We start from the raw sequence: 72,089 nt of genomic DNA on the forward strand, positions 1-72,089 counted from the left end.
GATTCTGAAGAGAAGAATGAAAGGGGAATTCTGGTAGTAATGCGCGTGCTGTTCCATTGCATTGCTCTGCCTCACCGCTCGCCAGAACTGCTGTTGGGCCGTTCTTTCTCCATAATATTCGGGTGGGCTTCAGATTATTGCCAGATATTTTGCAAGTGCTGTTAATTTATGATGTGGAGATGCCAGTGTTGGACTGGGGTGAGCACAGTAAGAAGTCTTACAACACCAGGTTAAAGCCCAACAGGTTTGTTTCGAATCACTAGCTTTCGGAGCACAGCTCCTTTCTTATCTGGCTCCACTGCAATGATCTCATGTGGTCCAGCAAAGTGAATGACTTACTGTTAATTTATGTAATTGTAGACTAAATTTGTGCTCCATGTTTCAATCCCAGTTTTCTTCCGACAGCCCCCCCTCCCCTCTACCCCTCACCTTCCGAAGATCCGAAGATTCTGAATTGTGCTGGGATACAATCTAGAAGGCCCCAGCAGCTCTTCTGCTCCTTGCCCATTGGCTTCATTTGTTGACCTATACAATATCAGCAGTCTATTTGATCATGGCACACAATGCTGTTCTCATCGCTGCACATTCCAGCAGAGTCACAGAATTGTGATTCAAAATCAGGAATTGTAGCTGTCTTTTTATTTCTCTGTCAATAGCTCTAGAACACTGGGGCCAAATCTCATGATTACTTGCTGCCCATTTGAAGGTCATTGGGAACACAAATAACAGATTCAGAGAATGATTACAACACATTCTACCCACTAAGGGTTCGCTTCCATGGGGGATCCTTTTGTCTGTTGGTTTTTCACATAGGTACCCCAATCAGTCAGAGGCGAGTAGCTTGCCTAACAAGCATGACATTCTGAGTCCTGTCCATTCCATTTCTATTTTTAAAGATTTGAAAATTTGGAGGGAAAAGCTGGCAAGATAGTTGGCAGGCTGCCCTCTGCTTTCCCGGCCCGAGACACTACTTTGAAAAATAAATCATAAAATTCCACCTATTGTGTCTGCGCTGGAGCAATGCACCTAGTTCCACCCCCCTCCCCCCGACCCTTCTCCCAAATGCCCTGCATATTCTTCCTTATCAGATAATACAATTCCCTCTTGAATGCTTCAATTGAACCTGTGTCCACCACGCTCTCTGACAGTCCATTCCAGGTCCTAACCACTCACTGCATGTAAAAGCTTTTACTCATATCAGCATTGCTTCTTTTGTCAATTACCTTAAATCTGTGTTCTTTGGTTCTCGATCCTTCCACCAATGGGAATAGTTTCTACATATCTACTCTGTCCAGAAACTTCATGATTTTGTATACCTCTATCAAATATCCTCTCAACCTTGTCTTCACCAAGTAAAGAACCCCAACTTCTCCAATTTATCTCCATAACTGAAGTTCCTCATCTTTGGAACCTCTGTGTGAATCTTTTCTGCACCCTCTCTAATACCTTCACATTCTTCCTAAAGTGTGGCACCCAGAACTGCACACAATACTGGAGTTGAGGTTGAAACAGTGTTTTCTCTACGTTTAACATAATTTCCTTGCTTTTGTACTTTATGCTTCTATAACAGTATCTTGGATACTGTATACATTATTTGCCGTTCTCTCAACCACTTCTGCCACCTTCAATTATCATGTACATATACACCCAGGTCTCTTTGCTTCTACATCCCTTTAGAATTACACCCTTTAGCACAGTGGGTAGCACTGTTGTTTCACAGCTCCAGGGATCCGGGTTCGATTCCCGGCTTGGGTCACTGTCTGTCCGGAGTCTGCACGTTCTCCCCGTGTCTGCGTCGGTTTCCTCCGGGTGCTCCGGTTTCCTCCCACAAGTTCTGAAAGACGTGCTGTTAGGTAAATTGGACATTCTGAATTCTCCCTCAGTGTACCCAAACAGGTGCCAGAATGTGGCCTTGAAGGGCTTTTCACAGTAACATCATTGCAGTGTTAATGTAACACTACCTGTGACAATAAAGATTATTATTATTACATTGTTTTTGTGTTTTTTGCTGTCAAAATAAGTCATTTCTCTGTATTAAATTTGATCTGAATGTCCAATCTGTCCATGTCCTTTTGAAGTTCTGCACTATCATTTTTCCAAATTTTTAATTGTCTGCAAATTTTTATATTGTTCCCCAGGACTAAGCCATTTATATCTCAGGAAGAGCAGGCTTTCCTAACACTGACCCTTGGGGACGCCACTATAAAACTTCCTACAGTCTGAAAAACATCCATTAACCACTGCTCCCTTCTCTGTCATTGAACTAATTCTGTATCCATGTTGCTGCTGTCCATTGCGAGCTCTAACATTGCTCACAAGCCTGTTGTGCATCACTCTATCAAATACTTTTTGGAAGTCCATATACACTAGATCAACAGCTTTACCCTCATCAACCCTTTCTGCTATCACATCTAATGAAAGGTTATACGTCACATATCAACTTGTTATACTCTCACAGATGTGTCTGACATGTTGATTTTGTCTGATCAGGCTCCTGTAAAGTGTCTTTATGTTAAAGGCATTATATAAATGAAGTTGTTGTGTCAAGTGCTTCTGGTACATTTCAGTTCAGATTGCTAAACAATATATATAACCATCTAGTTTGATTTGTAGAAACATTTCTATGGCAAGTTTAAGAGTGTTACATTTTGCAAACAGCACCTTTAGGCAGATCAATGTTATGGCCAGGGGAGAAAGGCAAATTTTAACTCCTTTGTTTTCACGCCATCTGCCGATAGGCAGAGGGGTTTTCATTCCTGAAAAAGGCTGTGGTGTATTTCCCCAACCCCTCTGCTGGTGAGGTCAATTTTAAAAGTGACACAGCAAATTATCTTTCAGGGTTATATAAGAACTATTGATTATCACTTTAATGGTAGTTTTGAACATCTTACCAAAAAAATACAAAATGTGGCATTGCACCCAAATAGCTCCATTTGCAGAATCCGATGTTGGAGCTACTCAAATTTCCTGGCACTAAATAAATAGAAAGCAGCCCAATGCTAGAAACATAGTGCTGGAAACAGCCTAAATAAATAATGTGTCACTTTGGAACAGTGATAGACTGTACCAGTTTCTCTCAGAGTGGTAGAATCCTCTCACTTATTCTGAAATATTTATTGTTCAAGAGGTAATCAATGACCATGTGTATGTGTGCATCTGTGAACTCCTGCATTCTATGGAGGTCTGGTTAAGTGATATAGCAGCTTTAAATGCTATACACTCAAGTTTTACAAAAATCCCTAGTCTAGATCACGTTGCTGTGAAATCCTTACTGAATTTGAATAGCTAGGAGAATTTAACCATTTCAGTCGTTAATTGTTAATTTTTTTCACAAATGATCTTCAAATTCCCTGCTGTTCTAAATACATTTTCCTGTTTTGTGCTAACATTTCAATCTATTTGCTTACATTCAAGACATTTTAACAGAAATTATTAGGTACAATATGGTGCACATTTTGAACCTGCTGATCTTTGGAGGAAGATTGAATGACATTAAAGAATTTATGATATTTAGATTTCTTTGAGTGCTGGTTTTCAAATTAGAACATTGTGGGAAAGAAATTGGACACCATTGTGACAAAATGGTGCAAAAGGCCCCAATATCCTGGTTTTCTCTGCACTGCTAGGATGCTTAAAATCCCTCTGACATACATTGCATTGATTCCAGCAATATTCAAACATCCCTGGCAGCAACTCACTTTCGGAACCTCGCCTGGAAGTTCATTTGGAAGATACTCCACTCGAGTGTTCGGGTTCTTTAGCAGTCTACACAGCGGGTCCTTGACATGACTGCTGGAGGCACCTCATTTGGAGCCAGGCAGAACTGGAAAGAAAATGTCCAAAATGCACTATAAATTTTTTACAGCAAGATGAACACAGTTAAAAACATTTTCAGTGCTGGCAGCATACATGGGTCATGGAGTGCATTATCTGATGTCAACAGTCCTTAAAGAATGCTAAGGATGAGTTGTCCCATAGTAGACAAAATGAATGAGGTCAGACGATATGGAGGCAGGGACAAGTGGCAGAATGGATTGCTAGCTAGCTACAAGACAGAAAGCAAAATGTGTGAGTAAAGAGTAGTTATTCAGAGTGGCAGAAGGTTGAAAGAGGTGCTGGAACCACTGCTGTTCAGAATTTACATTGATCACTTGGATTTAATTTCTAATTTTGCGATGATACCAAATTTGGGATGGGTTTCATCAATATTGAGGAGGACCGCAACAAATTACAGGAGGACATTTAATAAAATTGCAGCATGGGCAAATAATTGGCAATTTAATTTCAACACAGATAAATGTCAGATATCAACTGCTGGATTCTTCTCTGGTGGGATTCTCCGTTGTGCCGGCAGCGCACCCACGCCCAGGGATTTCCCGGTGATGTGGGGCTGCTCACAATGGGAAACCCCATTGGCCGGCTGGCGGGAAGGAGAATCCCACTGCTGATGGGGCGCACCATACCAGAAAACCGTTGCGACAAGATGGAGAATCCCGCCCCACATTCTAGTCGGGAGAATGGAAGAATAGGGAGGTCATGTATTACTTGGAAAATGCACATTTAGATGGGGTAGAGAAACAAAGGAATCTCAGGTAAATTTACACATCAAAGTCGCCACAGGTTGGCAAGGCCATAAAGAAAACAAACCAAGCACAAGGGCATATTTCCAGAGATATGGAACTGAAAAGTGGGGATGTTATGCAAAACCTATTTCGAACCTTGGTTAGACCTCATTAAATTACTGCAAAGTTCTGGGCACAGTTGTTAAAAGGATATAGATGTACTGAAGAAGGTGCAGAGATGATTTGGTAGTGTAAGAACCGTTCCTGTTTATTTCCTTTCTTCCCATTTCTTTTATATTATTTTGTATTTTAGTCTGTAGACCCGTACTTGGATCAGCCTTTTCGCAGAAGACTCAAAAGTTGAAACAATCTGCTTGTCAGGGCACTTTATTCCCAGGTTTTGTTTTTTGAGATGAGAAGCCAAACTCCTCAGCACCGAGTGAATCTTTGGGACCAGATTTGGAGGCAGTCAGATCGATTGGTTAGCTGGCAATCAGTGGGTTGGCAAGGGACAATGTTCTGCCTGACAATGGTCGGTGGTTGGTTCCTGTGTGATGCTTTCTGAGAGAACTGGGCAGAAACGCTTAGAGCCTGGAAGTGAAAAGAGCACTCGCTCTCTCTTGCCTGCTTGCTGAAGTGAAATAACTGCTCTATTGTTCTGAAAGCGAGTGTCTGGCACATCCTGTGCTGTGAACCTGAAATGATGCCCAGTCTGCAGAGAAGGTAGACAAACTTGCCAGAGAAAAACATCTCAAGCCTAGAAGGAAGATGTATCAAAACGAAAGCTGAACTTCAGAAAAACGTTTAACTAGAAGTCACCCCACTGCATCAAAGATCTTTATCCTTTTAATTTTGTTAATATTTTCTATCCCTTTCCATCAGCCTTTTCCGTCTGTGTTGTTTGTGTGTGTGTGTGTATGTGTGTATAGAAGGGGTGGGGGTAGTTAGGTAAGGAAGAGTTGGGAAAGGGGTATTAGATAATCAGTTGCATTTTCTGTGCTTTTATTTCTACTACTGTATGTAATAAAAGGTGAATTGTGTTAAAATTACAAACCTAGTGACTGCAGTTTATTGGGATCAACAAAGGATCTCGGTTATTTTAAATAAAATCTAATTTTACGTGTGAGGGGGCATAATGATGCAGCAGGTAAATCCATCTTTGAGGCTGACGGCTTCCTCTCTATTTTCCTGTCCGCTGTGTCACTCTGTCTATTTTTGGGAAAATTCACAAATAGTTGAGCATCTTTTAATCACAGCACTGCCACCGTAATGGACACAGATACTACTCAGACCACAGTATTAAATGTAAAGGAGGAAAAACCATTTTACTTATCTTTCAAAGCTTCTTGCCTCCAATTCATGGTTCACACCTTCATGAAGATAGTCTAAAACCCTATGCTGCTAAAGTCCAGCCACCTCCATGAAAATTTAAAAAAATACTCACCTGGGGCAGGCTCTCAATGAACCCACAACACTGTCAGTTACCTCCTTAATAAGAGCAGATGGGTACCAGGGCATACCCCCTCCTCCACCCTCGTGGGAAAAAAACAGAGTTAGCAGGCTGCCACATTCATTGGCCATTTCATTCTGCTCCTGGATCCTAGGCCATTAATATATATCACAAAAAGCAGTGATCCCTAGTGGCAGCCCCTGGAAAACTCCATTTTATACTTTCATTCAGCCTGTGAAACAACTGTTCATCACTATTGTTTCCTGCCACTCAGCCAATTTCATATCCATGTTGCTGTTGTCCCTTTTGTTCCATGGGCTTCAACTGTGCTTGCAAGTTGTTGTATGTCACTTCATCAAACACCTTTTGGAAGTCCATATACACTACATAAACCACATTGCCCAAATCTATCCTCTCTGTTACCTCATCAAAAACTCAATCAATTGTCCAGCAACTTATGGTGATCAACAGTATGGGCTATCTCTGCCTTGCCACAATTTGCTGGATGATTTGCATATTAATAATGGTGTGCACATTAAACGTGATGTTATTTTGGCAGAAAATTTTAGCCTAATAGTTTCAGATATGATATGGTAACAGCAGTAATGGGACATGATGTGATGAACAAAGTTTGAATATAAACAATAAATTATTCCCTGACACACAAGTGAATAAACAGCTGGTACTGGACTCACGGCACCATTAAAGTCCATGTGAATATGGTAATCTATACCACCATGGGAGGGAAATCCCTCAGAGCTGTTTTACCATCAGTACTTCACTAAAGGTATGGTGGAAATCCATTTGCATATCTCAAGGTTTCTGCCATACTTTAGCAGGTAAAGCTGACAGAATGTGAGCAGTTGCTATGCATTCCCTACCCCACATAGCACTTCTGTCAGCTAACAGAAGTGAGCAGTCCTCTCACTCCCGTACCAAGAGTGAGCTCAGAATCTAGGGTACCGTGAATATTGAGTACAGCACTGTTGAAGATGTCGGACAGGTAAGATGTTAAACTGAGTTCCTGTTAGGTTCAGGAGAATGATAAAGACTCATTGCAGTTTTCTTTGAAAAATAGAAAGAATAAGAAGATATTTTGTTTGTCCAGGTTAACTTTTCCCTTTCTATTAATACCCACTCAAAACATTTATGAAATATTGCTGGCACAGTACTGTTGCCATGTTTATTTGCATTAGTTCATTCTGTGCAAAACTTTGAGACATTATGACATGATAAAATGCTGCATCAATGCAAGTATTATACTTTTATTGAAATGAATACAGAGCTCTAGTATGCTTTGGAAGGGAGGGAGATTGTTGCATCAAGGTACATATTTAATATTTATCTGCAATGATCTCTAAAATGTATTGCGCAAGGTGAGGAATTGCTTCAATTATGTAAAGAAAATTGTGGAAATACAGTTCTTGAGTTTCTAGTATTATAAAGGGATAAGGTGAACTTTTTATGAAGTTGAACAAAGAACAAAGAACAAAGAAATGTACAGCACAGGAACAGGCCCTTCGGCCCTCCAAGCCCGTGCCGACCATGCTGCCCGACTAAACTACAATCTTCTACACTTCCTGGGTCCATATCCTTCTATTCCCATCCTATTCATATATTTGTCAAGATGCCCCTTAAATGTCCCTATCGTCCCTGCTTCCACTACCTCCTCCGGTAGCGAGTTCCAGGCACCCACTACCCTCTGCGTAAAAAACTTGCCTCGTACATCTACTCTAAACCTTGCCCCTCTCACCTTAAACCTATGCCCCTGAGTAATTGACCCCTCTACCCTGGGGAAAAGCCTCTGACTATCCACTCTGTCTATGCCCCTCATAATTTTGTATACCTCTATCAGGTCTCCCCTCAACCTCCTTCGTTCCAGTGAGAACAAACTGAGTTTATTCAACCGCTCCTCATAGCTAATGCCCTCCATACCAGGCAACATTCTGGTAAATCTCTTCTGCACCCTCTCTAAAGCCTCCACATCCTTCTGGTAGTGTGGCGACCAGAATTGAACACTATACTCCAAAGGTGGCCTAACTAAGGTTCTATACAGCTGCAACATGACTTGCCAATTCTTATACTCAATGCCCCGGCCAATGAAGGAAAGCATGCCGTATGCCTTCTTGACTACCTTCTCCACCTGTGTTGCCCCTTTAAATGACCTGTGGACCTGTACTCCTAGATCTCTTTGACTTTCAATACTCTTGAGGGTTCTACAATTCACTGTATATTCCCTACCTGCATTAGACCTTCCAAAATGCATTACCTCACATTTGTCCGGATTAAACTCCATCTGCCATCTCTCCGCCCAAGTCTCCAGACAATCTAAATCCTGCTGTATCCTCCGACAGTCCTCATCGCTATCCGCAATTCCACCAGCCTTTGTGTCGTCTGCAAACTTACTAATCAGACCAGTTACATTTTCCTCCAAATCATTTATATATACTACAAAGAGCAAAGGTCCCAGCACTGATCCCTGTGGAACACCACTGGTCACAGCCCTCCAATTAGAAAAGCATCCCTCCATTGCTACTCTCTGCCTTCTATGGCCTAGCCAGTTCTGTATCCACCTTGCCAGCTCACCCCTGATCCCGTGTGACTTCACCTTTTGTACTAGTCTACCATGAGGGACCTTGTCAAAGGCCTTACTGAAGTCCATATAGACACCATCTACTGCCCTACCTGCATCAATCATCTTAGTGACCTCCTCGAAAAACTCTATCAAGTTAATGAGACACGACCACCCCTTCACAAAACCGTGCTGCCTCTCACTAATACGTCCATTTGCTTCCAAATGGGAGTAGATCCTGTCTCGAAGAATTCTCTCCAGTAATTTCCCTACCACTGAAGTAAGGCTCACCGGCCTGTAGTTCCCGGGATTATCCTTGCTACCCTTCTTAAACAGAGGAACAACATTGGCTATTCTCCAGTCCTCCGGGACATCCCCTGAAGACAGAGAGGATCCAAAGATTTCTGTCAAGGCCTCAGCAATTTCCTCTCCAGCCTCCTTCAGTATTCTGGGGTAGATCCCATCAGGCCCTGGGGACTTATCTACCTTAATATTTTTTAAGACACCCAACACCTTGTCTTTTTGGATCACAATGTGACCCAGGCTATCTACACCCCCTTCTCCAGACTCAACATCTACCAATTCCTTCTCTTTGGTGAATACTGATGCAAAGTATTCATTTAGTACCTCGCCCATTTCCTCTGGCTCCACACATAGATTCCTTTGCCTATCCTTCAGTGGGCCAACCCTTTCCCTGGCTACCCTCTTGCTTTTTATGTACGTGTAAAAAGCCTTGGGATTTTCCTTAACCCTATTTGCCAATGACTTTTCGTGACCCCTTCTAGCCCTCCTGACTCCTTGCTTAAGTTCCTTCCTACTTTCCTTATATTCCACGCAGGCTTCGTCTGTTCCCAGCCTTTTAGCCCTGACAAATGCCTCCTTTTTCTTTTTGACGAGGCATACAATATCACTCGTCATCCAAGGTTCCCGAAAATTGCCGTATTTATCTTTCTTCCTCACAGGAACATGCCGGTCCTGTATTCCTTTCAACTGCCACTTGAAAGCCTCCCACATGTCAGATGTTGATTTGCCCTCAAACATCCGCCCCCAATCTATGTTCTTCAGTTCCCGCCTAATATTGTTATAATGTGGAGATGCCGGCGTTGGACTGGGGTGAGCACAGTACGAAGTCACCAGGCAGGAATGTTCCCTTCCAGTCGGGGAACACTTCAGCAGTCAAGGGCATTCAGCCTCTGATCTCCGGGTAAGCGTTCTCCAAGGCGGCCTTCAGGACGCGCGACAACGCAGAATCGCCGAGCAGAAACTTATAGCCAAGTTCCGCACACGAGTGCGGCCTCAACCGGGACCTGGGATTCATGTCGCATTACATTCATCCCCCACCATCTGGCCTGCGAAATCCTACCAACTGTCCTGGCTTGATGCAATTCACACCTCTTTAACCTGGGGTCACCCCATCTCTGGATCTGTAAAGATTTAATCACCTGCTAATTGTCGCATTCCAAGCATTGTTTGGCATCTTTGAATTTGTCTATATATGTGTTTCTGGAACATACCTCTTCATTCACCTGAGGAAGGAGCAGCGCTCCGGAAGCTAGTGACATCGAAACAAACCTGTTGGACTTTAACCTGGTGTCGTAAGACTTCGTACAATATTGTTATAATTAGCCTTCCCCCAATTTAGCACATTCATCCTCGGACCACTCTTATCCTTGTCCACCAGTACTTTAAAACTTACTGAATTGTGGTCACTGTTACCGAAATGCTCCCCTACTGAAACATCTACCACCTGGCCGGGCTCATTCCCCAATACCAGGTCCAGTACCGCCCCTTCCCTAGGTTAAAATTCCTCTTAGCTGTGTGATTGAATGAACACTTCATGTGCCTGTACCAAATTCCTCAATGAGCAAGAGGAATTTTATCGTGGCCCATTAAGCATCAAACTATAGCATCCCTCACAACTATTTCTCAACTATTACTTTCTGATATATGTTTTTTATTTACTACTTCAATCTTGTGATTGTGGTTCTTTAAACTCAGCAAATCTGAATGCTTTTAACAATTTGAATGATTATTATATTGCAAGACAAGCATTAGAAAACCATAGCAAATTTATGATTGGTACTGTTGGTGGAAGTAATTAAACAATTCTGAACTTATTTTTGAACTGCTGAACTGAATACTTCCTTCAGTGTGCAAAATGCTCATTTCATTATTCGGAAATATATATTTTGCACTAACTGAAATAATCACAAACCTCCTTGATAGCATGTAGTCTACATATATGTAAAACTCAAGACCCAATGGGACTAGGCCAATCCAAGACATGGATGGTCCTTTGAAGAATGAATAGCACCAGTTTTTAAAAATGCATCTTTCCCTTTGTCAATTTTCAGGGTTTCCTCCACCCTAAGAGCAAAATGTCCGATGCAGAGGACTATAATTCACTATGAGTCTTGTGCGTCATAAGTTAGCATGCTAATAAATAGGATTTGTTTTCTTTTATAGCTTGATGCATAAAGGCACAATTGTCTATTCAGCAAAACAAACTGTTCGCTGTTATCCGTAACAAGGATGGCTTTGTGCAGCCTAGAGTTGAGTTCAATTGACTCCTCTTCAGAGTTGCTTCATGCAAATTGAAATCAAGAGCAAAGATGTTTGTGTGAATGCTACATCAATATTGCTCTTTCAAGTGTAATCATTTAGAATGAACTAAGTTGTGTTATGTTCCCAGAATAATTAAAACTTCCACGATTAAACAAGAAAACAACATTTTTAAAAGTAAATAATTATCTTTTTGTCAGTGCACCATGCAAGTTCCCTTTGCAGACTACAACTCGTTGTGCTCCTTAAAGCTGTCATTATCATATCAGAATTGCTCTGTAATATTGGCTGTAAATACTTATGTTGCAAACAATATTTTAGCACTAAATCATTGATCTATATTAGCATTTCAGTGACGAATCAGTCTGTTACAAACAGCAGAAATTAAGTGATACAGTCAAAATCAGAAGAAAAAAGAGTGATACAGTCACAAACAGAAGAAAGCAGTGGTATTGCTCGAAACAATTGGCCTCCCCTACCCCGGCTTCTCAAAGAAGCAATTCCAATTGCACATTAATATTTTACATTTTCGCAGGCATAACACCATTCCTTCTTGTCAGACTTGCTGGGAAATTAATATAGTTGTGGACTGATTTAATGATAAGGGGTTCCTGAGATAATGGATAAAGTTCTCTATTTAGAAGACTTAAGGCACGATTTAACCATCATGTAGTGCCTGTGCACCGATTAAATAGCGGGAAAGGCCAAAATTGAAATTTACATCGGACACAAATCAGTTTACTATTTAACCGGCCCGCTCCTGAAAGCGAGTTCCGGATCTCGCCCAAATATGGCGAGCATATCATTAACCCCAATTTCCATCTCATTAGCGAGATAGAAGTCAAATGCAAGGCCTCCCGGGAATTAAATGGCTCCCCAGTGAGAAATCACATGAGTGTCGTTTAGTACTACTTTTTAAAAATGTGAAATTGGCACAATGGCTGCTGACGGGATCTGAGGTGGTGAGTAGCCATTTCCATTTTCGGGCATGCAGTGTTGCCCAAGTGCTCGGTCAGCGGGGGGGGGGGGCTGATAATTGGGGGGGGGGCTGATAATTGGGCTTGAAGTGTTCCAGGCTGGGGGTTGCCCTGGGCCAGGGTGGGGGGTAAGTGGCTTTTAATCAGTGAGGCCTACAAGCCATCTTTAAATATTGTGGAGACCCATAACAGCGGCAACTACAGCTGCTGCCTGTCTGACTGACCAAACATTTCCAGGACAGAGCCCTGTTCTTGGTTATATGCTAAAGGTCACTTTAACTCCCCCTGACTGTGAGCAGCCTCTAGCTTCACAGCTGAAGGCTATTGCTAATAAGGAATTGGTCTTTATGTGAGCATTTCACAGCTCCCAGCACTTCACAGCTCCAGGTTGCGTTTGCTGCTTGCTCCTGCTGGCAGCTGCAGATGCCTGGTGCTGCTTTGCTGTTTGCTTCCTTTACTATAGCAGGAAAGAAGGATTTTTTTTTCTAAGATACCTGGATCCTGGAACACTGGGCTCAGAATGATGTACGAGTCCAGAAGGCAATCTGGTTTGAAACAAGAAGGCACTGCGGGACCTGATGCATGGCATTGTTCCAAATGGGCCACCTGATGATGCTGTTGAAGAAATGCTTTTCATAGATTATCATGGAATTTATCATAGAATTTACAGTGCAGAAGGAGGCCATTCGGCCCATCGAGTCTGCACCGGCTCTTGGAAAGAGCACCCTACCCAAGGTCAACACCTCCACCCTATCCCCATAACCCAGTAACCCCACCCAACACTAAGGGCAATTTTGGACTAAGGGCAATTTATCATGGCCAATCCATCTAACCTGCACATCTTTGGACTGTGGGAGGAAACCGGAGCACCCGGAGGAAACCCACGCACACACGGGGAGGATGTGCAGACTCCGCACAGACAGTGACCCAAGTTGGAATCGAACCTGGGACCCTGGAGCTGTGAAGCAATAGGGCTATCCACAATGCTACCGTGCTGCCGGTTGTTGGTGTGGTGAATGCTGCATGTAACTGGCACATCATCACGGGTTAAACACGCTGGAAGTCAAGGATGTTCAAGTGCACCTTGAGCGCTAGTGGAATATGTGGATGGCTAGATTTAGTTCCGGTGGGATTGGACCATGTGGGAGGGCCTGCACAGCTGCTGTTCCTGGAAGAGAATGGCACTGATACATGGAACAAGTCACACATTGATGGTCAGATCATTTGTTTGACAAAATTCATGATAGCACATTCTCAGGCTTATCTTCTGTTTCTATTGAGGGACGTGCGAGGGGTAATAAGGTGGGCAGGATTCTCCGGTCTCCGATGCCGAAATCGGGTCCGGCAATCGGCTGGAGAATCCCTGTTTGCGATGAAATCGGGGTCGGCGCCGCTTTTGCTATGCCCTCACGGTGCTGATGGGAGCCAGATGCCGGAAAAGGCAGAACCATCAACCCAGGCTGGAGGTGGCACCCCATGTGCAGGGGGCTACTGCGCACCCTGAAGTCCCAGCTGCCCATCAGGTCGAGGAGGAACCCAGAGGGGGAAAACCAGCGATGGCCCAAGGTGTACAGACGTTGTTGGTCTTTCGAGGAGATGGCAGACAGCTTGTGCCGCAGGAGACTCCATCTCAACAAAGAGACAGCGTGGCCCCTGTGTAGCGGGAGGAGGAGGACACTGTCGTGTTGGGTGTTCGGATGTACAAACGATCCAACACGGCTGGAGATGGTGTAACTCAATTTTATTAACGCCTTAACTGTAACAGCACACTGCTAACTTGGGTACGTGCATTACCAGCTAATCTGTGGACCCTGTCCTATTACTATCTGGGTGAGACACTCAGCACATGGTGAATATCTGAGTGGCAGGCTCTGAGCTCGGTGCTCTGAGCTGGCTGCTGCTGGAATGAGCGGGAACTGTAGTGTCCCCTGTTTTTATAGTGTGTGTGCTCTCACTGGTGATTGGCTGCGATGTTGTGTGTGTGTTGGTTGGTCCTACTGCATGTCCATCAGTGTGTGATTGATTGCACCATGATATGCTGATCTAAATATCATGACAGACACCTGTTCTCGGTGGCCGTGAACATTTATGACATCGGTTCATTCCAGGGCTCAAGCGGGGAGTTGTGCAGCATTTCAGAAGCTAGAGCCCACATGGCGGAGGCGGAAGAGACTCTCCCCACTGCGCATGCGCGGGAAACTGTCGGCGGCCCCTTACGCCGTCGCGCATGCACCACATTTCCGCACCAGCTGGCGGGGCAACAAACGCCATTTCCGCCAGCTGGCGGGGCGGAAATCCCTCCGGCGCCGGCCTAGCCCCTCAATGTTGGGGCTCGGCCCCCAAAGATGCGGAGCATTCCGCACCTTTGGGCCGTCGCGATGCCCGTCTGATTGGCGCCAGTCGGCGGACATCGTGCCGTTGGGGGAGAATTTCGCCCAGGGTGTTGGATGATGACACGGGCCAGGGCCCTCAGGGCAATTGACCATTCCACCAAAGGTCACCCACAGGGAATGGGGCCAGAACTGTGATGCTGCCTTGTAGGACTGCTTACCCAGTAGCGACCCATCATGACTCACCATCTCCATAACTTCCCCTTCACCCCACCCTCCCAAAGGATATATGGGCTTGTGAACTGGAATGGCCAGCACACATGTAGGGATCACCTGGGCGTACAGTGGAATGTGATCCTGAAGGCAGGAGTCAGGCTTTGTCAAATGATAAGGGGCACCAGAGCTCATCTCACAGCGAGTCGCATCATCCTCTGTCCCATGGACAAGACCCGTTGATTCTGCCTGCCCAGGGCCTACACCCTGCTGTGATTCTGGTAAAACCCTCAGAGGGGTAGGGGATGTGGGGTTGTGGGATGGAGTGAAGGGTGGATGTGAGCGGCTAAGGGAAAGGGGTACCACTTGGAAGGGTGTGAGGGGGGCAGTGGGGAGAGTATACAGAGGTGGGACAGGGTGGTAGAGCTGCTGGTAGCCAGGCCTCAAAAGGTCGGCAAATCTGGAGGTGATGAGGTTGCCCCGTACGCGGTGGTCCTGGAGCACACGTTGGACAGTCTGCCATGCCAGCCCGGCTCCATGCCTAATTTTTCCTGGCCATTCTCCTCGTCAGATGAGACCTGTCATTCTTCCTCCTCCTCCAGCATGTCTCCCCCTTTGCTGCACAATGTTGTGCAGGATGCAGCAGGACAGAATGATGTTGGAGAATTTCCTGTGGCTATATTGGAGCGCCACACTGGAGTGGTCCAGGCATAGGAAGCGCATCTTAACGATGCCGATGTACCACTCAATGATGCTCCTGGTTGTTGCATGGGCATCGTTATAGCGGTTCGCCACGTCGGTCTGGGGCCTCTGAACAGGTGGCATCAGCCACGACCTCAGACAATAACCTTGTCACCCACGAGCCAAACGCTCACCCGGGGGAACATCTCTAAGGTGCCGATAACTGATGAGTGTGCCAGGATATATGCATCATGCATGCTGCCTTGGTATCGAGCGCAGGCATACATGATGTTCAGCTGGTGGTCACACACCAACTGCCCATTCAGGGAATGGACGCCCTTCTGATTGTTGAAGGGCACCCCCTGATGAGCCGATACTTGTACGGGGACTTGTGTGCCATCGAGCACCCCCTGGTTCTGAGGCATGCCAGTGATGGCAGCAAATCCTGCTGCCAGGGCGTCCTGGTGTGTCTGGTCCAGATTGATGTTCATATAGTCTGCTGCCTGGGTGCATAGGGCAGCCATCACAGCGCAGATGCACCCGTATACGGATGCCTGAGAGATCCCAAACAGGTCCCCGCTCGGCCCATGTAAAGACCCAGAGGAATAAATGTTCAAGCTGACTACGACCTTGATAGATACCGGGAGCGGGTATCCTCCTCCATACCCTTGTGGTGCCTAGTGCGCCATCTCCAGCATAATTGGAACGTTTTCCTACAACAATTCAATCTGTTTCTGGAAATTAAGGACATGATCGCTGCGTCATATAAAAAAAAATAGCATACCTCTTAGTTGCGGCAGGGAAACCGGCCATGGAGATATATAATTCATTCAATTTCTTGGAAGGTGAAGACAAAACTAAATTTAAAGTCATTATCGCAAAATTTGAAGAACACTGTAAAAGTCAGTCTGGTGAGATGCTGGAAAGACTTAAATTCCGTAATAGGTGCCAGAGATTCGGAGAGTCAATCACTGATTTCATTACAGACCTCCAGGTACGAGCACAAGGCTGTAATTATGCTGATTTCAGAGATGCTATGATAATAGATCAATTAATTTACGGACTATCTCCTCACGGCGCCGAGGTCCCAGGTTCGATCCCGGCTCTGGTCACTCTCTGTGTGGAGTTTGCACATTCTCCCCGTGTTTGCGTGGGTTTCACCCCCACAATCCAAAGATGTGCAAGGTAGGTGGATTGAACATGCTAAATTGCCCCTTTAATTGGAGAAAAATGAATTGGGTACACTAAATTTTATTTAAGAAAAAAAATTTAGGGACTATCTTATAAAACTTTAACGCAAAAACTTTCACAACAACTGTATCTAACTCTAGGCATCACGATTAAACAGTGGGTAGTGCATGAACAAAAAAAAAAATCAGCACCTTCAATCTATCCAAAGAAAAAACGGCGCCAAAACTTACCACGAGGCAGAGGCAGGATCTCACTCGATGCAGCAGCATCTTGAGCGAGAGCGTTCTGGCCAGTACGCACATGCGCACTTCTCAAACAGAGAAAAAAATGGCAAAATACACTTGCACGCATGCGCGAGAAGCCGCACATGCGCAATTGCAAAAAGAGTGCACAGTACAGGAAACTCAGACTGCGCATGCAAAATCGATTCCTACGCATTACGTCACGAGCCTCATGACGTCAGAGAACCAGGACCACGCCCACTTAAAAGGGAAATGCCGGAAAATTGCAAATAAGAAATTTATAGCTACAAAACACAGATTTATTTCCTCGAACGACAGAATGAAGCCCGAGCCTCCGCCCACAGTTAAAGATTACCTCTGCAGCACCCTGGAACAAGCAGTTTGCAACACCCAAAGAGGAGAGCACAATGACAAATCCAAAGTAGAAAGAGAGGATTTGTTCATTGATGATTACTGCTCAGACATAGATGAGTTATTCAGAATTGATGATCATTGCATCAGCAAAACGGTTGAAAAGCTCAACATGAATCTTCTCTTGGTAGATGAATCCAATACCATGATGCCATGGCAGATCGTCGATACATTGGATGACAGCAATAGCCAAGAAGAAGACGACGCCACACAGAGCGCACAGATGGACTCCACAGAGAGAACACTGCATGACTCCACAGAGAGAGCGATGAAAGACACCACAGAGAGAGCAATGAAAGACTCCACAGAAAGAGCGATACAAGCCTCCATGGCGAGCTCGTTGACAGAATCCAGAATGGAAGCAATTAAAGACTCTAAAGCGACAAACGTGCACAAATAAGACTATGAAGGCCTATACACCTTATCTGAGCAACCAGCAGCAGACTATGAAAGTCTACTCAGCTCATTTAACCGGCAAGAAGCCACTGAATGTCTACCCACTCTATGTGAAAACAGTGACAAAGTGATCATACTCGACATACAGAGTGTGCAGGATCACAGCGAGACTGACAGATCTCAGCTCGTCTGTACAGAAGCACAGAGGAGGACTACTCTTGGGTCCAGTGAGACCACGTCAATTGAAATCTTGAAGATTTTGACTCCGGAAGAGGGGCACCAAGAAACCAAAGGTGATTCAAATGAACCAGAAATAACTCCTGAAGAGGAACATAAATAGATCACAGATGATTCAAATGTATTGGAAATGTCTCCAGCAGAGGAGCACCGAGGCAGCAAAGAAGAACAATCAAATCCACCACAAATGACTGATGTCACCAACATCAGATCATTCTCACAATTCTCAAGAAGAAACGCCCAATGTAACTGACACCAATAACTGAGACAATTACTCAAATTATCCACACGGAACACACATTGAGCGCAGCAAGAGTACAAACATGCCATGGCATGGCAAAAAATCTCACAAATTCGCATTTGCTTCACAACAAACAAACAAACCAGCTTTCAAGAAAGATGCAACACAGAGGGCGGGATTCTCCACTCCCATGCCGGTTGGGAGAATCGCCTGGGCCGCCAAATTTTCCCGCGATGTCGGTCCAACGCCCTCCCGCGATTCTCCCAAGCGGCGGGAACGACAGCCCCGTCGGGTTCCGCGGGCCGCAGGGCGGAGAATCGCCCGAGACACCCAAAATGGCGATTCTCCGGCACCCCTGCTATTCTCAGGCCCGGATGGGCCAAGCGGCCAGCCCAAAACGGCGGGTTCCCCCCGGCGCCGTCCACACCTGGTCGTTGCCGTCAGGAACAGCGCCGGAATGCTGGGGAGGGTGGCCTGCGGGGGGGGGGAACCTGCACCGGGGGGTACCTCAAGTGTGGGGTGGCCCGCGATCGGTGCCCACCGATCGTCGGGCCGTCCTCTCTGAAGGAGGACCTCCTTTCTTCCGCAGCCCCGCAAGATCCATCTGCCATCTTCTTGCGGGGCGGACTCGGAGAGGATGGCCAACCCGCGCATGCACGGGTGATGCCAGTTATGCGGCGCCGGCCGCGTCATGTATGCGGTGCCGTCTTTACGCGGTGACAAGGCCTGGCGCGTGTAAATGACGCGGCCCCGCTCCTAGCCCATTAGCGGGCCCTGAATCGGTCGGGATAGGGGCCGTTTCGCGCCATCGTGAACCTCGACAGCGTTCACGACGGCGTGGGCACTTTGGCGCGGGAGTGGAGAATCCCGCCCAGAATCGCTACCACAAGCACAAAAAAAATATATAAATCAGACAACAGAGTGATTCGACCATTCAAACACCTCATTGATGACTTCTTAGTTACTTAATTGTAAGGGGAATAGACAGGCGGTTCTGCGGACGCAATCGAGACTCCAGGATGGTATGTTGCCTCCCTGGTGCAAGGGTCAAGGATGTCTCGGAACAGCTGCAGGACATTCTGCGGGGGGGGGGGGGGGGGGGGAGGGGGGGAGGGTGAACAGCCAGCTGTCGTGGTGCACATAGGCACCAACGATATAGGTAAAAGAATGGGACGAGGTCCTACAAGCTGAATTTAGGGAGCTAGGAGTTAAACTAAAAAGTAGGACCTCAAAGGTAGTAATCTCAGGATTGCTACCAGTGCCACGAGCTAGTCAGAGTAGGAATGTCAGGGTAGAGAGGATGAATGCGTGGCTCGAGAGATGGTGCAAGAGGGAGGGATTCAAATTCCTGGGACATTGGAACCGGTTCCGGGGGAGGTGGGACCAGTACAAACCGGACGGTCTGCACCTGGGCAGGACTGGAACCGATGTCCTAGAGCTGTTTGCTAGAGCTGTTGGGGAGAGTTTAAACTAATGTGGCAGGGGGATGGGAACCGATGCAGGAAGTTGGAAGGTAGTAAAACAGGGACAGAAATAAAAGGCAGTAAGGGGGAAAGTGTAAGGCAGAAAAGCCACAGTCAAAAATCAAAAAGGGCGACAGTACAAGGTACAGTGACTGAGGGGAGCTCAGTGAATAGGACCAGGAATACTAAAAGAAATAAAACGGGAAGTGAAAACATTAATGGTAAGCGACGCGGCAGGTTGTTACATGAAGATATGGGTTCAATGACAAGGAAAATTAGGAGAAAGGTTAAGAGGAAATATAACTTAGGAGAGGTTACTGATCGAGGTGTTAAGATTCAGAACAGAAGTAAAAAAGCCAACATAAGTGTACTTTACCTGAATGCTCGTAGTATTCGGAATAAGGTAAATGAGTTGATGGCGCAAATCATCGTGAATGACTATGATTTAGTGGCCATTACTGAAACATGGTTAAAGGATGGTCACGACTGGGAGTTAAATATCCGAGGGTATCAAACTTTTCGGAAGGACAGAGTGGATGGTAAGGGAGGTGGTGTAGCTCTGTTATTTAAGGATGACATCCGGGCAACAGTAAGGGATGACATCGGTGCTATGGAGGATAAGGTTGAATCCATTTGGGTGGAAATCAGGAATAGTAAGGCGAAAAAGTCACTGATAGGAGTAATCTAAAGGCCACCAAATAGTAACATTATGGTGGGACAGGCAATAAACAAAGAAATAACAATGCATGTAGAAATGGTACAGCAATTATCATGGGGGATTTTAATCTACATGTTGATTGGTTTAACCAGGTCGGTCAAGGCAGCCTTGAGGAGGAGTTTATAGAATGTATCCGCGATAGTTTCCGAGAACAGTATGTAATGGAACCTACGAGGGAACAAGCGGTCCTAGATTTGGTCCTGTGTAATGAGACAGGATTGATTCAGGATCTCATAGTTAGGGATCCTCTCGGAAGGAGTGATCACAATATGGTGGAATTTAAAATACAGATGGAGGGTGAGAAGGTAAAATCAAGCACTAGTGTTTTGTGCTTAAACAAAGGAGACTTTATAGTGAAACAGTTGAGGAACAGTGGAGAACTTTCCAAGTGATTTTTCACAGTGTTCAGCAAAGGTTTATACCAACAAAAAGGAAGGACGGTAAAAAGAGGGAAAATCGACCGTGGATATCTAAGGAAATAAGGGCGAGTATCAAATTGAAGGAAAAAACATACAAAGTAGCAAAGATCAGTGGGAGACTAGAGGACTGGGAAATCTTTAGGGGGCAACAGAAAGCTACTAAAAAAGCTATAAAGAAGAGTAAGATAGATTATGAGAGTAAACTTGCTCAGAATATAAAAACAGATAGTAAAAGTTTCTACAAATACATAAAACAAAAAAGAGTGGCTAAGGTAAATATTGGTCCTTTAGAGGATGAGAAGGGAGATTTAATAATGGGAGATGAGGAACTGAACAGGTTTTTTGGGTCAGTCTTCACAGTGGAAGACACAAATAACATGCCAGTGACTGATGGAAATGAGGCTATGACAGGTGAGGACCTTGAGAGGATTGTTATCAGCAAGGAGGTAGTGATGGGCAAGCTAATGGGGCTAAAGGTAGACAAGTCTCCTGGACCTGATGGAATGCATCCCAGAGTGCTAAAAGAGATGGCTAGGGAAATTGCAAATGCACTAGTGATAATTTACCAAAATTCACTCGACTCTGGGGTGGTCCCGGCGGATTGGAAATTAGCAAACGTGACACCACTGTTTAAAAAAGGAGGTAGGCAGAAAGCGGGTAATTATAGGCCAGTGAGCTTAACTTCGGTAGTAGGGAAGATGCTGGAATCGATCATCAAGGAAGAAATAGCTAGGCATCTGGATGGAAATTGTCCCATTGGGCAGACGCAGCATGGGTTCATAAAGGGCAGGTCGTGCCTAACTAATTTAGTGGAATTTTTTGAGGACATTAACAGTGGGGTAGATAACGGGGAGCCAATGGATGTGGTATATCTGGATTTCCAGAAAGCCTTTGACAAGGTGCCACACAAAAGGTTGTTGCATGAATAAAGATGCATGGCATTAAGGGGAAAGTAATAGCATGGATAGAGGATTGGTTAATTAATAGAAAGCAAAGAGTGGGGATTAATGGGTGTTTCTCTGGTTGGCAATCAGTAGCTAGTGGTGTCCCTCAGGGATCAGTGTTGGGCCCACAACTGTTCACAATTTACATAGATGATGTGGAGTTGGGGACCAAGGGCAATGTGTCCAAGTTTGCAGACGACACTAAGATAAGTGGTAAAGCAAAAAGTGCACAGGATACTGGAAGTCTGCAGAGGGATTTGGATAGGCTAAGTGAATGGGCTAGGGTCTGGCAGATGGAATACAATGTTGACAAATGTGAGTTTATCCATTTTGATAGGAATAACAGCAAAAGGGATTATTAGTTAAATGATAAAATATTAAAACATGCTGCTGTGCAGAGAGACCTGGGTGTGCTAGTGCATGAGTCGCAAAAAGTTGGTTTACAGGTGCAACAGGTGATTAAGAAGGCAAATGGAATTTTGTCCTTCATTGCTAGAGGGATGGAGTTTAAGAGTAGGGAGGTTCTGCTGCAATTGTATAAGGTGTTAGTGAGGCCACACCTGGAGTATTGTGTTCAGTTTTGGTCTCCTTACTTGAGAAAGGACGTACTGGCACTGGAGGGTGCGCAGAGGAGATTCACTAGGTTAATCCCAGAGCTGAAGGGGTTGGATTACGAGAAGAGGTTGAGTAGACTGGGACTGTACTCGTTGGAATTTAGAAGGATGAGGGGGGATCTCATAGAAACATATAAGATTATGAAGGGAATAGATAGGATAGATGCGGGCAGGTTGTTTCCACTGGCGGGTGAGAGCAGAACTAGGGGGCATAGCCTCAAAATAAGTTGAAGTAGATTTAGGACTGAGTTTAGGAGGAACTTCTTCACCCAAAGGGTTGTGAATCTCTGGTATTCTTTGCCCAGTGAAGCAGTAGAGGCTCCTTCATTAAATGTTTTTTAGATAAAGATAGATAGTTTTTTGAAGAATAAAGGGATTAAGGGTTATGGTGTTCGGGCCGGAAAGTGGAGCTGAGTCCACAAAAGATCAGCCATGATCTCATTGAATGGTGGAGCAGGCTCGAGGGGCCAGATGGCCTACTCCTGCTCCTAGTTCTTATGTTCTTATGTTTAAACACAGGGGGCGAAATTCTCCCGAAACGGCGCGATGTCCGCCGACTGGCGCCCAAAACGGCGCCAATCAGACGGGCATCGCGCCGCCCCAAAGGTGCGGAATGCTCCGCATCTTTGGGGGCCGAGCCCCAACATTGAGGGGCTAGGCCGACGCCGGAGGAATTTCCGCCCCGCCAGCTGGCGGAAACGGCCTTTGTTGCCCCGCCAGCTGGCGCGGAAATAACATGTCAGGGCGGCGCATGCGCGGGAGCATCAGCGGCCGTTGAAAGTTTCCCGCGCATGCGCAGTGGAGGGAGTCTCTTCCGCCTCCGCCATGGTGGAGACCGTGGCGGAGGCGGAAGGAAAGGTGTGCCCCCACGGCACAGGCCCGCCCACGGATCGGTGGGCCCTGATCGCGGGCCAGGCCACCATGGGGGCACCCCCCGGGATCAGATCGCCCCGCGCCCCCCCCAGGACCCCGGAGTCCGCCCACGCCGCCTTGTCCCGTCGTTCAAAAGGTGGTTTAATCCACGCCGGCGGGACAGGCAATTTATCGGCGGGACTTCGGCCCATCCGGGCCGGAGAATCCAGCGGGGGGGCCCGCCAACCGGTGCGGCCCAATTCCCGCCCCCGCCGAATATCCGGTACCGGAGACTTCAGCAACCGGCGGGGGCGGGATTCACGGCAGCCCCCGGCGATTCTCCAACCCGGCGGGGGGTCGGAGAATGACGCCCAGGGACACTGACGACGTTCACAAATAAATAACAACATCAACATCACCACTTCAACAGCAGAAGAAGAAAGCAACTCAACCGAACAAATTCATAGTCTGGACACACAAAGTTTTTCATTAAAATTGGACATTTTAAACATTGATTGACTTTGTACAGTCATCATTACCATCACATTCTGTACATAGCGTTACTTGTATTATCTGTCCCCAGTTGACTGAATTCATTATGTTTGTTCAATTTTCTTTACACCGTACAGAAAATCTGTAACACAAGAAAAAGGGGGGATGTATTGATCTCTGAAGGTGCATGTACACAAGGAGTTAATGGGTAAATAGCAGCACGATATGATCACTAGAGGGCTGGACCAACAGGTGTATAAAAAGCAGCCACACAGATTCTCTCTCTCTCTCTCTCGTGGGTGTACTGTGAACAGGGTAACATCAGAATAGTTTAGACAGTTAGTGGAGTTACGTTTAGATATTGTTGTTAAATCTTGTTAACCTAATCCCTAGTTTCCAAGTTAAGGTAAAGAACTCATGCACATATATTTATAGTTACTCAATAAATCTTTGTTGTTACTGGACGAGTTAGAGTCTTCTTCAACAAGATTCAGAGGACCTTACCATCAACCCAAGGATTGAGTAACACGTGTTATCGACCATGCAGGTAACACCACATTGACCATGAGTTGCACTTCAGCTCCAGCCTCCATATGTCCCTCAACCCCTCAGCCGTTCTCCCAGATATGTTGCCTTTTGCACTGCACCCTGTCCCCATCAGTGAGTGGCACCTGGTCTGGTACGGAGCCTCCATCCTCACCACCCATCCCTGTCAATGGGGTGCAAGTGACTGCCGCAACCTGTGTCAGCAGATAGGCTCTGCAGCCTCTATCCTTTTTCACCCCTCTGTCCTTTATCCCCAGTGGTGCGTTTGTTGGTGTCCTCATTGGAATGGCTGTGTATTATCTCACAAGAAGGGCGGCACCTGGTTGTGCGGTGGTGATGTTCACCATATGCCAGTCACCTCCATGCTTCGAGACTTGCGTGTGGGCAGGTGCTAAAAATGGGGGTGAGGCAGGGAAGTGAGCATCTGATGGGAGCGTAGCTGCAGTGTGATGTGGGTCCTGGGTGTGTCCCACAAGTTGTGACAACCAGTCCGGGGGCATAGTGGGCAGGCAGGGCTCGGAGACAACTAGTGGTTCTGAGCAGTGGGCTAGCTGATAGTTTCACCCTGAGTGGGGCAGTGGGCCAGAGAGGGTGCTAAAGGCTACGGTGCATGTGTCCTTTGTTTGGGGTAAGCTCTGCTATACCCCTGCTTCCCCTGCAATGGGGCAGCTCTTCTTGAGTGCGCTGAGGAATGGCAGCACCTGGTGTGCCACTGACTGAGCTTGGCCACACCCATCCCGTTGTTGGACCAGCTGGGGTCTGAGGGTTTCCAGAGGGATGGCATGGGTGGGCTCCCAAATGACCAGAGGCTCTGTGAACATTTACTGGACACAGTGAGCAATCAGCAGAGTGAGCAGCCAGGGGCTGTAGCTTGTACCAAATGGGTGTGTTTAAAACAAATACTGCAAAAATGACAGTTTGAATCAGGCCACCCGATCCTGAGGGGGACACCCCGAATCCACGGAGCTGTCACCAAGTCACTCGCCGCTACTCCCTAGCCCCGGATCGGTGCCAGGTGCCGACCTTGATTTTGGCTGGACACCTGATTTTCCGCCCGATCGCTGTTCATGTTTGTGACATCGCAGGGTTGAGAATTTTGCCCAATATTACAGACAAATTATCTTATTAGTTCCATCAGCTAATAGAAGAGTCAGATTTCCACCTTTGTAGGAATTGATGGAACATAAGATAGTGTGGGGTGTAAATTGATATCTCATTCAAAACCACCCCAGTTCTGCCGAATGGGTTAGATGCAACTAAATTTCCGACATAGGCAGGTATCTACAATCTTCATCAACCTTTACACTCATGCTGTAAAAGTTGATACTGATATTCATTTCACAAGTCCTGATGTACAAGATTTTCATGGTAGCCACCTGGCATCATTTCGAAGAAATGCCTCATGTGTACAGCAAGATGTATACTACTTATATAACAAAGAACAAAGAAAAGTACAGCACAGGAACAAGCCCTTCGGCCCTCCAAGCCCGTGCCAACCATGCTGCCCGACTCAACTACAATCTTCTACACTTCCTGGGTCCGTATCCCTCTATTCCCATCCTATTCATGTATTTATCAAGATGCCCCTTAAATGTCACTATCGTCCCTGCTTCCACCACCTCCTCCGGCAGCGAGTTCCAGGCACCCACTACGCTCTGTGTAAAAAACTTGCCTCGTACATCTTCTCTAAACCTTGCCCCTCGCACCTTAAACCTATGCCCCCTAGTAATTGACCACTCTACCCTGGGAAAAATGCTCTGACTATCCACTCTGTCTATGCCCCTCATAATTTTGTAGACCTCTATCAGGTCGCCCCTCAACCTCCGTCGTTCCAGTGAGAACAAACCGAGTTTATTCAACCGCTCCTCATAGCTAATGCCCTCCATACCAGGCAACATCCTGGTAAATCTTTTCTGCACCCTCTCTAAAGCCTCCACATCCTTCTGGTAGTGTGGCGATCAGAATTGAACACTATACTCCAAGTGTGGCCTAACTAAGGTTCTATACAGCTGCAACATGACTTGCCAATTCTTATACTCAATGCCCCGGCCAATGAAGGCAAGCATGCCGTATGCCTTCTTGACTACCTTTTCCACCTGTGTTGCCCCTTTCAGTGACCTGCGGACCTGTACACCTAGATCTCTCTGACTGTCAATACTCTTGAGGGTTCTACCATTCACTGTATATTCTCTACCTGTATTAGACATTCCAAAATGCATTACCTCACATTTGTATGGCTCATAAAGCCATATGAAATGTAAGACAGGGGCAATTAACTAACTGTTAGTCTTGTGCTATGATCTCAGTGGAGACGTTTAACTTTTAAAAAGGAATTAGAACTCCACATTATTAACTCAAAGAGCTATGCTATAAGCTTTCACATTTTAAAGAAAGAAACATTACTGTACAGGAATAAAACCAAACAAGTACTGTTAATGTAACATTATAATTTGTAAACACCTAACCTCAAAACCTCAAAGAACTGTGCTCTCTACTTTTATAGTCACCCAAGAGTTCTACTATATTTTGCAGCATCTTTTGGGCTCATTCATATTTCCTGGCATCAAGCCAAGATGCGCCACAGCTCTCAGGAATTCAGTTGGCTTCTCCTCAGTGTTCCTGCTATTCTCCAAGGTATGAAACCTTTTGGTGTCTTTCCACCAGTATCCAGCTAGGCAACCTCTAATTCTCCTTAAGTACCTCATGATTGTGGACATCCCAGTTCAAGCACATGCCTTACTGCAATCTTGCTCAGTAACTCAAACTCAGAAATACCAGGGGTTTCTGATAACCCTCTGCTCCAGATCTGCAGCCTTTGGCAGATTCTCTCTCTCTTTGCGAGTCTCAAAGGAGACTCCAGTTACTTATTTCTATGCAGACTCACACAGATAAACCCAAAACACAAGGGGACCTGTATGCATAACCTATTTCTATTGCAACGGGGCATACCTGGAATTTTCATGATAGAGATTCAAACTAACTAATTTCCCCATCAAACCAACCCTTTGATTCTGGGACCGCATGAATAATTTAAACCCGTATGAAGACAGCTGTAGACACTTAGCCTCAGGATCAGAGAATCCCGCCCTAAGTGTTGATGCTGTCAGAAATGCCGTCACGTTTCTTGACGGCGTCAACAAAGCCTCAGGATCAGCAAATCTGGCCCCTACAGGGGGCCAGCATGGCACTGGAGCAGCCCATGCTGCTCCAGCTGCTGAACCCAGTGTTAACTGGGCGCCGTGGGGTTAGCGCATGCACAGTGGCGCCAGTGCCAACACGCACATGCGCAGTGGCTCCCTTCTCCTCGCCGGCCCCGACGCAACATGGCGTAGGGCTACAGGGGCTGTTGCGGAGGAAAGGAGGCCCCCAGCCCGAGAGGCCGGCCCGCCAATTGGTGGGCCCCGATCGTGGGCCAGGCCACAGCGGAGGTCTCCCCCACCCCCCCACAGGCTGCCCCCAGACCCTTCCACGCTGAGATCCCGCCGGCTGAGAGATTAGGCCGGCACCGGCGGGACTTGGGTTTTTAGCTGCGGCCGCTTGGCCCATCCCGGGCGGAGAATGGGCGGGGGTGGGGCCACGTAGAATGGCCCCAACTGGCACTGCGCCAACCACGCTGGTGCCAATGGCACCAATTCTCTGCTCTGTGGAGAATTGTGTCCCGGCAGCAGGGCGGCATGGCGCAATACGCGCCGGTCGCGGGGATTCTCCAATCCGGCCCCGGGCTGAGAGAATCCCACCCTCATTAGTGTTTTCCCACTTCCAACTCTAATCTAATTTAATAAAGATCAGCCACACTTTGAATTTCAATTACTTTAGGCTTTGTTTATCAGCTTCTCAACCCAGGGTTTTTTTTTTTAAACTTACATTTAAAAATGTAAATACCCAAATGAAAACGTATGCACCTAAAACATAGGAATCATGAAATTACATATTCATTATACATGCTTTAATTCTGTGCAAAATAATACAATTGCTAATGTTGAACTGTTTTTAAAAAAGTAAGCAAGGAATAACTCTTACACTTACAGAGCCTGACACCCTAACACAGTGGCTCATTGTGAAAACTTATCGAGAGATAATGGATATTGTCATGTGGAGGGCCAGTTTAATCAATGTTCAGCATGGATTTGTTTAGCAAAGTTCATGGGTGGGATTTTCCGCTGGTGGGATGCTCCATTTTGCCGGATGCCCGGGGTTTCCGGATGGTGTGGGACTGCCCCACAACGGACATCTGGCCGGCGGGGTGAGGCAGAAATGTGGCACAGCGGGACCCAGATGTGGCACGGCGGGATGGAGCATCCCGCTGCTGATCTGTCAATTTGATTTAATTTGTTGAGGAGATTAAAAAAAAGGGAGTTAATGAGATGGCGTACTTAATGTAAGAACTTGCAGGTTCCCCAGTGTTGCATTTACGGGGACCCCAATGTCGCATTTAAGGGGAAATCCCTCTAGGTTGCCCATTTCAGGGCAGCCCCATGCCATCAGGAAATCCCCGGGCTGCTGGCAAAACGGAGCTCCTGCCAGCGGAAAATCTATTTGAACATTGATTAAACTGGCCCTCTATTTGACGATATCCATCATCTCTCAGTAATTTTTCACAATGAGCCACTGAGTTAGGGTGTCAGGCTCTGTCAGTGTAACAGTTACTAAGAGGGGCTGGATTAGCACAGTGGGCTAAACAGCTGGCTTGTAAGACAGAACAAGCCAGCAGCGCGGATTCAATTCCCATACCGGCCTCCCCGAACAGGCGCCGGAATGTGGCGACTAGGGGATTTTCACAGTAACTTCATTGAAGCCTACTTGTGACAATAAGCGATTATTATTATTAGTTATTCCTTGCTTACTTTTTAAAAACAGTTCAACATTAGCAATTGTATTATTTTGCACAGAATTAAAGCGTGTGTAATGAATATGTAATTTCATGATTCCTATGTTTTAGGTGCAAAGTGTTTGTTTGGGTAATTACATTTTTAAATTTAAGTAAAAAAAACCCTGGGTTGAGAAGCTGATAAACAAAGCCTAAAGTAATTGAAATTCAAAGTGTGGCCTATCTTTATTAAATTAGATTAGAGTTGGAAGTAGGAAAACACTGTTGTGTGAACCCTTTATGAGTCGTGATGGAGATTAAGGGCGGGATTCTCCAAAAATGGGGCTATGCCCCCACGCCGGCGTGAAAACCGGCGCCAGCCACTGCAGCATGAACGGCCCCCGGAAGCGAGGAATTCTCCACTTTCTAGGGGGCTAGGTTGATGCCGGAGTGGTTCCCGCAACTCCAGCCGGCGCAGAAGGGCCGGCACGAGTGTGTGCATGAGCGGAACGGCCAGGGTATTTCTATGCATGCGTGGAACGGCCGGCGTATTTCCACGCATGCATGGGAGTTCCCTTCTCCGTGCCGGCCCCCAGGCAATATGGTGGAGCCCTACAGGGGCCAGGCGCGGAGGAAAGAAGCCCCCCCCACAGAATTAGCCCGCCCGCCGATCTGTAGGCCCCGATCGCGGTCAAGGCCACCATGGGGGTCCATTCGGGGTTGGATCCCCCCCCCTAAGGACCGCCTCCGCGCACTTACCTGCCAGGTCCCACCGTGTGTGAGGTGAGCAATTCACGTCAGCGGTACTGGGCAAAACCTATCGGCCACTCAGCCCATCGGTGCCCAGAGAATCTCTGGGGGGCTGCTGTCAACGGCCCCCAACCGGTGTGGCAGGAATCCCGTTGACGCCTGAAAAACGGCGCCGGAGAATAGGGAAGCCGGCATCGGGGCGGTGAGGTGGGATTCGCACCTCCTCCCGGGGATTCGCCGACCCGGCAGGGGGTCGAGAATCCCGGCCTAAGTGTCTACAGTTGTCTTCATACGGATTTAAATTATTCATGCGGTCCCAGAATCAAAGGGGTGGTGACACAATATGTTGACAGGCCAACAAGAGGCGAGGGCACGTTGGATTTGGTTTTGGGTAATGAACCAGGCCAGGTGTTGGATTTGGAGGTAGGAGAGCACTTTGGGGACAGTGACCGCAATTCGGTGACGTTTACGTTAATGATGGAAAGGGATAAGTATACACCGCAGGGCAAGAGTTATAGCTGGGGGAAGGGCAATTATGATGCCATTAGACGTGACTTGGGGGGGATAAGGTGGAGAAGTAGGCTGCAAGTGTTGGGCACACTGGATAAGTGGAGCTTGTTCAAGGATCAGCTACTGCGTGTTCTTGATAAGTATGTCCCGGTCAGGCAGGGAGGAAGGCGTAGAGCGAGGGAACCGTGGTTTACCAAAGAAGTGGAATCTCTTGTTAAGATGAAGAAGGAGGCCTATGTGAAGATGAGGTGTGAAGTTTCAGTTGGGGCGATGGATAGTTACAAGGTAGCGAGGAAGGATCTAAAGAGAGAGCTAAGACGAGCAAGGAGGGGACATGAGAAGTATTTGGCAGGTAGGATCAAGGAAAACCCAAAAGCTTTCTATAGGTATGTCAGGAATAAGCGAATGACTAGGGAAAGAGTAGGACCAGTCAAGGACAGGGATGGGAAGTTGTGTGTGGAGTCTGAAGAGATAGGCGAGATACTAAATGAATATTTTTCGTCAGTATTCACTCAGGAAAAAGATAATGTTGTGGAGGAGAATGCTGAGACCCCAGGCTAATAGAATAGATGGCATTGAGGTACGTAGGGAAGAGGTGTTGGCAATTCTGGGCAGGCTGAAAATAGATAAGTCCCCGGGACCTGATGGGATTTATCCTAGGATTCTCTGGGAGGCCAGGGAAGAGATTGCTGGACCTTTGGCTTTGATTTTTATGTCATCATTGGCTACAGGAATAGTGCCAGAGGACTGGAGGATAGCAAATGTGGTTCCTTTGTTCAAAAAGGGGAGCAGAGACAACCCCGGCAACTATAGACCGGTGAGCCTCACGTCTGTAGTGGGTAAAGTCTTGGAGGGGATTATAAGAGACAAGATTTATAATCATCTAGATAGGAATAATATGATCAGGGATAGTCAGCATGGCTTTGTGAAGGGTAGGTCATGCCTCACAAACCTTATCGAGTTCTTTGAGAAGGTGACTGAACAGGTAGACGAGGGTAGAGCAGTTGATGTGGTGTATATGGATTTCAGCAAAGCGTTTGATAAGGTTCCCCACGGTAGGCTATTGCAGAAAATACGGAGGCTGGGGATTGAGGGTGATTTAGAGATGTGGATCAGAAATTGGCTAGCTGAAAGAAGACAGAGGGTGGTGGTTGATGGGAAATGTTCAGAATGGAGTTCAGTTACAAGTGGAGTACCACAAGGATCTGTTCTGGGGCCGTTGCTGTTTGTCATTTTTATCAATGACCTAGAGGAAGGCGCAGAAGGGTGGGTGAGTAAATTTGCAGACGATACTAAAGTCGGTGGTGTTGTCGACAGTGTGGAAGGATGTAGCAGGTTACAGAGGGATATAGGTAAGCTGCAGAGCTGGGCTGAGAGGTGGCAAATGGAGTTTAATGTAGAGAAGTGTGAGGTGATTCACTTTGGAAGGAATAATAGGAATGCGGAATATTTGGCTAATGGTAAAGTTCTTGGAAGTGTGGATGAGCAGAGGGATCTAGGTGTCCATGTACATAGATCCCTGAAAGTTGCCACCCAGGTTGATAGGGTTGTGAAGAAGGCCTATGGAGTGTTAGCCTTTATTGGTAGAGGGATTGAGTTCCGGAGTCAGGAGGTCATGTTGCAGCTGTACAGAACTCTGGTACGGCCGCATTTGGAGTATTGCGTACAGTTCTGGTCACCGCATTATAGGAAGGACGTGGAGGCTTTGGAGCGGGTGCAGAGGAGATTTACCAGGATGTTGCCTGGTATGGAGGGAAAATCTTATGAGGAAAGGCTGATGGACTTGAGGTTGTTTTCGTTGGAGAGAAGAAGGTTAAGAGGAGACTTAATAGAGGCATACAAAATGATCAGGGGGTTAGATAGGGTGGACAGTGAGAGCCTTCTCCCGCGGATGGAAATGGCTGGCACGAGGGGACATAGCGTTAAACTGAGGGGTAATAGATATAGGACAGAGATCAGAGGTAGGTTCTTTACGCAAAGAGTAGTGAGGCCGTGGAATGCCCTACCTGCTACAGTAGTGAACTCGCCAACATTGAGGGCATTTAAAAGTTTATTGGATAAACATATGGATGATAATGGCATAGTGTAGGTTAGATGGCTTTTGTTTCGGTGCAACATCGTGGGCCGAAGGGCCTGTACTGCGCTGTATCGTTCTATGTTCTATGTTCTATGTTCTATGATGCGGAAAATAATGGGGAAATTAATGGCTACTAGTGCCATAAAAACAGAGCACTGCTTACCTCTCTCCACCCCAGTTACTCCATGCTGATACAGCCAGGGTACACTTCACTGCTCCTGTCTGACTGAGGAAGATTGGTTGAGACAGGAGCTTTGGAATTGTAGCATGGGCAAAACCGGCGAGAGTGGCAATCTGTCGGAGATTGCCACTTCGAGGATGTTAATAGTTTACAAGGATTTTAGCAAAGCCTTTGATAAGATTCCAAGTGGTAGATGATTAATAAACCAAAAGTGGCAAGTTGGATCTGCAATTGGCTCTAAGTGGCAGGAATTAAAGGATGACAGCCAACAGGTGTTAACTAAACTGAGATGCGATTTGGCAACAGTGGGCTGGGAACAGCCACTTGGATGTAAATCAATGTCAGAGCACAGGGCGGCATTCAAGGAGAAAACTGTTCCCACAATGAAGAAGGGTGGGACAGACAAATCCCGTAACAGCCTCCCCGAACAGGCGCCGGAATGTGGCGACTAGGGGCTTTTCACAGTAACTTCATTTGAAGCCTACTTGTGACAATAAGGGATTTTCATTTTCATTTCATCTAGACCCCCTTGGTCAAAAAAGTTAGGATAAGGGAGAGAAGAAAGTTTTGTCGTTTCCAAGATCTCAATACCACAGAAATCTGAGGAGTCTAGAGAGTGTAGCAGTGAAATTAAAAAGTAAATGAAAAAAGCAAAGAGAGGGCATGAAAATGTATTGGCAAGGCAAATCAAAATAAACCCAAATATGTTATTTCTAACACATAAAGAGCAAGAGGATTACTCAGGAAAGAGAAGGGCCCACTGGAAAACAAAATGTTAACTTGCATATGAAGGCACACAATAATGGGCTTGGTTCTTAAGAATACTTTGCATCTGTTTTTACCACAGAACAGGATGGAGTAGGCATTATAGTTAAAGAGGAGAACTGTGAAATATTGCATGGGATAAACAGTGAGGGTGATTTTTACCAGCCTTGACAGTGGATAGATCACCAGAGCTGAATGAAATGTATCCCACCCTGCGAAGAGAATCAAGAGAAGAAATATTGGGCCTCTGACAATCATTTTCTAATCTTCTCTGATGACCGGAGCCAGAGCTTTGCTAATATTATAAATTGTTGGCAGAGGGAAGAAGGGATACTTACTGCCTGCCAAACGCTGGAAAGATTTGCAGGTCGAAACGTGACCCATTTGGCTTATTTTTAATGAACACACCTTCCTTGGCCATCAAGTCCTGGAATAGGACTTCAATCTGGAGCTTCGAGTTCAGAGGCAAGGTTGCCCCCATTGCACCATAAGACATTCTGTGTGGCTTGTTGTGAGGAAGAAACTTGTAGACTGTAAGAAATTTTCAATGGACTGGTCAGCTGGGTCAATTCGGAGAAGTGTGGTGTATTGCATTTGGGAAGGACAAACAAAATACAGCTATAAATGGTAGAATTCTGAAAAGTGTAGAAGAGCAGAAAGACCTTGAAGTGTTTAAAGATCTCATTGCCTGTGAAAGGGTGGTTGAGGCAGAAATCCACATCACATAAAAAAAACACTTCAAAATACACGTGTGGTGCCGTAACCTGCAGGGCAATGACTCAAGAGCTAGAAGTGAGATTAGACTTCATAGTTCTTTTTCAGTCAGAATGACCATGATAGACCAAATGGCCTCTTTCCGTGCCATATATATTTCTATGTTTCTTTGATTACTAAAAGTAAACTACAGGATTAACTATTGAAAATTAGAATAACAAAATACAGCTTTGCAAGATCACAGGATACTTACAAATTAGCACAACTGATCAAAGAGTTGACCACTATTGGTAAACTATTTGCAACTATTTTACTCCTGATAAAAATGGGACAAGCACATGTCATTTTCTACTCTACACTTCTTTACAATTCAGTGTAACCTTTTTAAGATTCGCAGTTTTAACAAAAGTGAAATGTGGTTTGGCCAGTGAATTGTAAACCCCTACATGCAATGGTAATGATGAGTTAACTGCCTCTCCTAAGCCTCTTCCTAAATTTCCCTCAGCCAAATCCAACCTCTGTATTGTATATTTATGGGTGTTTTTTCTTTCAACTGACCCACAATAACTAATAGTCATCGGTGTTCCATTCTGCTTACTATTGGCCTACCAAATTCATAATCTAGTTTTAAAAATTCATAAACTATTGAAGTTCTTTTTTCACTGCTGGTATATATGGATATACATATATATATATATATATATATATATATATGAAGTAACAATATCAAAAACTGCAAGCTCTTGAAAAAAACCTTAACCTTGTGCAAATAAACATTGTGACATTGACTGCAGAGATCAGAGAGCTTGAGCTGTCAATGAAACAATATTTTCTCTGGCATGCCGCTGTTTCAACAAGAGTAATGTTTTTTTGGGGAACTCAGCCAAACTCCTCATGTATGTTTTAAAGAATCTCAATATTTGCCACTTTTATTGTCTTCTACTGGAATGAGTTTTCTTTTAACATTGTAGAAAGTTATGAACTAATTATTTAAAAAAACATTTTTTTTTACACATTCTACTGTCACTATAAGGTTCATTGGTTTGATGCAGTGTATAGTGGGTCAATGCGCAATGGAAGTTGTAAGGGCCCCTGTGGGGGGTGCATTTGTCATGGGGGGGAGAATGTGGAGGACTTTTTGAACTCACCTTTCAAAAGGTCCCCTCATGTAGACTCGGGTTCATGACTCCTTCAAGGGGCTGTAAATCATGACTCTCTAAAATCTGGCCTGACTCCATGAAAATTACAAAGCACTAGGACATGTCTATCTGAACAATGGAATCCCAGGTTGGGAGTGTTGGATGGTGAGCGTTTAGCAGGAACCATCCTGCACCCTTTAACGGCACTCTCAAAAGTCAGATTGGGAATCCCATTTTTGAAGGGCATCCCAGGTTATCCTAACTCGGTGAAATTCCAGGCAAAAAACAGAAAATCCTGGAAATACTCAATGGGTCTAGCAGCACCTAAAAAGAATGTAACTGAGTTAACGGGTTGGATTTTGTCTGATAGGAAGAGCTAAGTTTGAAGGTGTGTGTTGTGGTTCTCATGACTGGTCGGGTGCAATGTTCCCATCTCTGGCCTATGTTTAGGGAGGGGCCTTGGGGGTGGTGGGGGTGGTGCAATGACTCAAATATCAAATCATAGAATTTATAGTGCAGAAGGAGACCATTCGGCCCATCGAGTCTGCACCGGCTCTTGGAAAGAGCACCCTACCCAAGCCCACACCGCCACCCTATCCCCATAACCCAGTAACCCCACCTAATACTAAGGGCAATTTGGACACTAAGGGCAATTTATTATGGCCAATCCACCTAACCTGCACATCTTTGGACTGTGGGAGGAAACCGGAACACCCAGAGAAAACCCATGCAGACATGGGGAGAACATGCAGACTCCGCACAGACAGCGACCCAAGCCGGGAATCGAACCTGGCACCCTCAGCTGTGAAGCAACAGTGCTAACCACTGTGCTACTGTGCCATCACAGTGCCAATTGAGGGCACTCTTCATCTGTATATGGGTACTTAGATGTCACTGGTCACCTCCCAGCAGCAGATTATGGCACAAGAAGCACATTCTGTATGGCAGTACAAGGCTCTACCTCTGCAATGATGACTTGGCAGCTGAGGCCAGTTTATTCTGTTGAATTTTCAATTCCTCAGGCACTATGTCTGCCTGTTAAAGCACCTGAGTGGTGCCTGACCTGCCTCAACATTGTCCTTCTCTCCCAGAGAGCCTACCCTGAGCTGTCGTCACTTTGCATTGAGAGTCTGCCCAACGTCTATAACAGTATGGTGAACATGGAGGTGGCCAATTAGGAGGCCACCACAAGGAAGATTGTGCAGGTGGGCATGTTTCTAACGTTTGTAGGCAGGATCAGAACCCTCATTTCTTTTCCTGATGAAGGGTTCCCAATGTCTGTGGTACAATCCAGTCCAACGATTAAGGTCAGTGACCTTTCATCATGGACATTTTTGGATGGATATATTTTGTTGTTTCTGTTCTGGACATGAAATCTTCACTAATGCACAACAGATGCTATATTTGGAAGGAATATGATTTGGAGAATGGTCAACAACACGATAGAACCAATCATCAGACCTTCAATTTTGTTTCCTTACTGGGAGTGTAGCATCTGGAGTTTGGTCTCATATATCTTCATAAAGTGTTAATACCAAGCCCAATTATTCTAATTATGATGTTAGCTGTACATGTTTGAAGTAATTTCTTGTAGCCAAGTAAAATCAGTAGAACTCCTCTTTGATGTCACTTCATCATTGTGAGGTCTCTCCTCAGAGTTCTGTCACAACGCTCAAGTATTTGTGACAGGGCTGAATAGAATCTCATTATGTTTATTGTTTCTCATAACGTAGGTTTACATCATGACACATGGCATTATTTCCACATTTTGTAAATGGCTCTTACAAAAGTCAAATGTCACTTGAAGTTTGTACTTGAACAAAAAGGTTAAAGCATCCTATGAAAGTTTAACTGTGGTAAATAGCTTGGAATCAGATTAGTCATATATATTTGAAGAACTCTGATGTAAAACTGATCTAAAAGAACGCTAGATATCAGCTTGGTCTAAATAATTTCAATGTTTAATAATGTCAATAAAGGGCTCAATAATCAAATCAACATGCTTGAGTTCTTTGTTCTTTTCCAGTTATATTGAGTCTCTGGATTATGTTTTTAGCTGATCTTTATTTACGACTCTTGTCGTTTTTGAAAATTAACTCTTTCCCTTTTTAATATTGTACATTTAGAACACACCCATGTGGTATTAGATAAATGTTTTCTCTTCGACCTCTTTCGTCATAAGGCAGAATTTATCAATCAGGAGGCAGACAGCAATTCAATCAGGCATTAAATTAGGTGTCATGTTGTTGGACAGGTTCCTCGACGTCATCCTGTCCAATTCGACATTGCAGGCCCGAAATTCAGAAGCCTGTCTACCTACTGTTTAAGGCCAATTATCAATTAATTGAGGTACTTAACAAAGCATGTGTCCCTAATTTAACATAGTCCATGTGATTTAACAGTAGTGCATAAACGAGTGGGAATCAGGGCAGTGTGCCTCAGAAGGTTGCAGGGTGAGGTAAAAGCCATAAGAAGAGAAGGAAAATACTGAAGATCAGGAGTCTGTAGCTGAAGTGTGTGAAGTTGTCCAGTGTCTAAATATTGGTCGATTTTGCTGATGATAAATTAAAGGGGGCAATTCTGAAAGACTCACTTTAAAGAGGTGCTTGAACAAAGGATGGGTCATTTCTGGGCTCTCTGTGGCAACAGAAGCCTTGGGAATACTCCACATTCATAGATCATACAGTGCAGAAGGAGGCCATTCGGCCCATCGAGTCTGCACCGACCCACTTAAGCCCTCACTTCCACCCTATCCTATTAACCCAAATAGCCAATAACCCCTCCTAACCTTTTGGTCACTAAGGGCAATTTGTCATGGCCAATCCACCTACCCTGCACGTCTTTGGACTGTGGGAGGAAAGCGGAGCACCCGGAGGAAACTCATGCAGACAAGGGGAGAACATGCAGACTCCTGTGAAGCCACAGTACTATCCACTTGTGCTACCGTGCTGCCATCATGGCCATTAAATAGGAGGACAAAGTGCCCAACACTGAGGAGCTTCAAAGAGTAGAAGAATTTTTAAAACATGGCAAAATGTCAGGTTCACACTGAAAATCAACATGATTTCCCCAAAGAAACAGCCAGGTCTTCCATCCGTTCTTCTGACACTTTGCCGTTTTAAAGCGGGGGGGGGGGGGCATTTGCGCCGCCATTGTGAAGGGCTGGGCCTGAAGACATTGTCAAGCCTGGCTCCACAGAGATCGGGGTGCCAACTTTAAATCAATGCCCAATATCAAATCAACATTAAAGACCACTTCCCCATGCATTGCCGATATCAGGCCCCTCCATTTACCAGCATCGGGCTCCTTCATTCACCCCTGCCCCCCGTGCCCTCATTCACTGAGGGCCCCCGATCAGGCCCCCCGATCGTACCTCCCTATTCAGCAGCTTCAGACCTCCCAGTCAACAGCCCCTCCCCCCTCAATTCGCTGTTATTGGACATGCCCCACCCCGCAGCATGTGAGGTGAAACTGCTATAGGGCCCCCAAAGGGCCTTCACCTGTAGACCTTCTCCTCTATAGGCCCTGTCCCCTATAGACCCTGTCCCTGATAGTGTCAACGTGACAGGGCCAAACTGGTACTGCCAACCTGTTAGTGTTAACTGGTTGGCCCAGCCAGGTTGGCACTGCCATGTTAGCATGTCTAGTGTGCCAGGGGGCACTGCCTGACTACCAGGGGCTACACTGCCCTCCAAGCCCCCCGCATGGTAATCATGACCAGTCTCCATTTTTGTATACCAGTAGTGATTCTCACCTGCATGTCATCATGCCAGCAGGTGGGAACATATGGCGTTCCTGGAAAATCGGTGTGAAGTCGGTTTTGAATGTTTAAATGCTGGGCATGAATGTGATGACATCTCCGGTAGGGCTGGGGAAGATCTCCTCAGCGCAAGTCCTGTTATGGCCCTCTCGCGAGCGTTCCCAGCCATAATTTGATTTGCGCCTCATTGAACAGGGCCAGAAAATGTCCCTTGAAATCTATAGAATTGAAACATCGTCAGCAGGTCCCAACTTAGATGGAGTGAACTTAAGTTTGTATGACTGATGATAAAGACCAGAATCTCCCAGCTGTTTATGCCGGCGGGATCTTCCGGTCCCATTGACAGCAACAAGGGGTGCACTCTACAGGAAACCCCATTGACAATGGCGGGACCAGAAGATCCTGCTGCCGGCCAATGGCGGACCATCTCATTTCTCAGTGGTTTGCACAGAAAATCATGTCCAAAATCTCTAAGGCAGTCATGTATTCACAACTTAAACTTAGACACCACCTGTGAAGTAAGTCGAGCTTAAGGTTGACTTAAAGACTTCTTAAAGGCGAACCTCAGGAAATGTGGCATGTCCACCATGGACTGGGAGAAAAGCACACAAGAAAACAAAAGCTTGGAGGTAATCGCAAGATGCACCATTGTTTCCTTTGAACAGCAGTATAAAAAGCAAGCTAAAAAGATTGGACAGTCCTAACAAAATCAGACAATTCATCCTTGCCTGCATTGTGGAAAGCCACGCAAGTCTGCAATCAGCCACATTAAAACACACAGCAGACGAATTCATGTACGCAAGAAACAACTGTTTTCGATAACAAAGGGAAACTGGCAACAACATATTTTAAAGATCATCATTATCACATTTAACTGGGAGTAAAATCATGAGTTAATATATAACCTGCATTTCTAATTCAATTATTTTTAATTAAACAAGTTCCTACCTTTAAACCCACACTCTGGTGTTAAAAGCAGACTTTCTATTTTTTTAACCACCTGCACTGCCAGTTCTTGAATAGCAAATGGTTATTTCTGGATATCAAGGGACTATTTAAGAGAAAAACTGATTCAAAATGAATAATCAACTAGACTTAAAATGCTGAATGAATTAACTTGGAGCAATTACATTCAATTCATGAAGTAACTAAATTTGGACACTCAGAAAATGATTTTAGGTTGCTCTACTACCTAAGAATAAAAAAATATTTTATGCACAGGCCAACAAAACGCCTCTATGCATTGCACATTACCACATTGTCAGGAAAGGAACTGTAATGAATTATTGGACAAAGTTAAAATGTATTTTGTTACTAATATCTAACGGGGTCATTGGCAAATAGGGTTAAGGAAAATCCCAAGGCTTTTTACACTTACATAAAAAGCAAGAGGGTAGCCAGGGAAAGGGTTGGCCCACTGAAGGATAGGCAAGGGAATCTATGTGTGGAGCCAGAGGAAATGGGCGAGGTACTAAATGAATACTTTGCATCAGTATTCACCAAAGAGAAGGAATTGGTAGATGTTGAGTCTGGAGAAGGGGGTGTAGATAGCCTGGGTCACATTGTGATCCAAAAAGACGAGGTGTTGGGTGTCTTAAAAAATATTAAGGTAGATAAGTCCCCAGGGCCGGATGGGATCTACCCCAGAATACTGAAGGAGGCTGGAGAGGAAATTGCTGAGGCCTTGACAGAAATCTTTGGATCCTCGCTGTCTTCAGGGGATGTCCCGGAGGACTGGAGAATAGCCAATGTTGTTCCTCTGTTTAAGAAGGGTGGCAGGGATAATCCCGGGAACTACAGGCCGGTGAGCCTTACTTCAGTGGTAGGGAAATTACTGGAGAGAATTCTTCGAGACAGGATCTACTCCCATTTGGAAGCAAATGGACGTATTAGTGAGAGGCAGCACGGTTTTGTGAAGGGGAGGTCGTGTCTCACTAACTTGATAGAGTTTTTCGAGGAGGTCACTAAGATGATTGATGCAGGTAGGGCAGTAGATGTTGTCTATATGGACTTCAGTAAGGCCTTTGACAAGGTCCCTCATGGTAGACTAGTACAAAAGGTGAAGTCACACGGGATCAGGGGTGAACTGGCAAGGTGGATACAGAACTGGCTAGGCCATAGAAGGCAGAGGGTAGCAATGGAGGGATGCTTTTCTAATTGGAGGGCTGTGACCAGTGGTGTTCCACAGGGATCAGTGCTGGGACCTTTGCTCTTTGTAGTATATATAAATGATTTGGAGGAAAATGTAACTGGTCTGATTAGTAAGTTTGCAGACGACACAAAGGTTGGTGGAATTGCGGATAGCGATGAGGACTGTCTGAGGATACAGCAGGATTTAGATTGTCTGGAGACTTGGGCGGAGAGATGGCAGATGGAGTTTAACCTGGACAAATGTGAGGTAATGCATTTTGGAAGGGCTAATGCAGGTAGGGAATATACAGTGAATGGTAGAACCCTCAAGAGTATTGAAAGTCAAAGAGATCTAGGAGTACAGGTCCACAGATCACTGAAAGGGGCTACACAGGTGGAGAAGATAGTCAAGAAGGCATACGGCATGCTTGCCTTCATTGGCCGGGGCATTGAGTATAAGAATTGGCAAGTCATGTTGCAGCTGTATAGAACCTTAGTTAGGCCACACTTGGAGTATAGTGTTCAATTCTGGTCGCCACACTACCAGAAGGATGTGGAGGCTTTAGAGAGGGTGCAGAAGAGATTTACCAGAATGTTGCCTGGTATGGAGGGCATAAGCTATGAGGAGCGATTGAATAAACTCGGTTTGTTCTCACTGGAACGAAGGAGGTTGAGGGGCGACCTGATAGAGGTACACAAAATTATGAGGGGCATAGACAGAGTGGATAGTCAGAGGCTTTTCCCCAGGGTAGAGGGGTCAATTACTAGGGGGCATAGGTTTAAGGTGAGAGGGGCAAAGTTTAGAGTAGATGTACGAGGCAAGTTTTTTACGCAGAGGGTAGTGGGTGCCTGGAACTCACTACCGGAGGAGGTAGTGGAAGCAGGGACGATAGGGACATTTAAGGGGCATCTTGACAAATATATGAATAGGATGGGAATAGAAGGATACGGACCCAGGAAGTGTAGAAGATTGTAGTTTAGTCGGGCAGTATGGTCGGCACGGGCTTGGAGGGCCGAAGGGCCTGTTCCTGTGCTGTACATTTCTTTGTTCTTTGTTCTTTTGGGGTACGGTTATGGCTAGATGGCTAGTGTGTCGATCAACACCAACAAGCACAGGTTTGATTTCTGTTCCAGTTGAGGCAGACTTACTTTTCCCCTTGCTCTGCCTCTGAGAAGGAAATGGTAAACTACCAATGACAAGAGAAATTGCAAGCCATGGCTCAAGGTGAAGCATGTGCAGATAGAGTTAACTGGGAGACTACTATAAATACATCATACTCCCCGTCCTCCTGTTTATACACTGCCTACAAGTCATGGGACTATTTCATCATATCCTATTGATGCGGTATTGATTGACTGTAGTATAAAAGAAATGCATGCTTAAAGGTGCATATCACAACGGTGGGTGTGGGAGCAATATATGGGTGGTAGGAAACCACTAGTGGGGACTGTTAAGTTGCTTAACCTAACAGTCAGAAGATTGATGACAATGGAAAAGAAATTCAGATGGCCTGTATAATGGGCAGCTGATACATTATTGCCCATTTTGTGGCCTTTGCTGAAATTGCAATTAACACCTAATTGCCTTTGGAACATTTTTATTGGGATCAAGGAAATTTAATCTGTAGTAAACAATTCATCTGCATAGGATTTTAATGAATGGTTGGATCAATATCAATATCTGGGTATTCAGGGCTGGTGTGTTGCATTTTGAGCTTTGTTTGATCAGTGCTTGAGATGGAAGATGGGTTACATCCATCAATCTCGACCGCAAAATAAGTGATTTGAGTGGAAACAGGTAGAGAGCACTCATAATCATAGAATCATATAATTTACAATGCAGAATGAAGCCATTCGGCTCATCGAGTCTGCACCGGCCCTAGGAAAGTGCACCCTGTCATAATATGCACCCATACACAACATGAGGTAAAAACAGGCAGTGACAGACACCCAGATTAGCCAATCAACATACAGGAAAGAACACAACCAATCACCAGACAGAACACCAGAGGGGGGCTTCCAACTATAAAACACATGAGGCATCAGCACTCTGCCTCTTTCCACTGGTGATAACTGTAGTGACAGTCAGGGTGTATATATCAGTCAATTCCTTCTACACGTGGCTCAGAGCTAGCCTGGTCGTGTCAGTTAGAGTTAGTACACTTAGCGTAGTAGAGTGTCAACCCACAGCCAGGTGTTACAGAAGATCAATAAATCGTATTGAACCAACGCCTACGTTTGCTGTATGCTTTACCGTTCATCTGCATCCTGTTGCAGTCCGTGTTACCCAGAGTGAATAACACACCATGATATCAGGAGTCTACTTCATCTAAGTAATTTACCTTGAATAATTCAGTGACGACCAGCAAGTGCCTTCCAGCGACATGGAGAAGATCCAGACCCCTCCACAGCTCTGGATCTCCGGAAATCTCGGCATCAACTGGCGGGTCTTCAAGCAGAAATTCAGTCCATACATCGAGGCCTCGGGCCTCGAGGATGTGTCCGATGCCAGAAAAATCGCGCTGCTCCTATCGACTGCGGGGGACCAGGCCATCCAAATCTTCGATTCGCTCACTTTTGCCGAAGGCGAGGACAAGACCAAGTTCCAGACCGTGTTAGCCAAATTCGACAGTCACTGAGAAGTCGAAACGAACGAGAGCTTTGAGCTCTATGTCTTCCAGCAACGCCTTCAGGGTAAGGATGAGCCTTTCCAATTCTTTTTAACTCATCGCCGCATATTAGCGCAATCCTGCAACTATGGTGACACCGCTGATTCCCTCATCAGGGATCAGGTCGTGTTTGGGGTCCACTCCGATGCCCTGCGGGAGCAGCTCCTAAAATTAAAAAACATGACCCTGCCAGTAGCCATCGAGACGTGTAAAGTGCATGAACAGGCGAAAAGTCGCTACTCCCACTTTAAATCGGCAGACCAGGACCAACTTGCCTCCCACGAGGCAGAGAGTGTACAGGCCATCGCCTTAGCAACGAGGCAGAGAGTGTACAGGCCATCGCCTTAACATCGATGAAGGCGGCCTTTTTGTGCACTTTTCCCGGGGTCCCACGCATGCGCACCATGGACGGGAGAACGAAGCGGCCGAAGACCACACTGCGCAGGTGCGAGCGGCGGCTGACCGCACTGCGCATGTGCGATGACGCACGGAGCGTTACGACATCAACGTCATGACGTGCCCGAACTGCAGCACCGCCCACTTAAAGCGGCAATGCCCTGCAAGAGGCAGGCAATGTTTAAATTGTGGGAAGCCTGGCCATTATGCAGCCTTGTGCAGGTTTGCACCTCCGATCATGGGCCAGCGATCCCAGTTCCAACGCAAACAAATTTGAAGTGTGCAGCAAGAGCTGCTGGTTTCGGAACCTGGTAACACCACGGATCCAGAGGATGACTGCCTGGAGTGCCCATATTGTGTGGGCATCATGAGCACGTATGACAAGGCCTCCTCAAATTCAGCACACGCCTACCCATCCTCAACGCGGATTCTGCGGACAAATGGCGTGCTGTCGTACAAGTCAACCAATGCAGCATCCGGTTCAAGCTGGACACTGGTACTTCAGCCAATCTCATATCTCAAGCAGATCTTGCTGGCATCCAAAGGCAGCCAAAATTCTTCCGCCGGTCTGCCAACTGCTTGATTATAATGGCAATGCCATTACTGCGTTAGGGTCTTGTCACATGCATGTCTCCAACAAAGCCATCAAAGCCACACTGCGATTCGAAATAGTCAAGCCTGACAAGGCTTCCCTGCTTGGTGCCCATGCATGCAAGCTACTCAATCTCGTCCAGTGCGTACATGCCATGTCCTCTGCCAATACGAATCTTCAGGCTGACATTGACGAAATCCAGTCACAATGCCCGGATGTGTTCAGTGGGATGGGCACGCTGCCGTACGGCTACAAAATCTTACTCAGGCCTGATGCCACGCCTGTGATCCATGCACCACGCCGGGTGCCGGCTCCTCTGAAGGACCGTTTAAAGGCACAGCTGCAGGAGCTCCGAGACCAGGGTATAATCTCTAAAGTGACGGAACCAACTGACTGGGTCAGCTCAATGGTCTGGGTGAAGAAGCCCTCTGGAGAACTGCGCATATGTAGAGATCCCAAGGATCTTAACCGAAACATAATGTGGCAACCCTACCCGATCCCGAAGCGGGACGAGCGAACCAGTAAGGTGGCACATGCCAAATTCTTCACAAAGCTAGATGCATCACGTGACTTCTGGCAGATGCAACTGGACAAGTCCAGCAGGGAGCTCTGCACGTTTAATACACCTTTCGGAAGGTACTGTTACAACTGCATGCCGTTCGGCATTGTTTCAGCCTCTGAAATCTTTCACAGGATCATGGAACAAATGCTGGAGGGCATTGAGGGTGTGCGGGTTTATGTTGATGACGCCATCATATGGTCCACGACCCCAGAGGAACACATATCTCATCTCCAACAAATCTTTAGACGCATACATGCCAACGGCCTCAAGTTGAACAAGGCCAAATGCTCCTTTGGCATGTCATCAATCAAGTTTTTGGGTGATCAAATATCCCAGCAGTGTGTGCAAGCGGACTCGGACAAAGTCAAGGCCATCAACACCATGAAGACCCCGGAAGACAAAAAGGCGGTACTCCGCTTCCTGGGTATGGTTAACTTCTTGGGAAAGTTCATTCCCAACCTCGCATCACACACCACGGCTCTCAGGCATCTGGTGAAGAAGTCCACTGCCTTTCAGTGGCTACCCACACATCAAGCAGAGTGGCTCGAGTTAAAGGCAAATTTCACCACTGCTCCGGTACTAGCACTTTTTGACCCAGAGCGGGAGACAAAAATTTCCATGGACGCCAGCCAGGACGGCATTTGTGTGGTGCTCCTCCAGAAGGATGACGCCTCATCTTGGGCTCCAGTTGCCTATGCGTCCAGGGCCATGACTCCCACTGAGCAGAAGTATGCTCAGATAGAGAAAGAGTTCCTGGGCCTCCTCACCAGTATTGTAAAGTTCCATGATTACGTCTACAGTCTACCAACCTTCACAGTAGACTGACCACAAGGACTTGAATGACATGACTCCCAGGCTTCAGCGCATTCTCCTTCGACTCCGCAGGTATGATTTTGAATTGGTTTACACACCGGGCAAGGAGCTAATCATTGCGGATGCCCTGTCTCGCGCCATCACCTTGCCCTGTGAACAGGTCAACTTCATCCGCCAAATTGAGGCACAGGTGCAACTGTGTGCCAGCAACCTCCCGGCCTCAGACGAACGAGTCGTCAACATTCGAGAAGAGACTGCCAAGAACCCTCTTCTGCAGCGGGTCATACATCACTTTGCAAATGGTTGGCAGAAAGGACAATTCCCCCAGTTCTTTAATGTCAAGAATGATGACCTAACAGTTGTCGAGGGGATCCTCCTCAAGCTGGATCATATCGTTATTCCTCGCAGCCTCCAGAGCTTAGTGCTCAAACAGATCCACGAGGGACACCTCAGTATCGGGAAATGCAGGCGCAGGACCTGACAGGCTGTCTATTGACCTGGCATCAACGAGGACATATCCAACATGGTCCTCAATTATGCGACTTGCCAGCGTTTCCAGCCTGCTCAGCCCAAAGAAACACTCCAGCAACACGAGATCATGACCTCTCCATGGGAATCGACCTTTTTCACACCAATGGGCGTGACTACGTGCTTATAATTGACTACTTCTCGAGTTACCCCGAATTGGTGAAACTGTCCGACCTCACATCAAAGACTGTCATCAAGGCCTGCAAGGAGACATTTGCCAGGCATGGTATTCCGCTCACGGTCATGAGCGACAACGGTCCCTGCTTCTACAGCTAAGAGTGGTCCAACTTCGCGAAGCTATACCAGTTCAAGCACATTACCTTGAGCCCACAGTACCCGCAATCTAATGGGAAGGTCGAAAAAAGGGTCCATATCGTGAAGCAACTGCTCTGCAAGGCTGCGGACTCAGCTTCTGACTTTAACCTTACGCTCCTGGCATACAGGGTAACCCCTCTGTCCACTGGTATGTCTCCGGCACAGCTCCTTATGAATCATGACCTGCGGATGACTGTTCCGGCCATTCATTTACCTGACCTGGATCACCTCCCAGTGCTGCAAAAGGTGCAGCAACTCAGAAAGCGCCAAAAGCTGACATACAATACTCATGCTACTGATTTGCCTGCGCTCTCTCCGGAAGATGCTGTTCGCATCAAGTTGCCTGGTGGAGGCTGGTCAGCTCCAGCTGTTGTTGTTCGACAGGCTGCTCCCAGGTCGTTCGTGGTTCGCATGGCTGATGGATCAATTGTCAGGCGCAACAGAAGGGCACTACTAGTAAGTTTGCAGACGACACAAAGGTTGGTGGAATTGCGGATAGCGATGAGGACTGTCGGAGGATACAGCAGGATTTAGATTGTCTGGAGACTTGGGCGGAGAGATGGCAGATGGAGTTTAATCCGGACAAATGTGAGGTAATGCATTTTGGAAGGTCTAATGCAGGTAGGGAATATACAGTGAATGGTAGAACCCTCAAGAGTATTGAAAGTCAAAGAGATCTAGGAGTACGGGTCCACAGGTCATTGAAAGGTGCAACACAGGTGGAGAAGGTAGTCAAGAAGGCATGCGGCATGCTTGCCTTCAGTGGCCGGGGCATTGAGTATAAGAATTGGCAAGTCATGTTGCAGCTGTATAGAACCTTAGTTAGGCCACACTTGGAGTATAGTGTTCAATTCTGGTTGCCACACTACCAGAAGGATGTGGAGGCTTTAGAGAGGGTGCAGAAGAGATTTACCAGAATGTTGCCTGGTATTAGCTAGCATTAGCTATGAGGAGCGGTTGAATAAACTCGGTTTGTTCTCACTGGAACGAAGGAGGTTGAGGGGAGACCTGATAGAGGTATACAAAATTATGAGCGGCATAGACAGAGTGGATAGTCAGAGGCTTTTCCCCAGGGTAGAGGGGTCAATTACTAGGGGGCATAGGTTTAAGGTGAGAGGGGCAAGGTTTAGAGTAGATGTACGAGGCAAGTTTTTTACGCAGAGGGTAGTGGGTGCCTGGAACTCGCTATCGGAGGAGGTAGTGGAAGCAGGGACGATAGGGACATTTAAGGGGCATCTTGACAAATATATGAATAGGATGGGAATAGAAGGATACGGACCCAGAAGTGTAGAAGATTGTAGTTTAGTCGGGCAGCATGGTCGGCACGGGCTTGGAGGGCTGAAGGGCCTGTTCCTGTGCTGTACATTTCTTTGTTCTTTGTTCTTTGTACGCAAACCTGCCTGCCCACCACCGGATCTCACGTTCCCAGCTGTCGTTATGCCTTTTCAGGACACCTCACTCCACGTGGCCACCAATCTGGCTGCAATCCCGCCTGTCAAAGCCCCGTTGTCCCCACCTCCACCTCTCAGGCGGTCGACAAGGATCCGACGCCAGCCCCAGAGATTGGACTTATAAATATTTCCTTTGTACACTTTGTTCTGTATCTGTACGCTGGACACCTTACATGTACATATGCATTCACTCGCCATTTGCTGTAAATAGTTATATCTGTAAATATGTCGTATATGCTCTAAGCAACCAACAAATATTTTTTTAAAAGAGGGGATGTCATAATATGCACCCATGCACATCATGAGGTAAAAACAGGCAGTGACAGACACCCAGGTTAGCCAATCAACATACAGGAAAGAACACAACCAATTACCAGACAGAACACCAGAGAGGGGCTTCCAACTATAAAACACACAAGGCATCAGCACTCCGCCTCTTTCCACTGGTGACAATTGTAGTGACAGTCAGGGTGTATATATCAGTCAGCACTTTCTACACGTGGATCAGAGCTAGCCTGGTCTAGTAAGTTAGAGTTAGTACACTTAGAGTAGTAGAGTGTCAACCCAGAGCCAGCTGTGTGCATTGGTACAGAAGTTCAATAAATCGTATTGAACCAACGCCTACGTTTGGTGTATGCTTTACTGTTCATCTCCATCCTGTTGCAGTCCATGTTACCCCAGGGTGAATAACACAACACACCCCACTTAATCCCACCCCACCAACTTATTCCAGTAACCCCACCTAACCTTTTGGACACTAAAGGGCAAATTATCACGGCCATTCCACCTAACCTGCACATCTTTGGATGATGGGAAGACACCGGAGCACTCAGAGGAAATCCACGCAGACACAGGTAGAAAGTGAAAACTGCACACAGTCACCCAAGGCTGGCATTGTATCCGGGTCCCTGGAGCTGTGAAGCAGCAGTGCTAACCACTGAGCCACCATGCTGCCTCTTTATGCCACAACTAATGTAGTCTACAATGCTCAATGTGTCACATTATATCAGGCTTGGATACCTTGTATTATCAGTCATTGAGGTGTAGGGTCTACTAAACACCTAAGTGCACAGTGCCTCTTAAATCAGTTCTTAATGCTTGGTACCAGTGTGCACACCATGTTTAAAACACATTAAGTGCTGAGCTTGTACATAAATGTGTTCAAGGTCTATCATGCTTAATGAACACTTATCTAGTCCACAAATACTCTATTTTTGTTTATGGTGGGTACGTCAAGAGAAACTTCACACACTGAGTGGTTTGTTTTGTTGGCTGGTCCTTTCCTCTGACAGAAGACAACCTTTCAATGTAAAATATTTGGCTACATCACTTCCATTTATTAATTCACTAATCCAGTTTTTTTTTTGTGGAGGTCACTGCAGGATGGTCAATAAACTTTTCAATAGTTTTTGCCTGTTAACCTGACCCCTGAGACAATGGTACTTTCGCAAAACATCATTTTCCACAAACTGGGAGCAATAGGGAAGATTTTGCGATGTCATATATGTTGGAAGATCTGAGAATCAATAGCGTATGTATCATTTAAGCAGAAATGCATTACTGACGCCAGAACAAAATGACAAGTAAGGAAGGATTTGTATTTACATAGCTTATTTCATATTTTTAGGATTTACCAGCTTATTTCATATTTTTAGGATTTACCAAAGAAATTCAGAGTGGATTGATTACTTTTCTTTCATTTATGTGAGCTAATCAGTTAACCATTATTTTCAGCACAACATGGCTGCCATATTCCCTCCATTTAAGGAGAGACTGTAAGGCTAACTTCAGGATTATGAAATTCTGATAAGTGGCAGCTGTCAGAGTTTGAATCCTTTGATGATGAAGAGATTAACAGTTTATGTATTCAAGAGTAACAATTCTTTGATAGAGATGGGTGATTGTGACACAAAATATTTGTCTTTCAAAGGTAAAGGATCCCGTTGAAGCACCCCAGCAAATCTGGAAATTTTCTTTCCTTTGTTCTTCCAAACTTTCTGAAGCAGCCAAAACTAACTACTTGGACTAATACATTCAGACCACATGAATCCAAGAATGAGATGGAAGACATTCCATTCGTCAAACTTGATAAACATGACAGTGTAGCAAGTTTTATCAGTGTCCAGCTGATCTACTGCAAATATAGCTCTCAAGTAAAATTCAGTGTTTGCTTCCATAAAATAAACATGTTATTGTAAGATAAGTTTTATCTTTTGAATCGTCGGAGTGTCTTTTTAAAAAATCTACACTTAAAAAAACACAAAAGAGAATGTCATGATATTCAAACACACACATCATGATGGACACACCAACAGACAAATCAGAGCACACAACACCACAACCAATCACACACAAGGACAGCAACCACATAAAAGCACGAGCACGACACCTAGTGTACAGTAGGTCTGGGGACAAAGACACGGACAAGACCTGTTACAAGATCACAAACAGGGAATCCCCACGTGCAGAGTATCAAGACAAAACTGTACATAGAAAGTTTAAATAAAATAGCGTTGTACCATATACAACCGTGTTGGCTCATCTGTGTGTCAGAACGCCCAACACCACAGAGAAAGGAAATGTTGAAAACCCTAGTTTGTGTAATGCGATGGGAAATGAAGCTTATTGTCTCTGCAGTTGAGGAAATACAAACCCATCTGTTCCTATTATACTAATTGTTAAATATCACAACTGTTTTATGATATGTTGATATTAAGCATGGTTCTCATTACTCTGTGTAATGGGTAGTGAAAGACATTTCTAAATTCCAGCACCACTAAGTTGCTGCAGTTCAAAAACAGCAAAAAAATATTATTTCATTTTATTTCCTTTAGCTCTGGCTAATAACCGCCAAATGATTTTTTTAAATGATTGTATGAGTGATGTTGAAAGGTTGAGCTACGCGATATGTCATTTTAATGTTCTAAAATGTATATCGCGTTTGTGTTTTTCAAACAATTGATAACCTTTGTGATCACTTTTCAGCTTTTAGACATTCACGCTGACACCAACATAAAGTATCTTTAGTGTTGTTAAAGTGTAGACGGACCTAACGATCATTGCATGTTTAAAGCTCTAAAAATACACAAATCTTTAATTCTGTTAAAAGCCAGAACAAGTTGGATCTTTTGGAATTGCAGAACTGATTTTGTTTTTGCGATGCAGTCAACGCTGGCAAGGCTACAGTGAGCTCCAGCTGTAGCTGTGACTCAGTTGATGGCACTTTTGCCTCTTGAGTCAAAAAGTTATGGATTTAAGTCCCACTCCAGAATGCGACCATTAGAAACCAAGGCTGCCACTCTACTGAAGTACAGAGAAAAGGAGGTGCTGCTTTTCAGATATGATGTTAAACCAACACCCATCTGCCATCTCAAGTGGATGCAGAAGATCCAATGGCGCGATGCCAACGAAGAGTTATCCTTGGCGTCCTGGCCAATATTTATCCCTCAAAAAGCAGATTTTATGGTCATCATCATATTGCTGTTTCTGGGGGTTTAGTGTGCACAAATTGGCTGTTGTGTTTCCTAAATTACAACAGTGACTACACTTCAAATTATTTCATTCACTGTAAAATGCTTTGGGATATGTTATGCCATGAAAGGTGCTATTTAAATGCAAGTCTATTTTTAGTTGCTTTGAAAAGACTTTGGTGAGCCTTCTCATTCAATTGGTTCAGTCCTTGCATGGAAATATCACTTGAGCAGTAGCATTAAACAGACAGTAGCACAAAATCGGCAATGTTGTATGGGCCTCTTGTTACCCACCCTTGCTCAATAGTCAGTAGCATTGATCAATGGGCAGAGCAGACAACAGGCGGCTAATGTGTTACTCATTTACCCTACTATCCAAATTAATTTCCATCCCTTTTGATGATGCTGGAATTTAGATCCAATGACAATGAAGCAATATATATTCAAGTTACAATGGCATTGTTCTGAAATGGTCCTTCTATCTGAGGACTCGAGGCACTGGGACTTGTTCGGTATGATACTTGGAGAAGAACAAATAGTTTGACAATCCTGTTGTTCTTTTCATTCACAGTGATAGAGGTTGTGGTGCTGTAATTTTGCCAAAGTATCACTGGCAAGTTGTTGAAGTGCAGATAGTGCATCGTAGACTGTAGATAGTAAAGCCACAGTGCAATGGTGATGGACAGGATGGAGATTATATTTATCGGTAGGGCTGCCAAATAACTAGGATACTTTGTCTTGGATGGTATAAAATTTCTTACATGTTGGGTATTCCATTATACTCCTGACCAAACTACTCAGATGGTGAAGCGGCATTGAAGGGGTCAAGAACTCAGGCACACATCACACAAAACTTAGTTGCTGACATACTCTCAAGCCATGCTATTGATATAACCGATCCATTAGGTTTCTGGTAAATGGTGACCTCCAGCTTGTTCATGGTGTGGGATTCAGCAATGGGCGTGGTATTGAAAGTCAAGGGGAAATGATTGAGCCTCTTCTTGGTTGCAAATGCTCATTGCTTGACACTTATGCACTGCATACACCTGCCCCTGGTCAATTCAAACTTTGTCCAGGCCTTGCTTCATGTTTCCAGAAAATAATAATCATGGAAATAATTGCAAATAGAGACAATCATAGTGGAATCATCAGTGGACAAGATATTACTGACTTTATGACAAAGGGAGAACAGTAATGAAGCAGCTAAAGATGGTTGGATGAAGGGCGGTAATGCTAAGGAACGACTGAATGGTTAACCTGACACAATTACGGCCAACGTTGTGTGCATCGGGTATGACTCCAGAAACTGGAGGATTTTCCTATTGTTTCACATTTACCTCAATTACTGGAGGTACTTGAGCAAAAGCTTTATTTACCCTGGCAGCATTTACACTCACCCACCCCTTCCATAGCATTTAGCTGTCGTGTCTCTGTTTAGATCAAGGCTGGGAGGATGAGGTCAGGCGCCAAGTGGTGCTGATGTGCCCGAAATTGAGCATTGTCAAGAACATTATTGGTTAGTATCATTCTGTAATGCGATTGAAGATTCCCATGATCTTGTTGATGATTGGAAGCAGTGGGATTGGGCAATAATTAGATTAATCTGCTTTTGTTAGACATTATATGCCGGAGCAAAACCCCACATTGTTGAGTACGTGTCTGCACTCGATCGTTTGGCTAAAGATGAAAACTAAATCTGGTGTACAGGTGTTCAGTACTACAGCTAGAATATTATCAGGGCCCTTGTTCTTTGCCGCTTCTATTATACTTGAACACTTCATGTCACGTGGAGTGAAGGAAATTGTCTAAACATTGGAATTTATAATGATGGTGATTTCGGGAGGAAGTTAAATAGGATCATCTGCAACGCAGTTTTGGCTGAAGATACTTTCAAAAATTTGAGCCTTATCTTTTGCATTCATACTATCTATCCTCGATAAGAATAGGGATTTTCACAGAGCTTCCTCTTTTCATCGGTTGCTTTTGCTCACCACCATTCTAAACTGTATGTGAAAGAGCGAAAATCTTTGCTGTAATAAGAACATAAGACCTAAGAGCAGGAGTAGACCACCTGGCATCTCGAGCCTGCTCTGCCATTCAATTAGATCATGGCTGATCTTTTTGTGGACTCAACTCCATTTACCCGCCCGTTCACCATAACCCTTAATTAATTTACTGTTCAAAAATCTATCTATTTTTGCCTTAAAAACATTCAACAAAGTAACCTCAACTGCTTCACTGGGCCGGGAATTCCACAGATTCGCAACCCTTTGGGTGAAGAAATTCCTCCTCAACTCAGTCCTAAATCTGCTCTCCCTTATTTTGAGGCTCTGCCTCCTAATTCTAGTTTCACCCGCCAGTGGAAACAAACTCCCTGCTTCTATCTTACCTATTCCCTTCATAATTTTATATGTTTCTATAAGAACCCCCCACATTCTTCTAAATTCCAATGAATATAGTCGGTCTACTCTGTCTCTCCTCATAAGCCAATCCTCTCAAATCCGGAATCAACCTAGTGAATCTCCTGTGCACCCCCTCCAGTGCCAGTATGTCCTTTCTCAAGTATGGAGACCAAAACTGTACACAGCACTCCAGGTGTGGCCTCACCAGCACCCTATAGAGCTGCAAGATAACCTCCCAGTTTTTAAACACCATCCCTCTAGCAATGAAGGACAAAATTCCATTTGCCTGTTTAATTACCCACTGCACCTGCAAACCAACTTTTTGCAATTCATGCACAAGGACACCCAGGTCCCACTGCACAGCAGCATGCTGCAATTTTTTACTATTTAAATCATGGTGCGTTTTGCTGTTATTCCTACCAAAATGGATGACTTCACATTTACCAACATTGAACTCCACCTGCCAGATCCTTGCCCACTCACTTAAACTATCTGTATCCCTCTGCAGACTTTCAGTGTTCTCTGTGCACTTTGTTCTACCACTCATCTTAGTATCATCTGTGAACTTTGACATATTACACTTGGTGCCCAAATCCAAATTATCTATGTAAATTGTAAACAATTGCAATCCCAACACTGATCCCCGAGGCACAGCACTAGCCACTGATCGCCAACCAGAAAACACCCATTTATCCTCACTCTTTGCTTTCTGTCAGTTAACCAATCCTCTATCTATGCTAATACATTACCCGTAACGCCGTGCACCTTTATCTTATGCAGCAGCCTTTTGTGCGGCACCTTGTCGAATGCCTTCTGGAAATCCAAATATACCACATCCACCAGTTCCCAGTTGTCCACCACACTCGTAATGTCCTCAAAGAATTCCAGTAAATTAGTTAAACATGACCTGATTTTAATGAATCCATGCTAATGGAACAATGTCTATCCAGGTATCTTGCTATTTCTTCCTTGATGATAGATTCTAGCATTTTCCCCACTACAGAAGTTAGACTAACTGGCCTATAGTTAACCGCCTTTGGTCCACCTCCTTTTTTAAACAATGACATCCCATTTGCTGTTTTCCAATCTGCCTGAACCACCCCAGAGTCCAGCGAATTTTGGTAAATTACCACGAGCGCATTTGCTATTTCCCCCGTCATCTCTTTGATCTGTTGATTGGAGAATTGCTTGGCTGCATTTTGCAATTAGCATGCAGGTAGCCCTTAGAATCATTCCTCCAATTAAAATGTGGCAGGAGGCCAAGGAAAAGGATAAAAAGTAACAAGTTGCTTGAGGCCTAGCACATGTAGTTCATCTACTAAGGCACACAGGAATGTGGATCTAATAATCTCAGTTTTTAAAAGAATACCATCCAAACATAATAGTTTGCCAAAAGCACTGGATGAGTTTGTTACTTGTACCTATGTATTTCTGACACATGGCATAAATTCATTGCAGTTCACTATTAACTGCAGCCTCTCAGTCATAAGGTTGAAGTCCCTTGTTCACTGGCAGAATAATTATGAGGCATGTATCTAACCATGATGATGCATAATACTGGCTGGGCTTCACTAGAGGTTTTCCTCAATTTGAGCACGATTTAATTGCCTCGTTGCGTTTAAGTGAGAGCGTGACAAAGCAATTAGATCGCGGAAGAGGCCTGGACACTGTATCTAAACAATGCGCGAATCAACATCACGGAGGCAGCAGCCAATATCTGAACACGCCGGGGCTAAGGTCCTGCACCGGGGACATTTCGGCGACCAGAGGGTGGGAGTGTGCACCGGGGAGGAACCCGCGCCAGATCCAGGTAATGTTACGTGTGGGTGTCTGGGGTATAGAGTGTGGGGTCCGGGGAAATGGTCCCCCGCTGCAGCCTGGAGTGCATCGACAAGGCATGTCAGATGGCAGGGGCGATGGGGGGGGGGATGGGAGAGAGGGGGGGAACAATGGGAGAATTGGGAGGACGGAGAGCAATGGAGGTATGGGGGGAGGGGGGCAATGGGGGAATTGGGAGGAGGGAGCAATGGAGGAATGGGGAGGGGGACGAATGGGTAAAGGGAGAAGTAGGAACAATGGGTGGAAGGGGATCAATGGGGGAATGGGGGGGAGGAGGAAGCAATGCAGGAATAGGGAGGTATAATAGGGTAATGGAGGGCTCCAGGGGTGGGGGACACCGCTGCTTGCCAGTCCCTCAGTCTCTCCCATACCTTACAGATATTACGCACAATGGATGATATCTTGGACCCCGCAGTAACTGCCCTTGTCATGCTGCTAACAGGCCTTGCAGAGAGACACCGGAGGATGCAGAGGCAGCAGCATAGATAGCGGCTCGTGGTAGTGGCCCATGTGAAGGGCCCTGCGCCATATCCTGAGCACGAGGCTGCCTATCAGACCAGGGAGGGACCCAGAGGTGGAGGCCAGCGAAGGCTCAAGGTGTATAGGCGTCGCTAGTCTTTCAACTGCATGTGCCGCAGGAGATTCCACCTCAACTAGTGGACTGTATGGCACCTGTGCCATCTCCACGCAGACTTGGCACCATGTGGATGAGGAGGAAACTCGCTCCTGGTGGCCATCAAGGTCACTGCAGCCCTGAACCTCTATGCGTCAGGATCATTTCAGGGCTCAAGCAGGAACTTGTGTGGCATCTCACAAGCTAAGCCCACAGTGCATCCGTGAAGACATAAATGCCCTATTTGCCCGGCAGTGAACTATATAAACTTTGACATGGACCACGCCTAACAAGATGCTCGGGCAGCAAGTTTCGCTGCCATCAATGGGATGTCCCAGGTCCAAGGGCTAATAGATGGCATGCATGTTGCCTTGTGCTCACTGAGGCCATCTGGAGTTCCCAATGTCAATAGGAAGGGGTTCCATTCCTTGAACATCCAGCTCATGTGCGACCATCACATGAAGATCATGCACGTTTGTGCACGCTTTCCAGTGAGAGTGCACAACAGCAACATCCTGGGCAGTCAGTTATCACCGGCCTCTTTGAGGACCACCCCAGGATGGTTGGTTGGCTCTTGGAGGATAAGGGGTACCCGCTGAGGACCCGGTTAATGACGCCAGTACAGAGATCGGTGACCGAAGCGGAGACCAGATACATTGAGGCCCATGTGGCCACCCGGTCTGTCATTGAGAAGTGCATCGGACTCCTCAAGATGCGGTCCCGATGCCTCGACCGCTCTGGTGGTACAAAGTGGATTATCCCCCAGAGGATCACCCGCTTTGTGGTGGTCTGCTGTGTCCTCCACAGCCTGGCACAGCAGCGGGTCAATGTGCTGGAGGTGGAGGAACGTGTTGCCATCTCCGAGGAGGAGGATGAGGACAAGAGGATGCCTGACCAGGACAGGCTGGAGCACGAGCCTGGGGAGGATCCGTAAGATTAGCCGGAGGATGGAGGACAGACAGCTGCGGCAAGGCTCTGGCAAGGCCAGAGGGCCAGGGAGGCCCTCATCCTCGCCCCCTTTACATAGGACATGGCTGGGTCTGTCACTCCCTCCCTCCTCCCCCCCCCCCCATACCTAAGCATTCCCCCTCTCCACCCATTCCTGACACTGTTCTCCCTTTCTCCCCTGCCCCACCCTCAGAGGGTATCTGAATCATCACTCCTGGGTGATAGGACAGTGTCGGCAGTGTCAGAGGGTCACTGTTGAGGGTAGGGGATTGATGATAACCGGAAGAGAGCTGAGCGCCGGTGCTACTCATTCAATGCCATAGGCTGACCTCTGCTTATCTGCTGAATGTTAAGCCACACCAATCACCTGCAAGTGGTGTGCCAGGGGAGCGGGATTCTGGGGGGTGCAGGGGGTGGAGACGCATCCAGGACCTCCATATCTGGGGGATGAGGCATAGGATTGGTGCTCGGCCACATTGCGGAAGAAGGTGCCAGAGGCATCATATTGATCTAGGTCATTGTTTAAAAATTCTATACACAAGTGTTCGCAATTACCCGAATCCCCTGATGATCCTGCGCCACTCTCCCAACCCCATTCCCCCATCCCTCCCTGCACACACACCCTCATCCTATATCCCCCCCCCCCCCCCCCCCCGAGTACCCTCTCAGTGACCCTAGACCTGCTTAGCCTTCTGTGCCATCTCACTGCACCTAGATGTGTCCTCAGATTGCACATCAGAGGTGGAAGCAGCCTGTTGCCTACTGTGTTCCATGGCCTTCGATGCCCCTGGGGCCAGAGAGTCCCGGGCCATTTTCCGGCAGCACATGCCTCGCTGTGCCGCCCTTTTCTGGGTGCTGACCCTGAGATGCACCGTTGTCAGTGGGGTGCGTTTCAGGAGAGCGGTGGGTGCCACCGCCACTCCATAGGCTGGCTGTGGGTTTGCACCCAGCACCCTCTCTCCCAGTCGGTGTCCATAGGGCCCTGGGGTTCACCGTGGAGCAGAAGGGCAGCTGGATCGAGGCCAGGCTATTTTAAAATCATTTACGAGATGTGGGCCTCGCTGGCTAGGTCAGCATTTATTATCCATCCCTAATTGCTTTTCAGATGGTGGTCGTGAGCTACCTACTTGATCCACTGCAGTCCCTGAGGTGTAGATACACCTATTGTGCTGTTAGGGAGGGAGTTCCAGGATTTTTCCCCAGTGACAGTGAAGAAACAGTGATATATTTCCAAGTCAGGATGGTGAGTGGCTTGGAGGGGAACCTCCAGGTGGTGGGGTTCCCAGGTATCTGCTGCTCTTGTCCTTCTAGATGGTTGTCGTCGTGGGTTTGGAAGGTGCTGTCCAAGTGTAGCCATGCAAAATGGCTAACTCCCGATTAGAATGGCCAAACCCCAATTTGAAATGGCGAACGAAAGAGGCTGATGGGAAAATCAGCCAACAGGACTCAAACAGACAGCTGCAGGTAAAACAGTGTATTCGCCTCTGACGAAGCCAGACAGACTCAATACCTGCAGCCATCAACACAACGACACACCAGCCATCTGCATAGTAAGTAGCAATCCCGGGAACAATATGCTACAAATTAGTAACACAAAGCCGACCCAGACTTTTCGGCGCCAGCAGGAGCTGACACAAAGAGAGGTGAATGACCACCCCTCGATCAAGGAATCGCTCCAGCATTGGAGAATATCGAACCAAGTGATTGGGACCAAGTCTGATCACTTGGAACCAGGTACAAAGTCCGCCCCGAGAGGCGGGAAGCCCCTGGGAACTATAAGAATTGGGGCCAAGTTCAAATCGACCCTTCTTCCCTTCTTCTCCTCTCCGCACCCTTCGAGACCCTTCTGCTGATCCTCTACAACAGCCGCAAGCAACGTAAGTCTTACTCCAACGCTCGCTACGAGATAGACTCTCCTGACTATCGACCTGTACCAGCTTTGAATCCCGCAGGCTCAGAACCCATACGAAAGGCCATTCGTTTCCCTGACCTGGTGGGCCATTTCCCAAAGTTAAGTATTGGCCTGTTAGTTGTAGGAAGTAGCTTAGACGTAGAATTAATGTATAAGTATTGATTACTGTATGTAATAAATGTGCGTTGAATTAACTCTTACTAAGCGGTGTGTTGGATTATTGATCATTACTCGGACTTGAACCACGTGGCGGTATCAGAAAGATACCTGGCGACTCAAGAGCAACGGTGATAGAACAAGAGCAATTAAACTAAGGCTAAAACGAGCAACAAAGGAACCTTGGTGAGTTACTGCAGTGCATCTTGGAGATGATACACATGGCTGCCACTATTCATCGGTGATGGAGGGTTTGAATGTTTGTGGAAGGGGAGAAATCAAGTGGGCTGCTTAATCCTGGATAGTGTTGAGCTTCTTGCATGTTGTTGGAGCTGCACTCATGCAGGTCCTGTATCATCTGGCTCTGCCAGCCCTGGCAAGTCCACAATGTCTGCTGCAGGCATTGCTCTGTAACATGCTCTGGAGCACCCTGACAATGCCCACCTGCGACTGGGAGAAGCTCCACAGTGCCTCGGCTATGCCCAAATGAAACTGGGAGACCTCGCCCAGCAACCATGATGTGCTCTGGAAGATATCAGCAATGCCAACCTGAGACTAGGATATGCCCTGTAGCACCTCATCAAGGTCGGCCTGGTATGGGTCACGCCCCCCAGCGACTGGGGCATGCTGTCGAGATGCTCAGCCATGGCTGTCACTGACTGAGCCATGCCTTGGACACTCCCACTGCTGACATCGTACACCAGGCTCTCCACCGTGGTCACCACACTAGCAGTGTTGGTCTCAGTGCCACACATTACCAATGCCATCTCCTGCACTTGTAGTCTCTGGGACTCCTCCAACCAGCTATGGACCTGCTGGAGTGACACTGACATCTCCCTCAGAATCTCTCAGCCACACCCTAGCATCTGTATCAGCTCTGGGTAAACCTGGTCCAGAAGCTCAGCAGCAGGCTGGGACCCAGCCGCGCCGTGGGATCCAGCAGACCTCGGACTGCTGTTTCGCCTCGGTGTTCCTGCCTCCACCTGATGTGCATCAGCAACTTGGGTGCTCACCAGAATTTGCCCCATAATCCTGTCCACTACTGTCACCCACCAAGGTGTACATCTCTGTGCTGGTGGAGGGTCGGGGTGACAGCTGTGCCGCGAATACGATAGTGTCCTCGGAGCTCCCTTCCAAGGTGGGTGTGTGGGGGGGTGGGGGTGGATTGGGTGTGGCGGGGAGATGGGTCATATGTGTATAGGGAGATGGGGGGGATAAGGTGGATGGGGAGTATGGGGCTGGGGAGTATGGGTGGGAGGTATGGGGCGTTGGGGGAGTGGGTGAGCATGGGCGGCACTGCTGGACATGCATGGGCTGGGACACGGAACAGTGCTGGGGGGGTGCGGTGCCAGCCGCATTCTCGACGGGGGAGGGTTCGGGGGTCCAGTGCGAACCCACTTGTGTGGGCCTGTGGATGTTGTTGATCATCTTACAGCGCTGGATGCCAGTCCTCCTAAGTCACACTCCCCGAGCTGACGGCCGCTCCACATCCTCCCAGGCGGCACTAGCTGCCCCATGGCTGTTCTTCCCAGACCTCGGGGGAACAGGGCATCCCATCTGACTTCTATCGCGTCCAACTATCTGCCCAGGTTGGCATTGCTGAATCGTGGGGCTGGTCTCCTCGGTGGCATGGCAGAGAGCTGAGTGGGGTTGGCTGTGCAGGATCGGTTTAACTGCTGTTCTCCCTTGTTACCAGGGGCTCCGTTAAGTGGACCAATTAACAGTTTTATAGCGGTGACGGCCTTGCCGGTCCGAGCACGGGAAGCTCTGCGGCAGTACCCGCTCGCGACCACACTTAGAAACCTTTTGGTTGAATCGCGCCCTTTGTTATGAGAGTCTAATATTTCACTCATTGATGGCTCTGTTGGATTTGATTGTACATGTATTTATTATGCTTTGATTTCATGCCATTCTTAAAAAGCCAGACATGCTATGGATAGTGTTGGATCAGGGAGACAAACTTTATGGCTCAGGTGGGTGAATGGTTTACTGATGTTCCATAAATTTTCACACTAACCATCGAGAAAACAGGCAGTGATCTGCAGGATCTGTGCAGACTAGCAGAGACTAGCTGCACATTCATAGATTGAAATCTCTTAAAATTTATTATCAAATTCCTACAATGCAGAAAGAGGCTATTCAGCCCATCGAGTATGCACTGACTCTTTGAAAGACCACCCTACCCAGGCTCACTCTCCCACCCTGTCCCCGTAACCCCACCTAACCTGCATATCCCTGGACATGAAGGGGAAATTTCTTTCAGCATGGCCAATCCACCTAATCTGCACATCTTTGCACTGTGGGAGGAAAGCAGAGCACCCGGGGGAAACCCATGCAAACACGGGGAGAATGTGCAAACACCACACAGATGGTCACCCAAAGCCAGAATTGAACCTTGCACCCCGGCCCTGTGAGGCAGTTGTGCTAACCACTGTGCCACTGTATGAGAGCCACGGCATTGTCAACAGCAATGTGCAAGGCTACATTTTTACAACAAGGTCATCCTGGATTTAGGGTTAATTATGAAAACTATGCAAACCCCATTAAAACCCATGAGAAATGTCATGGAGCTATGTGCTGTTGCTAACTTGTAAGATATCAGTCACTTGTACCTTCTACAAGATGCACTCCACAACCCACCAAAACTTTTCTTTGATAACATCTTCCAAACCCACCTCAAAGACACGAATGAGCAGATGTATGTAAGCACCACTACCTGCCTGTTCCCCTCCAAGTCACTCACCACCCTGACCATCCTGACTCACCATGCTGACTTGGAACTGTGTCGCCATTCTTTCGCTGGGTCGATATCCTGCAACTCCCTCCGTAACAGCTCTGAGGGTGTACCTACATCATATGGGCTGCAGAACTCTTCTCAGGGGCAATTAGGATGGGCAATACATGCTGGCCCAGCCACGGATGCTCATTTTCCATGAACAAACAAAAACAAAATTGTTGAAGGTCTACATGACCTGTAGATTGTTGAAACTGCTAATGTCCCTGTGGTATTATCAGGTATTGCAGCACCCGATAGACTGAAGTACCATTGGTTAAACCTGGGGGTTTACCATTAGCTGTATAGTATGTAGCTCCGCCCTGATAGGCGGGGTATAAGAGTCAGTGCCGTTCCAGCAGCCCTTATTCTGTACCTGAGCTGCTGGGGAACAGTTCTAGTCTATTAAAGCCTTCAGTTGTGCTACAACCATGTTTTAGTAGTTATTGATCGTGCATCAATTTAATAGATTAGACTTAAGTAGAAAGGATGGATCTCCGAATCAAGCCAGAGTGTCTGCAACTCAGTCCCCACGCGGCGAACTCTGCGGCGATTTTCAAGCACTGGCTGGCGTGTTTCAAAGACTACCTTGAGACGGCTGGAGGCACACCCACGGGGGAGCAGAAACTGCATCTCCTGCACTCAAGGGTAAGCCCTGGGATCTACACCTTCATCGAGGAGGCGGAAGATTTTGATGCAGCAATCGAACTTTTAAAAGGACATTATATCCGCCCAGTAAATCAGGTCTACTCACGTCACCTGCTTGCAACGAGAAGTCAAAGCCCTGGGGAATCGTTGGAGGAGTTCTACCGTGCGCTACTGGTGCTGGGCAGAAGCTGTGGCTGCCCGCAATTTTCGGCGAGCGACCACACCGAACTCCTAGTCCGGGATGCCTTCGTAGCAGGTATGAGCTCCTCAGAGATCCGCCAGCATCTTTTAGACAAAGACATCCTGGGACTGAGAGAAGCATGGGTCCTGGCAGGGTCCATGGACGTTGCCTCCAGGAACGCACAATCCTACGTGCCCGACCGCGCGGCGGCTCCCTGGGCAGCATGGAATCCCGCAGCGGCAGCCTCACAGACCTTCCCCGTGTCCTCGCAGGCCTGCGCTGTAAGGCGGCCCGCCAACTCTGATGGGCCCCGCTGTTTCTTCTGCGGGCAAGAAAAGCACCCCCGCCAGCACTGCCCGGCCCGCACATCCACCTGCAAAGGGTGCGGCAAGATGACCATTTTGTGGGGTTCTGCCAGGCATGAGCGGTGGCCGCGGTCTCCAGTGGCGACTCCGGACTGCCACAGCGAACTTCTCCTCGGGCCCCAAGCGGCCAGCAGTCACCGCCACCCCCGTATCCTCGGGCCACGTGCGGCCCACGGGTGCCACCATCTTGTTCCTTGGACACCGCGCTGGACGGATGGGCGCCGCCATTTTGTCCATCTCCGACCACCATGTGCGACCCATGGGAGACGCCATCTTGGATGGGGCCCCAGGACCCCAGCCCGGTCGACTACACACTGCCCAATCAAAATTCACAACTACTGCGTCTGGCCTCGGTGACTCTGGACCAAACTCGACATCGAACACCCTCAACAGCAACGACGATGGTCTTCATCAACGGCCATGAGACGTCCTGCCTGATCGACTCTGGGAGCACGGAGAGCTTTATGCACCCCGACACGGTAAGGCGCTGTTCACTTTTTACCCACCCTGTAAATCAAAGAATCTCCCTGGCCTCCAGTTCCCACTCAGTGGAGATAAAGTCTAGCAAACCTCACTGTCCAAGGAAGGAAATTCAACAATTTCCGCCTTTGTGTCCTTCCTCACCTCTGCGCGGCTACACTCCTGGGGTTGGACTTCCAATGTAACCTGCAAAGTTTGACCTTCCAATTCGGCGGCCCTATACCCCCCCTTCCTGTCTGCAGCCTTGCGACTCTTAAGGTCGACCCGCCTTCACTGTTTGGGTCACCACCCGGAGCAGACGGTACAGTGCCCAGGACCGGATCTTCATTAGGTCGGAGGTCCAAAAGGCTACTGAGGGAAGGGGTCATTGAAGCTAGCAAAGTCCCTGTAGAACCCAAGTAGTGGTGGTAAAGACCGGGGAGAAACATAGGATGGTCATTGACGATAGTCAGACCATTAACAAGTTTACGCAGCTGGACGCGTACCCTCTCCCCCGCATATCTGACCTGGTAAACAGGATTACGCATAAGGTCTTCTCCACGGTGGATCTCAAGTCCGCCTACCACCAGCTCCCCATCCGCACTAGTGACCGCAAATACACTGCCTTCGAGGCAGATGGGCGGCTCTATCACTTCTTAAGGGCTCCCTTCGGTGTCACTAACGGGGTCTCGGTCTTCCAACGCGAGATGGACCGAATGGTTGACCAGTACGGCTGATGCACAACATTTCCGTATCTCGATAACGTCACCATCTGCGGCCATGATCGGCAGGACCACGACACCAATCTCTGAAGATTTCTCCAGATCGCTAAAATCCTTAACTTAACGTACAATGAGGATAAATGCGTGTTTAGCACCGACCGTCTAGCCATTCTCGGCTACGTAGTGCGCAATGGAGTTATAGGCCCCGACCCTGAACGCATGCACCCCCTCATGGAGTTCCCCCTCCCTCACTGCCCACGGCCCTGAAGAGCTGCCTCGGGTTTTTTAGCTACTACGCCCAGTGGGTCCCTAACTACGCAGACACAGCCCGTCCCCTGATCCAGTCCACAACTTTCCCCTGTCGATGGAGGCCTGCTAGGCCTTCAGCCGCATCAAAGGAGATATTGCAAAGGCCACGATGCGCGCCATCGACGAGTCCCTCCCCTTCCAGGTCGAGAGCGATGCGTCCGACGTAGCTCTGGCGGCCACCCTCAACCAAGCAGGCAGACCCGTGGCCTTCTTCTCCCGTACCCTCCATGCTTCCGAAATCCGCCACTCCTCAGTCGAAAAGGAGGCCCAAGCCATTGTAGAAGCTGTGCGACATTGGAGGCATTACCTGGCCGGCAGGAGATTCACTCTCCTCACTGACCAATGGTCGGTGGCGTTCATGTTTGATAATGCACAGCGGGGCAAGATAAAAAACGACAAGATCTTGCAGTGGAGGATAGAACTCTCCACCTGCAACTACGAGATCTTGTATCGTCCCGGGAAGCTAAACGAGCCTCCTGACGCCCTGTCCCGCGGCACATGTGCCACCGCACAGGTGGACCGCCTCCGAGCCCTCCACGAGGACCTCTGCCACCCTGGGGTCACTCGCTTCTTCCACTTTGTTAAGACCCGTAACCTGCCCTACTCCATTGAGGAGGTCAGGACAGCCACCAGGGACTGCCAGATCTGTGCGGTGTGCAAACCGCACTTCTACGGGGGGCAACGGGCAGGTAGAGAGGGAGAATGGAACGGTCTGGAAGACCGTTCTACTGGCCCTACGGTCCAGGAACGTCCTGGTATCCCGCTGGCAAGAAGTCCTCCAGGAGGCCCTCCATTCCACCCGGTCACTGCTCTGTACGACCACCAATCAGACACCTCACAAACGTCTCCTTGTCTTCCCCAGGAAGTCCTCCTCCGGGACCTCGCTCCCGACCTGGCTAGCAACACCCGGACACATCCTGCTCCGAAAACACATGTGGGTGCACAAGTCGGACCCGTTGGTCGAGAGGGTCCATCTGCTGCACGCTAACCCCCAGTACGCCGACGTGGCGTTCCCTGATGGCCGACAAGATACGGTCTCCCTACAGGACCTGGCGCCCGCCGGAACCCCACGCGCACCCCAACCACCACCCCCACCCCCCCTCCACAGCACCTCACAGGAGGGTCAGTCCTCCCGCCGCCCCTGCCTGGGCCCTCCCACCCACCGACGCCCCCAACAGGCGCCCCCCTCCCGGGTCAACCGCTTTCCCCAACAGCGCCGTCTAGGGGTGACAAAGCTGCCATGGAGGCCGAAGCCACACTCCGGGAAACGCAGACGCCTGGACCCCCACCGGAATCACCACTGAGGCTCAGACGATCCCAGAGGACGACCAGGGCACCCGACTGACTGATTGCTTCATTTTAACCGATCTGTAACTGTAAATAATAAACACTGACTGTATAAAACTGCCATGACTGTAAATAGCCTCGAAACACTGTAAGGAGGTATCACGGTACCTCCATATCTGATCATACCATGTTGAATACAGTTGTAGCCGCTGGCCACCACCCCCGCCGGACTCCTTTTTAACAGGGGTTGAATGTGGTATTATCAGGTATTGCAGTACCCGAGGGGCTGAAGTTCCATTGGTTAAACCTAGGGGTTTACCATTGGCTGTATAGTATGTAGCTCCGCCCCGATAGGCGGGGTATAAGAGTCAGTGCCATCCCAGCAGCCCTCATTCTGTACCTGAGCTGCTGGGGAACAGTTCTAGTCTATTAAAGCCTTCAGTTGTGCTACAAACTCGTTTTAGTAGTTATTGATCATGCATCAGTCCCCTGCTGCAGTTTGGAAAGAGTTAGACATGAAAGGGTTCAGGTTTTAGTTTACTGTTACAGTAGCTTAAGTTCCTGCTTGCCCTGAACATTGGCTGCAAGTCCTCCTCCGGGACCTCGCTCCCGACCTGGCTAGCAACACCCGTACAGCAGGCAATGCAAGCCTGTTACTGCTTCCCAAGAGAAGTGCAACCTCCTCATAAACAGTTATTAAATTCCGAAAAATTCTCCTGAATCTTTAAGTTTTCTCCCTGGGGTGGATGTGGATGTGGGACAAACAACGACCAAAGAACAAAGAAAAATACAGCACAGGTACAGGCCCTTCGGCCCTCCAAGTCTGTGCCGACTATGCTGCCCGTCTAAACTAAAATCTTCTGCATTTCCGGTGTCCGTATCGCTCTATTCCCATCATATTCATGTATTTGTCAAGATGTCCCTTAAACGTCACCATCTTCCCTGCTTCCACCACCTCCTCCAGCAGTGTGTTCCAGGCACCCACTACCATCTGTGTAAAAAACTTGCCTCATACATCTCCTCTAAATCTTGCCCCTCGCATCTTAAACCTATGCCCCCTAGTAATTGACCTCTCTACCCTGGGTAAAAGCCTCTGACTATCCACTCTGTCTACGCCCCTCATAATTTTGTAGACCTCAAAGCCGGAGGTCTGGAAATTTGTGCCGGACATGGTAGCAGGACTTCTGGATTCAGGGCCCCTGTGCCATTTTGGTAATGCACAGTCGGAAAATGTGAAAACATGGGTCTTAGTTTGGAAGATAAGCATGGGTGTGCGCAGCCTTTTTCTCATATTCTAGTCCTCCAGCAGCATACTTGGACACTCCTTCCTCCTCCATTCCTTGCATCGCTGTAGATCTAGCAGGGCACAAACTACTCAGTAATTGATGGACCTAATTGATGGACCTAACTTTAATCCATTTTAACAACCTGTTACAGCTTGCTAACTATCAAGGCAGAGACATGACTGAAAACTGACTGGCCCTTGGAGTTCAATACTCAACTACTATAACTACTTGACAACAAAATGGCTAATTTTGCTTTCAAATTGCATGAGTCAATAATCTAATTTTTTTGAAATTGTTAAGTGACCAATTTAAGGACCGTCGGCTAGAAAGTACTACAGCTTAAATGCTTTGGGGAAAAAAATGTATTCATGAAAAAATACAGTGAAAATAAAAATACCATGTAATATAAAGACAGCTTAAGGATATACATAAGCACCATATGGAAACACAGCTGGAGTACCAGCCTTAATATAGACATGAACAGGTGCTGTGCGCATGGTGTACACTTCACTTACCTTGCCTGACATTGGGCTTGACTTTTGCTACTCATTAGATTCGCACTGTGCAGAACTAAAGGAAAGGTACAGAGTGCACTTTATAATGTTGTCAGGACTGCCAATGATTAATTGAAAGATACATAATTTAGCCAATTTCCCTTGCCCATCGATGCCAATGCCCTAAAGAACATCCATTTAAAAAATGTGCTTCCCTTAAGTTTGAATGAAAGAAGAGTTATTTGAAATGGTTTTAAAAGAATGTTGGTAAACTTTCATGGTACTGCTCTATTGTGCATAGATGTCTTATTCTGGTGCTATATTACTAAAGAATACGGGTACATTTTTCAGTTTTCAAGATCACAAAATACCTATGGCTGAGGAAGGCTACTTGGCCCAACTTAATACATTTATTCAGAGCATCAAATAATACTCCCACTGTAGTGCAGATGTTTACACATGATAATTGATTTCATTATATTTTATGAAATTCTTGTAAGACTAATAATTCTGTAGTTGTTTGTGTCTGCTCCATCAGGCTTTTTTGACTGGGTACCCAGTAAAAAAAAATAATCGCTTATTGTCACAAGTAGGCTTCAAATAAGTTACTGTGAAAAGCCCCTAGTCGCCATTTTCCGGCGCCTGTTCGGGGAGACCGGTACAGGAATTGGACCCGCGCTGCTGGCCTTGTTCTGCATTACAAGTCAGCTGTTTAGCCCACTGTGCTAAACCAGCCCCAGTAGTCTGTTTCAAACTTCCCCAATGTCAAATGACTTCCTCATAATGTGCCACAAAGCCCCACACAAGCCTTATTCAACAATTTCATCCAACAAGAGGAATTGATTTATTTCGAGAGGAAATGGTGACTGGCAGAAAGATGGTGGTGGCTGAGGAAGAGCTAGGTTAGCAGTCACAGAGGTGGGAGTCAAAGGGATCAGTGGTTGTGATTAGGGGGGGGAAGGGGCAGAAATGGGGATATTGGGAAGGGAGAGGTTGGTTACCGAGTCGGTGGAATTAGGTTAGCGATTATGGGGGATGGATAACAGCAATGATCATCAAATCAACAGGAGCTGTTGCTAACAATTGCCCTCGTTCATTGAATGGTGGGTCGGGGGATGCACTTCTACTACCTTGACTCCACATTCAGATAATCATGGTTTAAAATGGAGAAGCCTGTTAGCCCACATGTAGAACGGTTTTTTCTGAATACAGCTATTGGTGGCTGCCTCGGCGCTCATCTATTTTGGAGTTCAGTAACAAACAGGCATTAGCCCCTTTATTTGAATTTGTAAATAGCCCAATTCTTGTGAACACTACACAAGATTTTGTTTGCTCTTTACCAATATGGTGGAAGGTGCTTCCTGCCATCCATACTGGAGGCTTCAGAAATCCTTTAAAATGGCATTGCACAACCAAATTTCCAGACCATTGTCTGATTTCTTCCCTGATTTCTTCTCAATTAAAGAATTTGGGGCAGGATTCTCCATTAGCTGATGCCGAATTTGGGAAAAACGATTGGGAGGAGAATCGGTTCCAACGCCAAAATCGCAGCAGGTGCCGATTTGACACCAAATCGCAATGCATCAACAGTTTCAAAGTGTTCCGGAACGCACGAACAGTAAACACCATTTGCATATCATTAGCAGATCTGACCCGGTATTCTTCCGGCCCTCCGTGATGCTCCGCCTCCGATGGGCCGAGTTCCCGACGGCATGGTTCACTTGTGCTTTTAAAAATTCTGAAACCAGCGTGGCGGCTGCTGAGGGAAAGAGAGGGGGTATGGAGTTTGTTGACAGTTGTGCCGCTGGCCGAGGGGCTTCTGCCAGGTTCGGGGGGAGTAGCAGAGGGTGGCCAGGAGGTGGGCTGTGGGATTGGGATGGACAGACACAGAACACCTTTGGCGCAGCCGGCAAGGCAGCCATGCAGCTGCACACACCGCTAACAGCCCACTTTGAACTTAGTGCCACGGGTCGTAAAGGTGTCCCCGTAGGACCCCCCCCTGGGTGCCCTTTGGCCCCAGCCAACTGATCAGCTGTATGGGTGCGCTCCAGCACAACCACTGGCATCATTTTGGCTGGGATACATGTGCGTGGGGTGTGTAATGTGTATGTGCGGCTGCAGCTTGTCAGCTTCCTGAGTGTCGATCACGGACCTGGCAAATCCTACACCGTTTTTCATTGGAATCAATTGTGTTCCACGGTGCACTGATGCTAGCCCCCCAACGCTAGTGGAATTGGTCCAGGTACGGCTTTGATTTTTCTGTCGTAAAAATCCACTGATTCTGCGTTGGCATCAACGCATATCTCAGAAATGGAGAATCCCGCCCTTGTTCTCTAAGAGGGTTGTGAATCTTTGGAACACTCTTCCTCAGAGAGCAGTGGAGGGCAGGTCAATGAACATTTTTAAGGCAGGCAGAGGAGATAGATTCTTGACTAATAAGGGAATCAAAGGTTTTCAGGTGTAGGTGGAATGTGGAGTCGAAGCCTTAATCAGATCAGCCATAATCTTATTGAATGGTGGAGCAGGTTCGGGCCTACTCATGCCCTAATTTGTGCGTCTGTATGTTCATCTAAAGTTAATACCTGGGTCTTTTTAATTGTAATTTTGATTCAAATCCTGTCAAGCCTGATTAATTTATTGTCTTTCCGATGTGCAATGCAACTTCCACACCCAATTCCACATCCAAATTATGGCCCCAGATTATACATTCATCTGTAATGTAACGGCAAATTTCGAAGTAATTTGCAGCTGACAATAATAGCTTCTGCCAGGAAAAGCCACATGCTTCCTTCACTCACGCTGTAAATGAGTGACCACTGAAGGGCTGTATAATTATCCTTTTCCACATTTTGCAGTTTTAGAAATTTGGCAGATGTAAGACCAGCAAAACATTGGCATAAACATTATATTGCATTTTATCTCTGTCCTTATAGTCAGAGCTCTAACTTCAATGGGTCAGAAAGAAGTTAAATTAAATTACCATGTCCTCACAAACTCGGCACGATGTGGAGGAGGAGGATACCCGCTCTCGGTGGCCGTCAAGTTCACCGCAGCTCTGAGCTTTTACGCCTCAGGATCGTTCCAGGGTTTGAGCAGGGATTTATGTGGCATACCACAAGCTACAGCCTGATGTGTTAAGTGAGTTGGTTCAATGTTGACTGCAACTGGATGCAGTGAAACTAGAAACAGGCTTCCGACACAGGAGATGGTCCAACACTGTTTTATTGAACTTGCTGATTGCTGTACATAATCTGCTTTGGGTTGACACTCTATTAATCTAATTGATAACCTCCTACTGGCTTGACCAGACTAGCTCTCTACCACATGGAGATGGTGCACACTGGCTTGTGCACTCTATCTATCTCAGTAGCTGTGTCCTGTGAGAGAGAGAGAGAGTCTTAATGCCCTGTGGGTTTTATAGTGGTGGTGTCCTGTCTGGTGATTGGTTGTTCTGTGTCGTGTGTGTTCATTGGTTATCCTGTGTGTCAATCACTGTCTGTATCTTATTATATACATAAGTGGATATTATGACATCTCCCCTTTTAAAATAAATTTTGGAACGTGGCAGTATATCATTGCACGACTATGTACAAGTGATGAATGAATGAACATATGTACATGGGAAGGTGTCTATCGCGCAGATACAGAGCAAACTGAACAAAATTTACAAGATTTAAGTCAATAGATTCAGTCTTTGTGGCGGGCGACAAATTCTTGTTGATCGCCTCAGAGGTGGAGGGGGACGGACGCCGGCATCTGGACAGGCGGGATTGCTGCCATTTCGGTGGCCTCGTGGACAGGCGGGATCGCTGCCAGATCGGTGGCCATGTGGGACGAGATGTCCTGAGGCGGCATGATGACATGCGGTGAAGTGCGGTCAGGTGGTGGGCAGGGAAGTTTGCACAGCGCCCTCCTGTTGCGCCGTAGAATGGAGCCATCAGCCATTTGAACAA

General features: G+C 46.9%; 1 long non-coding RNA gene across 2 annotated transcripts; it reads right to left on the bottom strand.

Annotated features, from left to right (window-relative positions):
* Positions 1–3,500: 3,500 nt before the first annotated feature.
* LOC140430028 (uncharacterized) lies at positions 3,501–39,991 on the bottom strand. Of its 2 annotated transcripts, none has more exons than XR_011949285.1 (3): positions 39,765–39,991; positions 38,811–39,034; positions 3,501–3,823 (listed from the first exon to the last, which is right to left on the bottom strand). It is a non-coding gene; the product is annotated as an uncharacterized lncRNA (long non-coding RNA). The 2 variants fall into 2 exon arrangements; XR_011949284.1 differs by lacking the exon at positions 3,501–3,823 and adding an exon at positions 23,594–23,709.
* Between the last annotated feature and the right edge of the window lie 32,098 nt (positions 39,992–72,089).

Source organism: Scyliorhinus torazame, chromosome 9, assembly GCF_047496885.1.
Source record: "Scyliorhinus torazame isolate Kashiwa2021f chromosome 9, sScyTor2.1, whole genome shotgun sequence".
In the NCBI taxonomy this organism is placed as follows: Eukaryota; Metazoa; Chordata; class Chondrichthyes; order Carcharhiniformes; family Scyliorhinidae; genus Scyliorhinus; species Scyliorhinus torazame.